This window comes from Corythoichthys intestinalis, chromosome 7 (genome assembly GCF_030265065.1).
Source record: "Corythoichthys intestinalis isolate RoL2023-P3 chromosome 7, ASM3026506v1, whole genome shotgun sequence".
Taxonomy (NCBI): Eukaryota; Metazoa; Chordata; class Actinopteri; order Syngnathiformes; family Syngnathidae; genus Corythoichthys; species Corythoichthys intestinalis.
The window spans coordinates 60046272-60118360 of NC_080401.1; the positions used below are offsets into that span (position 1 = coordinate 60046272).

A 72089-nucleotide genomic window follows, 5' to 3' on the forward strand; every position below is an offset into this window, starting at 1 on the left:
GAGCGTTGTGTAGGACGTTTCGCCGCGTAGTAAGGAATGGCCGAACACCTGTTAAGACAGTGGGTCGCTGCGTGAGTGAGTCCGGTCGGAAAACGGCTTTCGAAAACGGCGGTGGCACACTGCTCTTCATATCTGTTGTCTGTGTGTGCTGAGTGCTCTTCCTTAGTTCAAAAATACTGCGCGCACTCTGAAAATGAGAGCGCTACTGCCACCTACTGAGTGGATGTGCAAGTACACTTTATTCCAGTACGGCAAAAAACAAAACAAAAAAAAAAACATGTTCCCCGAGGTCACATGCGCCCCCCCTGGCATCGCTCTGCGCGGGGCGCGCCCCACTATTTGAGAAGTACTGCCTTAGGGGCTCCGTACGTTGGCGCCATCAGGAGGTGGTGAAAAAAAAAACCTCGGAGTCGGCGCTGGTCCCCGCCCATTAGTGCAAACGTCATTTGCCAGGACGTCATCACCGGCGAAAATGAAAGCAAAGTAAGTGCAAAAGTTGCGCAGGTGAGCCGACGCGGGAGGCGCTTGTCATCATTCCAAGATGGACTCAAAAGAGCACAAGATGGTGAAGATCATCGCGCTGACGGCCTTCCTGCTAACGCAAATGGACGGCGCTGCGCCTGGTAAGTGACCCGTCTTGACATGGGAAGACGCGTTTTGCCAGCAGCAAGTCATCAGGAAATGGTCGTCGCCATTGAAGTCCATTGTAATCCAAACAAGTCAAGTAAAAGTACAAAAGTATAAGAAAGTAGATGTTTTCGAAGGTTTTGCCTTCAAATTTGTGTAGTTGTCTCGAGTAGCTCAACTTGGACTCAAGTAAGAGTAGCTTGACTTCAAACTAAAATGACTCCATTAAAAGCATAGGCGGAGTTTGACTTTTGGAGCAAGGGGGCTGCACAACATCTTGATGACCCCGAAATGCAGTGTCAGCAATAAAATTAACTTACAAGACTATAATAATAAGTTGAAAATGAGCGTTTTTGTTTCCCATCATTCTTGAGGGGAATTCTAAATCACGCTGCTTAGGCAATACTTTTTGTTGAGAGAAATGGTGGAGGAAATGTTTTGTATTCATAAATGTGTCCTCAGTCCTATTGCTTGTTATTATTGACATATTATCTTTTCGCCACAAGATGGCAGGATGGGACTTAATTGGCTAAAGTGCTACATTTATTACTTCTTTGTGTTTGACTTTGATGACTTTGATTTGTGGGATTGACTGTGAAGACAGCAATGAGAGAGGATGTATCCGCATGTCAATGGAAATTGAATACGCCGACAACTTATTCTCCGTCAATTCTTCCTACGAATGCTACGTTGAGCTGCAACCACCTCAACACTTTTCACCAAGATTGTCAACCATTGAATATGGTACGCCCGCCGGTGTCGTGCCAATGTAGTTGCCCCAGTCAAAAATGGTATCCCTTGGGTGGATATGGAGGTAAGATTTGTGCCTTTATTATTTTGTATTTATTTATTTTCAAAAATGTGTTTGAATCGGGGCCGGATGTATGGGTGGGCCAGGGCCCACCCAGACGTGAGTCGTGCCCACCCAATAAAAATGTCGGGAATATCTATTGTAGCGTCCCATTGGATATAGAGAACGCACGGAGAGTTGGTCTCACCTACTTTTTTATTGCACAATTAACGGTTACTGTTGGCCGCAACCACGCTGTTGTGAATTCCCTGCTGTGAGGGCTGGACAGCGAACTGCCTCGCTTTGGGACAACTGCGTTGTTGCACATGCGCAGAGTATTCTAAAAAGACCGCGGTTGAGGAAAAAAAGTTCGTCCTCGGCCGATAAGTAAGTTATAATGTTCTCCATATATTCTGCAATCATATTTGTGCTTATATCAGTACTCTTTATTATTGTTTGTAGTTCGTAGCACGTTAGCTCCGCTCGTAGCATTCTATTGCTAAAGTAGCGCCTAGAGCGTGATAATATTAGAGCTGGGAATCTTTGGGCACCTAAAGATTCGATTACGATTACGATTCAGATGGTCCGATTCGATTCTAAAACGATTATTGATGCACCCCCCCCCCCCTTTTTTTTTTTTTTTTTTTTTTTTTTTTTTTTTAATGTTTTGTACATTAGTTCCAAAATTGTTCAAAAATACTCTCAGGCTAAACCAAACTACTATTTCAGTATCAAGTTAACATATAGCAGTAAACAAATATACAAAAATAACAGTAAATAAAAAACTCCAGTCCCCATTCTGTATCAGCAGCTTTAAACTACATTCAATTAATTTAATGTTGTGAATCAACCGTTAAAGTTGTTAAAATTGCTCCCGTTAATCCATAATTTCCCTTTTGTCAACTTTTGACATGTGAAAGTTTTAAAACTATTTTAAAGATAGATTCAAGTCAATATTTTACCGATTTAGGAGTATTTTAGATAAAAAGTTAATTAGGTTTGCTTGGAAGGTTCGCTACAACAGCGAACGCCAAACTTTCACCCGACATTAAATAGACTCTTGGCGGCACCCAGACGGACTTTCACCCGTTGTCCTCCCTTGTTCTCACGATTTCCAAAGAGGATGCTTTCTACTGGTAGCCAAGCCACAGGCTAACGCTAGTGGCTAACGCTAGCGGTTAACGCTACAAATGAAAGTGATGGAGTCGGATAGTGGCTCTAAACTAGTTGAAACAGCTGAACTTCATGAGTGGATTGGTCTCTGACTGCATCTAGCAATTATGCTGCGTTCCAGAAAAGTGGGATGTCGGACTTTTCCGACCTCCGAGCTGGAAAATATCATTGGAACGCCACTCGAACTGGTAGGTCCAAGTCGCGAAGTCGGAGAAAAAATAACTACCCCGACTTCCAAGTTGTTTCAATCTGACGGCACTGGACAAATTGGCGCTCATGAAAACGTATTGAATGATAACACAATAATGAAGTAAATCAAGTTTATTTGAGACGCCATGTATTTTTTTGTCATACAGTGAATTATCTTTGTTGTGCTATGTTTTTATATTGACGATCAGCAAAGGATGTAACTAAAAAAAAAGGCAGTTTACAGTGTGGGCTATAACGCAGCTGTCGTGTTTCCTCTACTATTTGATCGCTTATAGGAAGGCAGGTTCGCTGGAGGTCAAAATGTATTTGGATGGCCAAAATAAAAAACACCTCGTCGCGATCAGCTATCTTTGTTGTTTACATTTGCTTGGAACGCTTTGAGATTGGAACTGGTAGCATCCGAGTGGGATAAATCCGACTTCCCACTTCTCTGGAATGCAGCATTAGTTTATCACGTTATTGTGTATCTCTTGTCTGTGTGTGATTTCTCTGATAGCTTTTGTGATGCTAAAGCATTCAGCATAAAGTACAATCTAACAGTGAAAATTATAATATAACTGTTTAATTGCCCCAGCTATTTTTCTGTATGTGCTTAATTCTGTGTCATTAGATCAATGCAGCTTTAATGTGTGTGTGTGTGTGTGTGTGTGTGTGTATGTATTAAAAAATGCACTGGGGAAAAAAAACCTGAAACCTTGCAGTAAACACTTGTGTTGAGTAATTATGTCACAGCAGCCATTAACAGTAAGTTGTCTTTTTGAAGTGTACTGTTCAAGCTGTAAGTCATTTGTGTTACAATGACATGTTGGCACAGGCATATTGATTTTGACAATGTACATTGTTCAAGCCATACAAGCCGTTTTAAATGTTCAAACTTGAATTCTTATTGTTTACAATAAATTTTTGTATACTTAATGTTTAGAATGCATGTACAATTGTTAAATATATTAAATTGAAAGCTGGTAAATAAATAAACAAGAAACGGTTAATCTGTATTTCATGCATTGATTCAGATTTTCAAATTATATAACTGTCTGCTTGGGTGAATTTATCGTCATTTATCGTTATCGAGGTAAATCTGCTCAATTTATCGTGATACGTGCTTAACGCCATATCGCCCAAAACTTTGGGCCACATTTTGGTGAGGACGTTTTTGTCTTTATTATTCAATCAAAAAATAAGCTTCAAAAAACATATATTTTCAAAAAGAAAAATCACTTCAATGGCGTTATACTTATATAGCGCTTTTCCACCTTTCAAGGCGTTCAAAGCGCTTTACACTATCTCGCCATCCACCTACTGGTGACGCAGCACCAGGAGCAACGTGGGGTTCAGTATCTTGCTCAAGGACACTTAGGCGTGTTCATCAGGGCGGACAATTGAACCCACAACCTCTGGGTTGGGGGACAACTAATCTAACACTGAGCCACGCCACCCCCAATCAAAAAAAAATAATAAATTCAATCATAGAAAACGTTTTTGAATGTGAAAAAATGTTTGAGATTGAAAAATTTGCATTTGAACACTTAATTTTCATTGAAAAAGTTAAGCAATCCTTTTTGTGTTTCGGCCATATTATGGATAGGACATTTGTGTCTAAATTATTCAATCCCAAAAAAAGTTGCTTCAATCAAAAAAAAAATATTTCCAATCAAAGAAAAAAATCATTTGAAAGATAAAATTTCCCTCCCCTATTTTTATTTTTAATTATATGCAAAGCAAATGACTGTCTAAGGTGCTAGTCACATGATCTGTTCGAGGAATAATTTTGACCCATTATAATTTGTTTTTTTGTTCATTCCATTAATTTTGTTGCAGTTTTATTGCTTTACAACTTGATATATATAGGAAAGTCAATTTCATGCAATGACACTTCTCAGCCACCAGGGAGGGCCTGCCCCCCCCCCTTAAAATCAGCTTATGATTAAAAGTCGTCATCCAAAAAGCAAACATTCAAGTACAAGTAAAAAAAAGTCATCCTTGAAGAGAATGTTCATTAATAAAGTAACTGCTTATAATGTTGTTGTTTTTTTAAAACAAATGTTGTGGTGGCCCTTTGTTTTTTGTCATAATTCACCCACCGTGCTTGTGTGTCTGTTTGGCCGAGCGCGTGACCGGCTGCGTCGCAGTCACATGACATATAAGCCGTGCACGTTCCGGCTTGAGTTTAGAGAGTTGCAGAGTTCACAAGAGTGCAGCAGAGTTAAATAAAGGCTGGAAATAGCAATACGAGCTAACTTAGGCTACGTTCATACTACAGGTCTTAATGCACGAATCGGATTTTTTGTCATATCCGTTTTTTTGGCTTGCCCGTTCAGACTGCCTTTGTCCATTGAGACCGTTCAAGTATTACGCATGCGCAGTAATTCGCAGTCCGACACGCGTTGAGCAAGAAGACCCGCATGCGCAGAAGCATCAAAACAAATGACACACGTCATCCGTCATTCCAGGGATATCATATTTTGCTTTTCAAAAGGAGGACACAAATAACAGACATAAATAATCCCCGTTTAGGCTTATATTCAAAGTTTATATGGATCGATAGCATGCACGCACTGTCCGTGCATGTCACACACATACGGGCAGTTCGCCCCGACTCTCGGCCGTGTAAGCAATGTTGAAATATTGCTTATATGGAGCAGACAGAAAACCGATCATTCTCAGGCTTATCCTCAACCCATTTTTATTTTTTATGACTGTTGTCAAGCTCAAAATATGACAATGACAGCCAAAACATTGAATTCCGACTGGAAAAAATAGAAATGAAAGCGCATCTTTTGCTTCTCAAGAGCATGAGTGCCCTCTCGTGGTTAAAACATTTTCTACCATGAAATGAAAAGGATCAGCTAGTCAGCAAAAATTGTACTCAAGTAAGAGCAGGGCCATTTGGGGGCCCTAAGCAAAATCATGCAAAGGGGCCCATATTTTTGCCCCACCATTTCGTCACGGTGTACTGTGAAAGCCATACATGCAATCCAACCCATACGTCCATATTTTGTATATTAATCAGATTTTGTTGCACTTGCGTACTTCAAACTTCTCACCCCAAATAATTGTCAGTACTTACAGTAGATTGCATCAAACCTTTTTCTAAAAGAGGAAAGAAGTTAAGGAAGAACTTTTATTTTTTTAAGCTTGTAATCAAGTATCAAAACTCACAAAAGTCAAATAAAGCAAACTGTAGTGAACAAAATAGAATATAAATTAAACAATTGCCAGATTGGGGGCCCCCTAGTGGTCAGGGGCCCTAAGCAGCTGCATAGTCTGCGTATAGGCTAGGCCGGCCCTGGTAAGAGTATCGTTATTTCAAAATAATATGACTCAAGTAAAAGTAGTCCTAAAAAAAAGAAATCAACAGGAAGTGACCTAATAACAAGCACCTTTTTTTCCTTGTCATATTCATAAAATCACATTACATTCAAACTTTATTTTTAGTTATGTCATATCATGACTTGAAACTCATAATATTACAACTTGTCATGTAACATTCTTCAAATATGATGTGACTTGAAGTAGAATGATGACTTTGAGTCCTGACATGACTTTTTGCTGGTAATATGACGTAAATGTACGTGGTGTTATAATGCCACCATATTTCGAATTTCTTTCGCGTATTATCGCTTGCCTGGCTCTGCCAGACTATTCTCCCTGTATTTTTCAAACACTGAGAGAAATAGTCTGGGAACCATCCCATTAACGTCCTTTTCGAGCAGGTACAAAATCAATCGACAAATCAGATTCGTTTATTTGCGTGACGTGTTCGTCACGAGCAACGTCACTCTTGCGCGCCAAAAGTCGTCTCCACAACACAGATGGTCAACGGGATAACCGAGAACATGTTCCAATCCGCGGTAAATTCTGTTTTAAATTACCTAAAACACAGCGACACGAGTCATTGACAATAGTCTGTCTCGCGCTAGCCATGTTGAATAAACTCCGCTCTCTTCGTATGTTTACTTCTGCGCGCAAGTCCCTCGTCCTTCCGTCGTCAGTTCATAACGTCACGTCTGCCCGTCGCTGATTGGTCCACTCCGCTGTCTGTTTGCTGTGGCTTGCTCCGCCCTGGAAATTGTATCCGTGGGAATGGTGGCCAGACTCAATAGCTGGAACAGCGTTGAGTCTGGTGTACCAGGCAATATTATCGCAACTGTTCCTGATCATATTGCAACACATCACTTTAATGCAGTGCTTCTCCCTTATTTTCTGTTACACCCCTCCAAGGAAGATGTAAATGTTTCGCACCACCCAAACTCTGCCGCCACTGTAAATAGTATCATTTTTCTATAATATCACTATTATAAGTACGCCTCTGCCTCACATTATATCTTTTTTTTCTATTAGAGAAAATAACAGAGATGAACTTATAAAGTATAACTTTATTAACATTGTTTTGTTTGTAACAGAAAAGACTTAAGGCGCATCAATTTGCCTGAATGAAAAAAAAAAAAAAGTCACATCCAAACTGTAAAAATACACTCAAGGTACATTTTTGACCATTTGATACTGAAAAATAAAATCAGTAAATAATAACAAATTCAAATTGATCAGAAACATTAACTCATGAGGACAATATGCCAAAAAATTTGAGCAAAAAAACAAAACTGTATAGAAGAAGAAGAAGAAAAAATTGTCTTTGGACAGAAGGACAGTTTTTATTTTTGCTGCTCGCTGCTCCCAGTATCACCTCCAGTTTGCAATGATGTGGGGTTATTTTGCACTGAGCATGCTAACAGTGCTCACTGGTTTACTGATATAACACTGACAAAGCGGGACGATTGTTGGCAATATTCGGCACGTTTTCGCTGAAAAACAACCAAGCGGCTTACCAATGAGAATGGGGTCTAATGTCTTTAAGTGGCGTCTTAATTTATTTGGCTTCTGGCCGTCCGCTATAATCATTTTTAGACACAGTAAACAGTGGTCTTTCCTCATCTACCACTGTATTAAATGTCAAAGCCAAAAGGCAAACGGCCCGAAAAAAGCACATTCTCGCAGCCGAGGGAGAACCGTAGGTGAGGGCGGTCGTCGTGACGATCCCAAGCCGAAAATGGCACTTCTCAGGCGGACACGTGAGAACCGGAGAAGACAGTGGGTCGCTGCGTGAGTCCGGCCGGAAAACGGCTTTCGAAAACGGCGCACAGTTCTTCATATCTCTCTTCTGTGTGCTCTTGCTTACTTCAAAAATACTGCGCGCACTTTGAAAATGAGAGCGCCACTGCCACCCACTGAGTGGATGTGCAAGTACAATTTATTCTAGTATGGCAAAAAAAAAAAAACATGTTCCCCGAGGTCACACGCGCCACCCCTGGCATCACTCTGCACCCCCCCCCCCCCCCCAGGGGGCGCGCCCCACTATTTGAGAAGTACTGCTTTAATGCGACTTGTAATATGATGGCTTTTTTTTAGTCGTCCTTTTTATTTTTTTCTGTCTTTGCGTGGCCCTAATCGTCCGTCCGTTGTCACACTTGACAAATGCTTTTGTTTTTCCTTTCAGTGATCCACACTCTCAACTATATCCAGACTGTGTCATTTCACATTCCGAACTTGCCAGAGTACATGGCTGTGGGTTACGTTGACGGCCTTCCCATTTCACACTACGACAGCGAGAGCGGGAAAACAAAAGTCAAACAGGAGTGGATGAAGAACATCACAGCCGAGGAGCCTCGCTACTGGGAGGAAGTGACACAGATCAATATTGCTAATCAGCATAGCTCCAAAGTCCACATACATACTTTTCAAGAGCGCTTCAACCAGACGGGAGGTTTGTCACTGTTCCAATTTGGAGCATTTCATCCAGCCAGATGTTGACTTCTCACCTGGCGTGCCTTTCTCTCAGGTCTTCACATGATCCAGGAGACGGGTGGCTGTCAATGGGACGATGAGACCGACCAGGTGGATGGTTGGACTCACCACGCTTACAATGGAGAAGACTTCATATGGTTTGATTTGAAGGGACTGAGATGGATCGCCGTCCAGCCGCGAGCTGCCGTCACCAAACACGAGTGGGATCGATTGGGACGTGTAGAACACAGGAAGCATTACATTACCAAGATTTGTCCTTCATACTTGAAGAAGTACGTGAGCTTCGGGAGGGACGTCCTGATGAGAACAGGTAACGTACAGCCTGTCTCTCACACATTGTCCGTGAAATGTGTCCTCCATTTTGTCCCCCCCCCCATCAACGCTTTCTTTTCTCTCCTTCATTCTCCATTTTGAGCTGAACATCTCATCTTTAATGTTGTCTCCCTAATTTGTCTTCTCACACCTTCTGTCTTGCACGTTTCATATTCGGCACACATATTTTTTTTTTGTTTCTTCGCTCACCCATTTTTAGTGAGTTTTATTATTTTTAGAAAACAACCCAAAATCGACAGGAAGTGACCCAAAATCAACAGGAAGTAACCTGGATATGCTGGCCAGTCAACAGGAAGTGACCCAAAAATGTTTCAAAATCAACAAAAAGTGACTCGGAATACCTGAAAACATACAGGAAGTGACCCAAAATCAACAGGAAGTGGCCCAAAATGAATAGGAAGTAACCTGGAAATGCTGGCCAGTCAACAGGAAGTGACCCAAAAATGTTTCAAAATCAACAAAAAGTGACTCGGAATACCTGAAAACATACAGGAAGTGACCCAAAATCAACAGAGAGTGGCCCAAAATTAATAGGAAGTAACCTGGAAATGCTGGCCAGTCAACAGGAAGTGACCCAAAAATGTTTCAAAATCAACAAAAAGTGACTCGGAATACCTGAAAACATACAGGAAGTGACCCAAAATCAACAGGAAGTGGCCTAAAATGAATAGGAAGTAACCTGGAAATGCTGGCCAGTCAACAGGAAGTGACCCAAAAATGTTTCAAAATCAACAAAAAGTGACTCGGAATACCTGAAAACATACAGGAAGTGACCCAAAATCAACAGGAAGTGGCCCAAAATGAATAGGAAGTAACCTGGAAATGCTGGCCAGTCAACAGGAAGTGACCCAAAAATGTTTCAAAATCAACAAAAAGTGACTCGGAATATCTGAAAACATACAGGAAGTGACCCAAAATCAACAAGAAGAGACCCAGAACTGCCTCAAAATCAACAAGAAGTGACCAATAAACAGGAAATGACCAAGAAATGCGTCAAAATCAACAGGAAGTGGCCAATAAACAGGAAGAGACCCAGAAATGCACTAACACCAACAGTAAAGGACCTGAAATCAACAAAAAGTGACACCAAAATGCCTCAAAATCAACAGGAAGTGACTTGAAGTCAACAGGAAGTGACCGAAAAGTGCACTAATACCAAAAGAAATGGATCTGAAGTCAACAAGGAAGTGACCTGCAAATGCCCCAAAATCATCAGGAAGTGCCCTAAAACCATCAAAAAGAGTGACTTGAAATGCCTCAAAATCAACAGGAAGTGACCTAAAATCAACAGGAAGTGACCCAAAATGAACAGGAAGTAACCTGGAAATGCTGGCCAATCAACAGGAAGTGACCCAAAGGTGTTTCAAAATCAACAAAAAGTGACTCGGAATACCTGAAAACATACAGGAAGTGATCTAAAATAGACAGGAAGTGACTTGAAGTCAACAGGAAGTGACCGAAAAGTGCACTAATACCAAAAGAAATGGATCTGAAGTCAACAAGGAAGTGACCTGGAAATGCCCCAAAATCATCAGGAAGTGCCCTAAAACCATCAAAAAGAGTGACTTGGAATGCCTCAAAATGTACAGGAAGTGATCCAAAATCAACAGGAAGTGACCCAAAATCAACAGGAAGTAACCTGGAAATGCTGGCCAATCAACAGGAAGTGACCCAAAGGTGTTTCAAAATCAACAAAAAGTGACTCGGAATACCTGAAAACATACAGGAAGTGATCTAAAATAGACAGGAAGTGACTTGAAGTCAACAGGAAGTGACCGAAAAGTGCACTAATACCAAAAGAAATGGATCTGAAGTCAACAAGGAAGTGACCTGGAAATGCTCCAAAATCATCAGGAAGTGCCCTAAAACCATCAAAAAGAGTGACTTGGAATGCCTCAAAATCAATAGGAAGCGACCCAAAATCATCGGGAAGTGACCCAAAATCAACAGGAAGTAACCTGGATGTGCTGGCCAACAACAGGAAGAGACCCAAAAGTGTTTCAAAATCAACAAAAAGTGACTCGGAATACTTGAAAACATACAGGAAGTGACCCAAAGTCAACAGGAAGTGACTCAAAGTCAACAGGAAGTGACCGAAAAGTGCACAAATACCAAAAGAAATGGATCTAAAGTCAATAAGGAAGTGACCTGGAAATGCCCCAAAATCATCAGGAAGTGCTCTAAAACCATCAAAAAGAGTGACTTGGAATGCCTCAAAACTACAGGAAGTGACCCAAAATGAACAGGAAGTAACCTGGAAATGCTGGCCAATCAACAGGAAGTGACCCAAAAGTGTTTCAAAATCAACAAAAAGTGACTCGGAATACCTGAAAACATACAGGAAGTGACCCAAAAGTGTTTCAAAATCAACAAAAAGTGACTCGGAATACCTAAAACATACAGGAAGTGACCCAAAACAACAGGAAGTGACTTGAAGTCAACTGGAAGTGACCGAAAAGTGCACTAATACCAAAAGAAATGGATCTGAAGTCAACAAGGAAGCGACCTGGAAATGCCCCAATATCATCAGGAAGTGCCCTAAAACCATCAAAAAGAGTGACTTAGAATGCCTCAAAATGTACAGGAAGTGACCCAAAATCAAGAAGAAGAGACCCAGAACTGCCTCAAAATCAACAAGAAGTAGTGACCAATAAACAGGAAATGACCAAGAAATGCGTCAAAATCAACAGGAAGTGGCCAATAAATAGGAAGTGACCCAGAAATGCACTAACACCAACAGTAAATGACCTGAAATCAACAAAAAGTGACACCAAAATGCCTCAAAATCAACAGGAAGAGACCCAGAAAGGCATTAATACCAACAGAAACTGACCTGAAATCAACAGGAAGTGACCTAAAAACCAATAAACAGTGACTCCAAAACTAAAGGATGTCGTCGGGAAATGCCTCCAATTTAACAGGAAGTGACATCAGAATATCCCTAAATCTACAGAAAGTGACCTCCAAATGCCCAAACGAACAAAGTCATCCAAAAACAACAGGAAGTAACCTGGAAATGCCTCAACATCAATAGGAAGTGACCCGGAAAAGCCCTAAAACCAACAGGAAATAATCCAAAATATACAGGAGGTGATCCTGAAATGCCTCAAAATATACAGAAAGCGACTAAAAGTGACCCAAAAATGACTTGAAATCCACAGGAAGTGACCAGTGAACAGCAAGTAACAGGAAGTGACTCAAAATCAACAGGAAGTGGCTCAGAAATGCCCTGAAATCAACAGGGATTGATACAGATGAACGTCCAATTCACTTCAAGTGGGAGGACTTTGAAAGCTAACGTCTCCCAGGCGGGCAGGAAGTGACCCAGATTGTCCTTTTCAGAACTCCCGCGGGTGTCCCTGCTGCAGAAGACGGCGGGCTCGCCGGTCACCTGCCACGCCACCGGTTTCTACCCCAGGGCGGCCGTCCTCTTCTGGAGGAAAGACGGCAAGCATCTGGACGAGAACGTGGAGATGGACGAGATCCTCCCCAACCACGACGGGACCTTCCAGACCGGCGCTCGCCTCCTCGCGGTGGACGAAGGCGCTCGCTACGAGTGCGTCTTCCAGCTGGACGGCGTCCCGAAGGACGTGGTCACCCCGCTGGACCTCGCCGAGGTGTTGAGCAACGAGCGCATAGAAGGTGAGACGCGCGCTTCCGTCCTCGTCCGACGCGTACGTCCTTATGTTTCATTTTTTCTTGTGAAGCGCAAGCAAGGAGAAAGACGGCGCTGGCCGTCGCCATCCCATCGGTCCTCCTCTCTCTGGGTGTCGCCATCACGGTCTTTGTCGTCAAGCGTAAACAAGGTAAGGGACGTCGGCCAGTTTCACGTCGACCGTCACTGAGACGTTGTTTCTCTCTTTTCATTGCAGCCAAATACACGCCAGCTCGTAAGTAAAAGCGTTTCTGGGTCACTTCTTGTTCATTGTTTTTTTAGGTCACTTCCTATACATTTTGGGGTCACTTCCTGTACATTTTGTATCATTTCCTGTTGATTTTACGGCATTCCCCTGCCAATTCCTATTCACTGGTAGCTTCTGGTTGATTTTTGTGCTTTTCCAGGTCACTTCCTGTTGATTTGAAGTCACTTCATGTTGATTTTGGGTCACTTCCTGTACACGGGGCCGGCCCAGGCCATTTGGGGGCCCTGAGCAAAATAATGCAAAGGGGCCCATATTTTTGGCCCACCATTTCGTCACAGTGTACTGTGATCTTTTGTGGTGACGTCACATCCGGTGAGTGTATAGTTTGTTTGTTAGCACTGCTACTAGTCGCTAATCTCCTAGTGCTCCTCAATTTGTTTTATCCCACGGACACATCGGAGAATCGATCCTAGGCTGGTTCGGCTCTCCTAGTGCTCCTTAATTTGTTTTATCCCACGATTTAACAGGTCGTGGGTTAAAACTACTCTACTCTCCTCTTTAGCTCTATCTTCCTAGCCTAGCTTATCCGAGCTATGGCTAGCCCTCTGCCTTCTTCCTCCCGTCTTTTCTGCTCAGTGTGCCGTATGTATAGCGAGCACCCTGGCTCCTTCGTCGAGGACAGTAGTAGCTGTAGGAAGTGTAGCTTAGTCTCAGGGTTGGAGACCAGGGTTTCTGAGCTAGAAGCACGGCTCTGCACTCTAGAGACGAAAGCTAGTCCTAGCTATAGCCAGGTAGTGGCAGGGCCCGCAGGTCGTGCTTGCAGTAGTAGGATTGCTAGCGCAGTTAGCCCCCCAGCGAGCCCCGTGCAGCCGGGGGAAATTAAGGACGGATTTGTGACTGTACGGGGGAAGCGCAGTGGTAAACGCACAACCTTAGTGCACCAGCAGCTTCACGTCAGCAATAGGTTTGCCCCCCTCAGCGACACACCGGCTGAACCAGACACTCTCGTAATTGAAAGCTCCATAGTTAGAGACGTGAAGCACCCGGCGGTGTCTGTCAGGTGTTACCCAGGGGCCAGAGTCGGTGACATCGAAGGAAACCTCAGGCTCTTAAAGCAGAGTAGGAAGAGGTTCCGCCGTATCGTGATTCACGCAGGCGGTAACGACGCCCGGCGGAGACAGTCTGAGGTGCTTAAATTAAACGTAGCCTCGGTGTGTGAACTTGCTAAGTCGATGGCGGACACCGTAGTTTTCTCTGGTCCTCTGCCTAATTTGGGCAATGATGAGATGTACTCTAGATTCTCATCATTTAACCGCTGGTTGTCTAGATGGTGCCCAGAAAACGATATAGTCTTTGTTGATAACTGGCACGCGTTTTGGGGCAAGCCCGGGCTCATGCGCCGAGACGGCATTCATCCGGCTTGGGACGGTGCTGCTCTCTTAACTCGAAATTTGGCCGCCAAACTAAGTCTCCCAAAGTGACACTTCAGAGTGGGGGCCCGGGCGCAGTGTTGTAGTGTAAAACACAACTCTGTTAGTAGTGACCACTCGCCTCTTTCCGAGCTGTCACAAATCCAAAATTCAGGACAGAAGATAGAGACTGTGTCCGTGCCTCGTATAGTGAACAGGGGAAAACAGAGTACTATAGGAACGAGACCAAAGAACTTAATACATATAGCCCCTGATAGCAGTGAAAATAAAATAGCTCTTAATAAATATATAAAATGCGGATTATTAAACATCAGGTCAATCTCGCCCAAATCTCTGTTAGTTAATGACTTAATTGGGGATTATAATATTCATATTTTGGCCCTGACTGAAACTTGGCTTCAGCAGGATGACTTTGTTAGACTTAATGAATCCACACCCCCAAGTCACGTGAATTTTCACACAGCTAGAAGCACGGGCCGTGGAGGGAGGGTGGCAGTAATATCACACTCTTGTTTAGGTATGAGCCCAAAAAGTAAATCTAATTACATTTATAACTCCTTTGAAAGTCTAGCACTATCAATTATAGACGCTAACTGGAAGAACCAAAAACCAGTTCTTTTCATAGTGGTTTACCGTCCCCCTGGTCCCTACTCACAGTTTTTGTGAGATTTCTCTGACTTTTTATCTAGTATTTTGCTAAGCTGGGATAGAATTATAATTGTAGGGGATTTTAATATACATGTTGACAATGAAGGTGACTCCCTTGGTAAGGCCTTTAATGACCTACTAGATGGGACTGGCTTCATTCAAAATGTAAATAAACCAAATCATAGTCACAAGCACACCCTGGACTTGATTTTAACCTACGGTACGGAGATTAGTGATCTTAGTGTCCATCCCCACAACCCCGTACTGTCTGATCATTTTCTAATTACCTTTCAGTTTGTGCTTCAAGATAATCCGCCACTAGTGACTAGAACTCAGATGAAAAGGACATTAGGTGATCACTCTGTTTCAGAGTATAAACAGATAATTCAGCCTATATTTGCCTCCATGTCATCTAATTATGAAGGAATAATGTCCGGCCTTGCTGTTAATGACGAGTTTGTTGATCGTGTTATGTTTACGCTTCGTACTACCCTCGATGTCGTCGCTCCCTCCAAATTAAAGTTTGTCAAGCCGAGACGAGCCTCTCCCTGGTATAATGCTGAAACGCGCTCTCTTAAACAATCGACACGTAAATTAGAAAGACTTTGGCGCCGTTCAAACACAGAGCACACCCTCTCTGCCTGGAAACACAGCTTAGTGACATATAAGCAGGCCTTGCGTACGGCTAAAACCAGATATTACTCATCCTTAATAGAGGAAAACAAAAATAATCCTAGGTTTCTGTTCAGCACTGTAGCAAGGCTGACAAACAGTCACACCTCAATAGAACCTTATATCCCAACCACCCTTGGCTGTGATGACTTCCTAAAAGTTTTTAACAATAAAATCGCAACTATTAGAAATAAAATAAATGACTCACTTCCAGTTATTAGGTCTGATAAAGTGCAGACAAAGAATTCGGAATCTCCTATAAACCCCTCTAAAATATTAAATAACTTTACCACTGTAGACCAAATTGATGTAACTTCAATTATAATGTCCTCCAAACCATCAACGTGCCTCCTCGACCCAATCCCAACCAAACTTTTTAAAGAGACCCTGCCTCTAACTATTGACACTATCTTAAATATAATAAATACCTCATTAGTTACTGGCTACGTGCCGCAGTCCTTTAAATATGCAGTTATTAAACCGCTCTTGAAAAAACCTACTCTTGATCCTGAAATTTTGGCCAATTATAGACCTATTTCTAACTTACCATTTCTCTCCAAAGTCCTTGAAAGAGTGGTAATTAAACAGCTCTGTCAGCACCTACAGGACAATAGTTTATTTGAACAGTTCCAGTCTGGCTTTCGAGCTCATCATAGCACTGAAACCGCATTAGTTAAAGTAACTAATGACTTGTTACTTGGCGCTGACGTTGGATTAGTCTCGATCCTGGTTCTGTTGGACCCGAGCGCAGCCTTTGACACAATCGACCATAATATCTTATTGCAGAGATTAGAATGTGACATAGGCATTAGAGGAGCAGCCCTCTGCTGGTTTAAATCATATTTATCTAATAGGTACCAGTTTGTCAATGTAAACCAACAATCATCATCGTACTCTAGAGTTAGTTGTGGTGTGCCGCAAGGATCGGTCCTCGGGCCCATCTTGTTTACGCTGTATATGCTTCCTCTAGGTAATATCATCAGAAAACATAGCATTAACTTTCATTGTTACGCTGACGACACACAACTGTATTTATCAATTAAACCTGAGCAGGTCAGGCAAGTAGAAAAACTAAGCGCCTGCGTCCGAGATATAAATACCTGGATGAGCACTAACTATCTTCTACTTAACCCTGAAAAGACAGAAGTCCTTATAATAGGCCCGAAAAGTGTTAGAGACTCTTTATCTGCCCAGATAGTCACTCTGGACAATGTAAGTGTAGCCTCCAGCGCCACAGTTAAAAACCTAGGAGTTTTATTTGACCCTGACTTATCGTTTAAAGCACACATTAAACAAACCTGTAGAACGGCTTTCTTTCACCTGCGCAACATCGCCAAAATTAGAAATATTTTATCTAAAAGCGATGCAGAAAAATTAATTCACGCGTTCGTTACATTGAGATTGGATTACTGTAACTCCCTACTTGCAGCTTGTCCTAAAAGCTCTCTAAAAGGTCTTCAGCTAGTCCAAAACGCAGCAGCAAGACTTTTAACAGGAACTAATAGAAGAGAGCACATCACCCCTGTGCTCCAGGCACTTCACTGGCTTCCAGTCGAGTTTAGAATTAAATTTAAAATCCTCCTTCTTACATTTAAGACCATTAATGGGTTGGGGCCACCTTATCTCACCGATGCTCTGGTTCCATACCGCCCCAACAGAACACTCCGATCTCAGAATGCAGGTCTACTGGTAGCAGGCATGAAAATCTCTCACCTTTCGGCGAAATTCGCCGTTTTGAAGTCAAAAATGGCGACCTACGTGAATTGCGTAGATCCGAGGAGAAATTCTTTTTGGGAGGGGGGGGGGGGTCGGGAGGTTTTATTTAATTATTATTATTGTAACGAATCGAGTTATAATGTGGTGAGGGTGTTAGCATGTGTTCCTGAATGCACCGCATGACGTAGAGGGGTGAGGGAGGTGCGGGAGAGCGAGGGACTTGCCTTCCGTGTTTACGTTTGTTCTGGCGGGGGAGATATGTGCGTTGGCTGCGGCAGATAGCAGTCGTGTTGTTCAATAAGTTTCCACAAATAAAGAATTTCGATCTGATTAAACGGTTGACTATTATCAACGTTACATTATTATTATCATCATGTGATTAACTTAGTACGTAAACTGAGCACTTAAGAAATCGGTTCTTTAAAAAATGTCACACTTGGACAGTCAGCAAATCCTTCTAGATGCTTCGCTGACGAGAACCAATCATCGGCCCAAGGTGCGTTCCATTATTCCAAACGCGCGCACTCCTTACTGTACATGGAGTGCTCGGAGAGCCTTTGGGTGGCATTGCATAGCTGCGAAAACAAAAACCAGGCCTTATCCACACCGGGGCAGACCAGAGCGCAGCATACACACTTGCCTGTATTTGCCAGCAGATTGAATTTGGTGAGTAATGGTTTCAATCGTTTTCACATTTTGCGATATAAAAAAGTTACTGCCATTCGTTGCAGCTTGCGTTGAACACTACCAAAGCTAGCCAAATCTCCCATGAAAAAAATAGCTCCCGTTAAATTGGCGTCAAGCTTGTGTATTTAGCGGTAATATAAACGAAGAAACACACTGTTGAGTCAAATTAAGCGGCATGCTCTCGGGTGGGAGTGGCGCCTCACATCGCTCCCGTCGTCCGCCGGAGACGCGTTATTTTCGGCTTGGATTTGAGCTGACGGCCGGTGTCGGCACAACACCGGCCCGACGAGTGGTGGGAATGAGTCCTGCTTCTTAAAGCTTTTCAGAAATACAGGGATCCCTCGTTTTTCGCTGTTAATGGGGACCAGAACCCGCCGCAATAAGTGAAAACCGCGAAGTAGTCCCCCCCGCCCCCCCATTTTTTTGTGCGTGTTCAATGCATTTATTCAGATTTTACATTGGAAAAAAGATAAATATATGACATGTTTTTTCACTTTTTTCACCAAAGTATCATTTATAAATGGTTTTCAAGCACTTCAAAATGTAAGAATTATGATAAGTTTTAAACATGTTACTGCCCCACCGAATTATTTTTAAACAAGAATAAAGTAGTAAGAAAATGCTTGGCTTTAGTAAATGCTTCATAGTGAGTCTACTCAAACCCTCTCAGGCTTTGGTAAACGGTGATTGACACGTGTGCAAAGTTTTTCTTTTTATATATATTTCTTTGTTTGAAGCAACTTATTTGATTGAATAATGAAGACACAAATGTCCTAGCCAAAATGTGGCCCAAACGCAAAACAACATTACTTCAATGGAAAAATTTGTTTCAATCAAGTAAAATAGTTTTCAAATGCTTTTTTTGTCTCAAATTTATTTTTGCAATCAAAAACAATTTTTTTTAATTGAAGTGACTTTTTGGGGATTAAAAGTATATACTGTATTTTGATTGAAGCAACTTTGTTTTTGATAGAAGTAACTTTGTTTTTTGATTGAATAATAAAAACACGATTGAATAATAAAAACACAAATCTACCTCCATCGTTATTGAGAGAGAAATAAATTAAGAAAGCTTTAAAACGAAAAGCCACCGGGGAGTCTGTTTTTGTGTTTTTTTTAATATTTATATTTCATTACATAGACATGCCTCGTAGGGAAGGGAGATTGAGGGATAAAAAAAGGAGTTAGATGAGGCTGCTAAAGGCAGTGGATACCTCATCAGCTGGGTGAATAGCAGACCTGGTAAGAACAAGTTTGCAAGCATAGTCGGGTATTAAATACACTTATAAACACAATTACAATGTTATGTTTCTAAGATTTTATGTCATTGCTTTATTAATCATTAGGTGCTAGAGTTGTTAAGTATGGATAATAATGAAATAATAGTTTTAAGAAAACTGTGCTGTTGGTGGCTCAGTGACCGTCTAATGTGGTTTGTTCTCAGATGAACAAGTTGAGGAAGGAAGTTTTGATGCAGAGGTTGAGGGAAGAAAATAGGCAGACTGACTGAGTCAAAGCCAGAAAGTGTTAATGACAGTTTTGATTTCTATTCACTGTTGCCCCCTCCCAATTAAAGTATGTCACAGTCGCAGCCAATAATTATCTAAAGCTGGTTAAAATTGAAGTTATGTTGTTTTAAGGTGTATTAAATACTTGTTCATGTGCTCCTTTTGATCTACGAGCACCCGCCCCTCCACCGGTCTCTGCACGGCCCTGCTGAAACACAGTGTGGGTCGACAGAGCTCAATATTTTATTGGGGTGTACAGTGTACTGGAACATATTTCCTCCACACCCTTCTCACCTTTTTGACCCCTGACCCATTTTCATGCCTGTGGTAGTTCCCAGGGTTTCTAAAAGTACTGTCGGAGCTAGAGCCTTTAGCCACCAAGCCCCTGTTTTATGGAATCAGCTTCCAGCTAGTATTAAAGAAGCCGAGACAGTCTGCACATTTAAGATTAGATTAAAAACGTTCCTATTCGACAAAGCTTATGGTTAGGCTAGTTGAAGTCGGAGTAGACTCACAGTTTAGTCTAAGCTGCACTAGAAGCTATAATGCTGGGGGCAGTACAGCCGCTGAGTTCTATCTCCTTTTCTTACTCTACCTACCACTTGTCTTACTTTATTTCTATTTTCCAATGTTAATATCTAGTTGTCTAGTCTCTTCATCACTAGTCACCCGGTGTCCCCTTTCCCCCCTCCCCTCTGGGGAGGGGCTATTTTCCAGCTGCAGCCTCCTGACTGTCCGGACCCCTGGCTGGATAGACGTCCTCGCTGCTACCCCCGTCTCATCTGACTAGAGGGACTTCTTCTTGCTCCTTTACTCCACTGTATTTTTACGGACTATAATTTCGCTTGCTAATTCCCATTAGCCGTTTTGGGGGTTCCTGTCTATCCGTCCTGGGAGTGGATCTCTCCTGACTGTGGTACTCCCCAAGGTTTCTCATTTTTCTCCCAATTGACTCTGGAGTTTTTGGAGTTTTTCCTTGCCGGCATGGAGGGTCTTAAGGATAGGGGATACCCAGGACTTAAATTGCATCTATTCATCTTTGTTGCTTCATTTCTAATTGTGTATCTTATTGCCTCTGTTAAGCCCTTTGAGACTTCTGTTGTGATTGAGGGCTATACAAATAAAATTGAATTGAATTGAAATTGAATTGAAACCCGTACATGCAATCCAAGCCATACGTCCATATTTTGTATATTAATCAGATTTTGTTGCACTGCATACTTCAAACTTGTCACCCCAAATGATTGTCAGTACTTACAGTAGATAGCGCCAAACCTTTTTCTGAAAGAGGAAAGAAAGAAGTTAAGGAAGAACTTTTCTTTTTTTTAAGCTTGTAATCAAGTATCAAAACTCACAAAAGTCAAATAAAGCAAACTGTAGTAAACTAAATAGAATATAAATTAAACAATTGGGGGGGGGCCCTAGTGGTCAGGGGCCCTAAGCAGCTGCATAGTCTGCGTATAGGCTGGGCTTGCCCTGCCTGTACATTTTGGATTGTTTCCTGTTGATTCTACCACATTTTTTCCGTCACCTCCTGTTCACTGTTGACTTCCTTGTTGATTTGAGGTGTCACTTCCTGTACATTTTTGATCCTTTCCTTTTGCTTTTAGGGCATTTCCCTGTCACCTCCTCTTGATTTTGGTGCTTTTCTGGGTCACTTCTTATTGATTTTAGGCCACTTTCTGTACATTTTGGATCCTCTCCTCTTGCTTTTAAAGTGCATGTGACACAAAAAAGCATGTTTATTTCATAATACACGCGGTATTTTATGCTCCTGAATGATATGGACTGCTTGGATGTGTGTGGAAGCCATCGCTATATTTATTCAGTTTTTTGAATCCCGCGCCAGGAAAATGAGTGACTTCCGGCAACAGTCTCGAGTTGAGAAAGAGGGCGCTGTGACGTGTACAGTAGAAGACGTCCTCTTCACGCTACAGCCGTACGGTTGTATGAGAAGAACAAAGGATTCAGCCGATTTTGCGGATTAATACGTTTATTTTTCGCATTACGCCAGCCAAACGGCTGCAGAAAAATCATTCTGTATGAGGGAGAGGCGTATGCGGCTTTTTGGAGTTTCAAAAGGTTCCCATTCACCGTGGATATTTACTGTGGGACCGTTGGACTTACGAGGAAGTGAGTAAACATCTTGTTTTGTATTATGTCAAATACGAATACAGCGATTACAAAGTAAACACTACAAACTTTCTTTAAATAAAGGACTACTTACGTTTGATCATTGATAGGCATGTAAAAAGCTCTCCTAATGCATTAGCAGCAGCACGTTAGCTGCGTTAGCTCCAGCCACCCTCCTCCGGGGAACGAACTGTAAATTGCTCTCCGCCGGGCAGTTTGCCGATCCACAAAGACGATCGACAACCCAGTTGTCATGTCAAATAATCCGGTCTAGTTATGTGTGATTTTCTGCTTCGAAGACTTTGAAACATCACTCGGTTCGGGTTAGCATCTCGGCTACCTTTCACGGCTCTTGCTTTGTTTACATTCTCCGAAGCCGGGGAAGGGAAATGACATATGTCCGATTTAGGTGTCATAAAATATCGTTCGGGAGGTGCGACAGTAAAGGTGAAGTCGACAGTTTTTACCATTAATTTTGCCATGTCGTCCTGAATAAATGCATTTTTATGATTTCATATTCCATTTAGCACAAGACTTATTTGTCATGACCATGCCATTTATTTAGCAATTGGGGAAAATATTTGGATAAAAAGAATATCCTGTAAAAATATTGGAGTAGAGAGACTGAAACAATGACATTTTGCGGCTCTCTTTGTCGCGTTTTCCTCGTTCTGAATAATTCCCCCTCAATGGGCTTAATAGTAAAACCGATGAGCCCAGTCTACCGCTGACGTCATCCACCTGTTGGGGACGCTAAAGCCCTATAATGGTAGGCGTGGCTAACCGGCAGATTAAAAGACTAATTTCTCGTCATCTGTGCTTTGCTAAATTGTTGTATATAGTCGAATCGTCTCAAAATATGATTCTAATTCACATAATAATGCCATTTAAGACTTTTTTTCTCGTGTCATATGCTCTTTAAGGGCATTTCTCATTTCCTTTACATTCGTTAGTTTCTGTTGATTTAAAGGCATTACCCAGGTCACTTTTTTTGTTTTTGTTTGGGTCACTTCCTGTACATTTTAAGGCATTCCGACTCTATTCCTGTACTTCCTGTGTTTTGGAACATTTACTGTTAATTTTAGGACATTTCCCTGTCACTTCCTGTTGATTTGGGGGTCACTTCCTGTACATCTCTGATCATTTCCTCTTAATTTTAGGGGATTTCTGTGTCATTTCCTGTTGATTTTGGAGCAATTCAGCATCACTTCCAGTACTTTTCTGGTCATTTTTATCTTTTTTTTTTCCAATTCACGGCAAAAGCCAATTTTTTTATGGGTGCTGGGGTGAGGGGGGGTGTCACTCAACATACTGTTTTGTCAAACTTTGATATAATTATTTTAGAATTCAATTGGAAATAAATGGTATTGACAGGCTACATCTTTTTCCCGGTCCTCCCATTTGACAACCCTGAGCTAAAAACTCCACCCCCACATTTCCCCTAACACAGCTACCCGCACCGATACAGAGACCGCTTCCTCTCGGACCGATTCTCCCAAGGCGGCTTCTTCCGAGACCGATTCCCCCGGAGTCGCTTTGTTTGAGGCCGCTTCTCCCGAGACTGCTTTTACCCAAAGCGCTTCTTCCGAGTGAGATGCCCACACGCGGTGAGGTAAACCCCGAGTCATTTCCCTCTTCTTTGCCAGCCGATTTCATATTTTGTGTGCTCTTCTTTCCACAGGTATCGGATGACAAGCGCGAGCGCTTTCTCCTCACGCTTGGGTTGGAAAAGAGGGATAGATTTCCTTATTTTATTGTGCCTCGAGGATGTTTTTGCTAGCTTTCGCAAATCGTAGGAAGGACATTTCTGGCTTTCTTAATGACAATGTTTTTCTTTGTTTTTACAATCTGAGTAACCTAGCACACCAGATTGATTGTTCCATATATACATGCATTCAACATATGGTTGCCACCTTTCAGAAATAGAAATAAGGGACGCGCCCAAAGCCTTACGGGCAAAAAAAGGGGCATCCCAAAACTCCCAAAATGCATAGAAATGTATCTATTTTTAGATGAGAAAACTGTATTGTGCACCATGTGGGCATGGCAGTTTCCTTGCAGCAGATTGTTTTGTTTTTTTCTGCAGGTTAGTGAAAACGAAGTTGTGAATATCGTAATTAACATTTGTGTTTTCGGTAAAGATGTCCCGATCGATCGGGTCCGATCACATCAGAGTCAGATGCTGTAATGTGTGTGCTTCATTCATTAAAACTTGTGTTTGTTGTTTGACTGCACCCTGAGACTCTCAGCCTTTTTGTGTGGACTCCGTTTGTAGTAAAGCCTCCAGAACAGAAAACGAATGCGCGGCGTTGTAAGTACAAGGTCGAGATCCAACGCCAACAGAAACTTCATTCTCAAGAGGTGGAAGATGACGTTAGACCACAGGATAGTGTGTCTTGGCCAACTCAGTTAAAAGTCATGCATCTCAGCGATCTAGCACCAGCTCAGTGCGTTTGAGACTCAAAGCTGAACGTGAAGCACTGCTAGCAAAAGCAGCCGCTATAGGGAATGGGACGTACTACGTCACTGTTTGGCTAGGCCGCCATGCTGGCAATATCCTTCCGGCAGACTCAACGGGGATTGAGAGTGGTCGGCGAGTGGCCCGACACTAGCCTGCCCAGTAAGAGAGTGGACTACCGGCGAGTCACCGGCGTCCACGCCTGGAGCCCCATCACTTCAACTTTGAATGAGTGTCGTGTTATTCGCGGACCGTCCACTCGACAGCCAGCCTCCGCGCCTGGGGGGTGATATCGGGGTCCGACCAGTGTGCCGCGACAGGGCAACGTGCCGTTGCGGGTACTCCGGTGAAATGCCGATGTTCTACCCCCGTACCAGTGCCCTATATTCGGCTTGGACTCCAGGAGACTCCGATGGCTGGAGGGAGACCTGGTGGCCAATGGCCATTATTCTTGCTTCATACTTTTATGTCATTGGCGCAATCAGCTGCCACTCAAACACACCGGAACTAGCGTTGAAGTTGAATCTTTGTGTCAAAATGATTCAATCGAAAAAAAGTGCCTTCAAAACTTTTCCCACTTCAAAAAAAAAGTGTGTTCAAAACTTTTTCCACTTTGAAAAAAAAAAAAGTTTAAAACTTCTTGCTTTTCAAAAAAAGTGATACTTCAATAAAAAATATATATATTTCAAATGAAAAAATATATTTTCAAAAAATATATATTTTTGCAAATGATTTTTTTCTTTGATTAAAAATAGTTTTTTGATTAAAGCAACTTTTATTGCGATTGAATGATTTTGACACAAATGTCCTACCCCTAATATGGCTTGAACACAAAAAGGATTGCTTCAATCAAAGAAAACGGTTTGAATGAAAAATAAAGTGTTCAAATGCGAATTTCTGAGTCTCAAATATTTTTTCGCATTCAAACCTTTTTTTCTACGATTGAATTTTTAAAAATTTTGGATTGAAGTGATTTTTCTTTTGAAAATATTTTTTATTTGTTTGAAGCGACTTAATTTTTGATTGAATAATAAAGACACAAATGTCCTAGCCAAAATGTGGTCCAAACGCAAAATGACATGACTTCAATCAAAAATGGTGTTTCAATTAAAAAAAACTTGACTTCAATCAAAAAAAAAAAAATTTCAATCAAAGAAAAATAGTTTTCAAATATATTTTTTTGAGTTTCAAATTTATTTTTGCATTCAAACACATTTTTTTTTTTGGATTGAAGAGACGTTTTCTTCGATTGAAAATATATATTTTGATTGAAGCAACTTTTTATTTGATTGAAGCAACATTTTTTTTGATTGAATAATAAAGACACAAATCCACCTCCATAACATATTATCTTTTCGCCACAAGATGGCAGAATGGGACTTAATTGTCTAAAGTGCTACATTTATTACTTCTTGTTTGCCTTTGATGACTTTGATTTGTGGGATTGCCTGTGAAGACAGCAATGAGAGAGGATGTGACCGCATGTCGATGGAAATCAAACACGCCAAGTTTTGGCTAAAAGACAACTTATTCTCCATCAATTCTTCCTACGAATGCAACGTTGAGCTGCAACCACCTCAACAAGACCACTATGTGGGATAGTTTTTGATTTTGTCTAGATCATTGTTTACTAAACATAACATATGCACTGAAACATGAGCACCCCATGGCCTGCGACTCGGCCCGCCCCCCTTATCTGTGATTGGCTAGAAATTGCCTTCGTTCGCTGCTCAGATTGGTTGGAATGAATGACATCAAGATAGGATGAATAAAGGCGTCGGCATTTGACACGAAACAACCGGCAGATATAAAAGCAAATTGAAGTGCAAAGGTATCTCAGATGGGAAGACGCGGAGGCTTGGCGTCATTCCAAGATCGACTGAAAACCGCAAAAGATGGTGAAAATATTCGCGCTGACAGCCTTCTTGCTGGCGCAAATTGACGGCGCCGCGCCGGGTAAGTGCACTTTATTTCTGCGCAAATTCACATCAGAAGACGCGCTTCGCCAGCAACAAAAGTGAACTTCGGCACCTTGCAAGTCATAAGGAAATGGTCTTCGCCGAGGAAAAAATGAACCTCTGTCAGTCCGTTAAATTTAGTCCATGATCATCGGAACAAATGCCGTCGAAAACTCGAGTTATGAGTAACTGCTTACAACGTGTGTGTAGTGCCAGGAAGGAGTCTGAGGCGGACTGTCGTGGTCAAAACTTGAAAACATTTATTTCTTAACAGAGCAGGACTTGCACACCAAAGCACGAGGTACCAGGGGAACAGAGCTGAGTGTAACAAGTTACTTAAAACGTTCCTCCGAGTGAATTATGTAAATAGTAACGCCCCCCAGGATTAACTCATACACAAAATCCTTAAACTTGGGGGGCACGATTGCCCGTCCCCGACGTGTACGCCGGAGAGGAGCGGCAGGGCCAGAAACGGAGGGGGAAGGGGTGCCCCGAGCGTCCGGGAAAGAGAACTTAGGGCCCAAGTACACCAGATGCATGATCGTTGCGGTTCCGATCCGGTTCAGTGTTGACTGCGTGCCACGCAGTACGTCAAAAGCAGGCAAATCATACCGGCTGCGCACAGCTGCGGTCCGCCAACTCCGTTCCCTCTTGAGCGCTCGCGCGCTATAATGTGCCATTTAAAACCACGAAAAACACACGGAGTCTATACTCGGCAGAGAAGCAGAGAGAGAGAGTCAATATGAGAGTCAATATGCAAAGAAAATATGTGCTCTCTCTGAGAGAGAGCACATATTTTCTTTGCATATTGATATTTTAGTTATGTCTGTCTCTTAATTCCAGATTGACTGCATCATGAGATCAGGGCTCCGTGTGTGTGTGTGTGGGGGGGGGGGGGGGGGGGGGCTATTATGCTGCCCTACAGCACATCTTTTATTTTTACTGTGATGGATTCAGCAGTGCCAGAGGGAATTGCGTAATTGCCGATAAACGCAGTTTCAGGCTCCCCTTTCTGTTGAATTGTCAGGTATGTGATTAGCATTTTCTCCACAGTGATATTAGTGGTTTCATCTATTATTCCAACATATCTGCTGTTGGCAGGGCCGGCCCAGGCCATTTTAGGGCCCTAAGCAAAATAAAGCGTGCAGAGTGCAGCAGAGTTAAAGGCTGGAAATAGCAATACGAGCTAACTAAGACTCTCGACATTTTTGTACCGCCACAATGTCTGTTTTTTTTTCTCTCAGCACAACGTCCGTTTATAAGAACCTTTATGTTTCTAATAGTATCACTGGTTTTATATTATTGTTATTGAATGAGGCCAAAGATGACAATGACAGCCAAAACATTGAATTCCGACTGGAAAAAATAGAAATGAAAGCGCATCCTTGGTTTCTCAAGAGCATGAGTGCCCTCTCGTGGTTAAAACATTTTCTGCCATGAAATGAAAAGGATCGGCTAGTCAGCAAAAATTGTACTCAAGTGAGAGCAGGGCCAGCCCAGGCCATTTGGGGGCCCTAAGCAAAATCATGCAAAGGGGCCCATATTTTTGGCCCACCATTTCGTCAGAGTGTACTGTGAAACCCATACATGCAATCCAACCCATACATCCATATTTTGTATATTAATCAGATTTTGTTGCACTGCGTACTTCAAACTTCTCACCCCAAATGATTGGCAGTACTTACAGTAGATAGCGCCAAACCTTTTTCTAAAAGAAGAAAGAAAGAAGTTAAGGAAGAACTGAGCTTGTAATCAAGTATCAAAAGTCAAATAAAGCATACTGTAGTAAACAAAATAGAATATAAATTAAACAATTGCCAGATTGGGGGCCCCCTAGCGGTCAGGGGCCCTAAGCAGCTGCATAATCTGCGTATAGGCTGGGCCGGCCCTGGCTGTTGGCGATGCGGTCATCAATATCGCTGGTTATGGTCTTTGCTAAGGCCTCCTCCATCTGACTGACTGTCTCATGGTGGGCGTATGTGTGTGCACTGTTAAGGTTTGGACAGCCGGCAGACTGCAAGAGTTTAATCAGGTCAGGATACAGGTGGCTCGGGGCGTTTGTTTGAGCCATATGCAGCACAACCTTAAGTTGCGTTTTTAATGCCTCGTTGCAGGCATCCTGTGATTGCTCCACATGCTCCATCATAGCCACACTCTTGAGCATCCTTGAATCCTCGATGTGGCTGTGGCTATTTTGGTGGTCAGTTAATGCTGATTTCTGCATGTTCGTGCATCCTCGGACAAATCCATTACTCATATTGGCTTTTTTAAATATGTCACAAAACATTTTTCCATCCTCCCTCCTCAGCCCGGAGAACTCCTGCTCCCACTGAACTCTGTACTCCCTCCTGACCTCTTTGCTGCCACTTACTCGCTCAGTAGTTGCCGAGGGCTTATTGCTTGTTTGTCCTTCACCCTCCACTGCATCAGTCCCTCTTTTATCAACACCATCGTCGTTTTGGGGCTTTTTGAAGAAACTTCGGACACTCAGTTCAGTTGCCTTGACATTTTTCCGAGTAAGGCCAACGACGTCATGCATCAAGAGAGACGATAGCTAATTAATATGCATGCTCACTCGCCACCCTGTGGTCTGGGGTGTGAATTGCAACCTGTCAAAATGACAGACGGACTTGTTTTTTCCGTCACCGTTTTAAAAAAACGGTCAACGACGGAAAATATTCCGTTAACGCGACCCCTGGTTTTGAGGCCACTTCCTATTATCAGGTTACTTCCTGTTGATGTGGGGTCACTTGCTGTTTATATCGGGTTACTTGCTGTTTGATTTGAGGCATTTCAGGGTCACTCCCTGTTGATGTGGGGTCACTTCCTGTTGATTTGGGGGCATTTTGGGGCCCCTTCCTGTTGATATCAGGTTACTTCCTGTTGATGTGGGGTCACTTCCTGCTGATTTGGGGGCCACTTCCTGTTGATATCAGGTTACTTCCTGTTGATATCAGGTTACTTCCTGTTGATTCGAGGCAATTCAGGGTCACTTCCTGTTGATTTGGGGGCATTTTGGGGCTCTTCCCTGTTTATATCAGGTTACTTGCTGTTGATTTGAGGCATTTCAGGTTCACTTCCTGCTGATATTGGGTCACTTCCTGTTGATTTCGGGGAATTTTGGGTTCACTTGTTGATTTGGGGTCATTTTGGGGCCACTTCCTGTTGATATCGGGTTACCTCCTGCTGATGTGGGGTCACTTCCTGTTGATGTGGGGAAATTAGAGAAACACTCCCTTTTTACATTGGGTTACTTGCTATTGATTTAAGGCCACTTTCTGTTGATTGGGTCATTTCAGGGTCACCTCCTGTTGATTTGAGGGCATTTTGGAGCCACTTCCTATTATCAGGTTACTTCCTGTTGATGTGGGGTCACTACCTGTATATTGGGTCCTTGCTGTTGATTTGAGGCAATTCAGGTTCACTTCCTGCTGATTTTAGGTCACTTCACCTGTTAATTTAAGGGAATTTGTGTCAATTCCTGTTTAGTTGGGGGCATTTTGAGGCCATTTCCAGTTATTGTTTTACTTCCTCTGGATGTGGGATCACTTCCTGTTTATATCAGGTTACTTGCTGTTGATTTGAGGCATTTCAGGGTCACTTCCATTTGATTTGGGGCCACTACCTATTAGCGGGATACCTCCTGTTGATGTGAGATCACTTCCTGTTCATATTGGGTTACTTGCTTTTCATTTCAGGGTCACTTTCTGTTAATTTAGGGTAATTTTGAGGCCACTCCCTGTTGATATTGGGTTACTTACTGTTGATGTGGGGATATTTTGGAGCCACTCTCAAAATATACTGACTACATTTTTTTGGTGCCTCTACCCATCTGTGATACGAATGGACCAGCCTCTTTTTCAGTTCATGGTACATTTTAACCACTAGAGGGCACTTGTACAATATGGAAGCAAAGGCTGAGATTTCATTTCTACTTTTCCAGTCAGAATTCAATGATTGTAGCTAGCGTACAATATGAAACAAAAATAAAGCTCAATTTTTAAAATTATATGAATTTATTGGTGATATAGTAACATAACCTGCTACAATGAAAGAACAATATCTTCAGCTACATCATGATTACTAAAATTTAAGTGACTTTTGTTATAATTGTATGTCGTACTTTTGGCAATTTCAAGTCTTGATGGCTGCACTTCAGCTCGTAATTCTGTTTGACTTGAAGGTCGTTCGTTAGTGTGTCCAATTATAAGTTGAAAAGGTCAATTGATAAAATTAACTCACCGATGCAATCGTTGGGTCAGGGAACATTTATTTTGCCAATTCTGAGAAGCGATCAGCAATAGTTGCGGGCAAATTGTGTTCGGCAACAAATTGGCAGAATAAAATCTGCGCTTTTGTCACTTTTCATTCTGCAGACTTCATCTTTATGACCAGTGTTAATCTTACTTTTAAAAAGTAATTAGTTAAAAATTACTTCCCTAAAAGTAATTGCGTTAGTAACTCAGTTACCTGAATGAAAAGTAACTGGTTATCTTTGTTTTTTTTTTTTTCCCCATTTAAAAAAAAAAAAAAAAAAAAAAAATTCCTTTTTTGAAGTTACTTATTATTTCATTTCGACGTAAAATGTTTTAAAACTTTCATCATTTAAAGGTAGATTCAAGGTCAAAATTTTGCCAATTTAGGAGTATTTTGGATAAAAAGTTTCTTAGGTTCGCTAGGAAGGTTCACCACAACAGAGCATTTCTGAGAAGTCTACAGCTTTAAAATGGCGAGCGTTTGTTAACGCCGCGGAGTCTGTCATTTCGCATGTAGTTCTATATGCGTGTGATATCTAGGCGTCAATTGTAGCCTGTCAGCTACAGTCAGGAAGTATTAGAGCCACCTAGCCTGGCATTGGTTTGCTACAGCGTCACAACACTCTTCTCGCGTCATTCAACCAACGTAGTAACGCACAGTCTCGTTGCCGAAATGGCGACAAAATCCAAACGGAGAAAAAAAACGGAATGCACGAAAAACGTACAGATTTTGAACGTACGGCGTACACAATTAAAAATCAGTGCTCTAAGGGTGCAACGGTTCAGTTACCCCACGGTTCGGTTTGAACCTCGGTTTTGGGATCACGGTTTCGGTTTCTGTCAAGTTATAAATTTTTTGGGAACCTCAACTCTTGCCCGAACTTGAAAAAGGCTCTATTCAAGGGGAAGGACGTGGACAACTCAAAAGCCTTTTTTTTTTTTTTTTTCCCTCCTTTTATTTTTCTTTTGTTTGGAGAACTTCTTTCCTTTAACTTCTTTTTAGCTTATAAACCTAGGCACAGAAAATATGGTGTTAAGTCAATTAACAATACAATATAATATAAACATGCTCTCAGTAAAACACAATTTAAGTTTAAAACATCCCAGGTTAATATTATTTAACAATCACCATTAGCCACCAACCAAACTCAATACAAACCAAATAAACATAATAGCAAGGAATGGTCTTACCAGCAGTCGTTCCATTGAATTATAAGAGTTGAGTGTTTGTTCTGACTGCACTGGTGCCCAGGTGCTTTAAATGAGAGTGGTTGGTGAATTGTGAGTGGCTACCCTAATGCACCCAGGTGTTTTCAATAGGAGAGATGCAGTGAAGTACAGTAACTAGTGTTTGTGTTGATGTGGTGAATCTCCCTCTTGACAGTTTTGGTTTGTGTTTTTATTTATTTATTTATTTTTAAAAGTGCCTTTATTTTGCTTTTAAGAAAGTGAAATAAACACTTAAAATGTAAACATTTTCGACTGTTAAAATGCCTCTTAGCTCTTTGGCTAGTGTAGTGACTAACTACTGAAATACACACGCAGTAGTAAAAAAGTTACTTGGCAAAGTAACTGGTGTTACCTTACATGTTTTTTCCCCATTTTTTAAAACAAAAAAAACAAAAACATAGTAACCTTTTATATGTTTGGAGGTCATTTAATGTTGTGAATCAACCGTTAAAGTTGATAAAATTGCTCCCGTTTTTGCATGAGTTCCCTTCTGTCTACTTCTGACATGTGAACATTTTAAAACTGTTTCATCATTTAAAGATAGACTCAAGTCAAGATTTTGCCAATTTAGGAGTATTTTAGATAAAAAGTTTCTTAGGTTCGCTAGGAAGGTTCACTACAACAGAGCCTCTCTGCAAAGTTTACTGCTTTAAAATGGCGGCTGTTTACTAGCACCGCCAAGTCTGTCTTTTCGCATGTAGTTCTATATGCGTGTGATATCTAGGCGTCGATTATAGCCTGTCGGCTACAGTCAGGAAGTATTGGAGCCACCTAGCCTAGCATCGCGTTTGCTACAGCGTCACAACACTCTTCCCTTTCAGTGTCTGATTTTCTCACGTCATTCAACCAACGTAGTAACGCACATTGTCTCGTTGCCGAAAAGGGTGACAAAACCCAAAAGGAGGGGAAAAAAAACGTAATGCACGAAAAACGTACACATTTAAAAATCAGTGCTCACTTGTACAAATTACGCCAAGACCATACAACTTCACAGGTATGAGTACTGCAACATATCACTTGAATTTGACTTTAATCTCAAAATATTATGGCTTGAATCTGGTCTTAAAAGAAAAAAAAAATCTTTCCTTGCGTGGCCCTAATCGTCTGTCCGTCCTTTGGAGTACAAGAAACAAATGTTTTTGTTTTTTCTTTCAGTGATCCACTCGCTCAAGTATATCGCAACGGCGTCGTTTCAAATTCCAAACTTCCCAGAGTACATGGAGGTGGGTTATGTTGACGGCATTCAGATTTTACACTACGACAGCGAGACCAGGACATCAAAAGCCAAACAGGATTGGATGAACAACATGACAATCCAGGAGCCATACTTCTGGGAGAGACAGACAATAATCAATACTGATAATCAGCAGGATGCCAAAGTCGGCATTCGTCATCTTCAGGAGCACTTCAACCAAACGGGAGGTTAGTGGTCGTTTCAATTTGGAGCATTTCATCCCCATGGCTGCGGTTTGAGTCACCCTTGCTAACTTGCCTTAGGCCAGGGGTATCCAAACTTTTTGCAAAGGGGGCCAGATTTGGTGTGGTAAAAATGTGGGGGGCCGACCTTGGTTGAGGTCCTCTACGTAGAACAATATATTTAAGCAAATTTCAGCAAGCCGTTCTGTGTGTCACCTTTGCTTTTTTATTTTTTTAAATGAATAATATCAACAATCTCGCAACTAGCCTTTGTGGCGTTCTCTTTCGATTCTGGGATTCTTGCAAAATACTGCTGCTGTGAAATTAAACTAGCTTCATGTTGCTTTAATTTCTCGCTACGTATCTTCCCTGTAATCTTGTCGGACATGTCAGCGTCTCTTGTTTGGTAATATCGGCTCAAATTGAACTCTTTAAAAACAGCGACTGTCTCTTTGCAAATGAGGCAGACACAGTTGTTGCGTATTTTAGTGAAGAAATGGTCCAATTTCCACCAATCCCTGAAGCGTCGGCCGTCGCAGTGAACTTTCTTTTTTGTGTTGATTGTCACCATTTTAGAAAATTGGGAGTTAAGGGTCACATGGGGTAATGTTGCTTGGAGTGCTGCTGCCTTTTAGTGGGTAAATGAGGAGCAGCATTTAGTGTGTAAGCTACTTCATATGCTGGTTGCAATACCGCTGACCAATTAAAAAGTCTGTGTGCGGGACAGACGTTATTGATTTTATGACAGAGGCTGGGGGCCGGATGAAATTTGACCAGGGGCCGCATTTGGCCCCCGGGCCGGACTTTGGACATGTCTGCCTTAGGCACTTGCTATGATGTCACATGGCGGGCGGAGGGAAAGTGGGCGGCGGGGTAGTGAAAGACCTACATGGAACCACGGCTGCATCTATCGAATACTTTAATAATCAAGTATTCTACTGCTGTTAGGTTTTGTGTTGGGTTTTTCCTAGTGTGACTTGTCTCTGTGATTACCCATTGATTTCACCTGTGTGTGTTCTCCCAGCGTATCCTGCAATTTGCATCCACCTGTGTTACCCAGCTGTTCCTCGTCTCGTTACCCCTTGTCTGCGTGTGTATATAATGACCCAGTTCCTTGTCACCCCTTGTTGCGTCATTGTCTATGTCTATGTCCGTCTTTGCAAACTTCAAGTCCGTTCCAAGCCCTCGTGTACCAGTCCCTCTGATTTAAGTAAGTTTTGTTTGAATCTTGCCCTTTGATCCCCAGTGGTTTTGTTTGTACTTTGTGCTTTTGTTAGATATCATTAAAACGTTTTTTGAGTTCATCGCCATCTGCCTCCTGCCTTGCATTTTTGTTTCCTGCGTTTGGGTCCACACAAACCTGCCTGTCTGCCCGCGTACCTGACAACTGCAAATTTCATTGATTAATCAAGTAATCGGATGAAACATTTTCTTTTTATGTTTCCTGTAGATATCAAAGAACATTGTTCACAATGGCTTGGTTGGGTCCTTTTTTTCAGGACACCATAACCTTCATGTCCAAACTGTTGTTTTCTTCACTGACCAATTATAATCCACATTTTGGACCCCAAAAATACAACAAAAAAAACCCCAAATTCTTTGGTCAAAATTTGTAATATTTATGTCCCATTGACAACCAAACATGCTCGACCAAACATTTTTAAGTGTGATAGTATTTATTCAACTTGGTATGATAAACTTTCAACAGAAAAAAATGAGATCAACAGAAACAGCAGGTATATGGTCATCGGTGTTTTTTGTTCTTTCTACATACGATGGTCAAAATAGGTTATATACGGTAGACAAACAGTGTAAAATACTGAATATATGAAGTTCCTGGCCCTGGCCAAAAGTATTGGCACCCCTGCAATTCTGTCATATAATGCTCAATTTCTCCCAGAAAATGATTGCAATTACAATGATATCATTTATTTTGCTTGCAATGAAAAAACACAAAAGAGAATGAAAATTTATTTTAAATCATTGAAAGAGAGGGCTAATTTGAATGGTGATCCCTCCGTGGTTGTGTGGTATAAAGCCGGCGAGGCTATGGAGTTGTGACTATGTTAGAGAATCAACAGAGGGTTTCCAGGATTTATTTGTTTCCTTTAATGATGGTGAATAGGAGAATGTGATTTATTTTGTTGTGGTTGTCTGCAAATACAGGATAACCATATAACATGTCAGTAATGTAATATATATATATGGCGGAAAACACAGACAAGACTGAAAAAGCAGTTTCTGCTCTTGCACTCCTCTTTAAAAGAAACTGCTAGATTTTAAGCCAAAACTGTTGTGTTTGATAGAACAATATGTCTATAGGCTGCCATAGCAGATTCGTGGCGCATTTAGCCCCAAACTATTTTTAATTTGTCCGTTTTACCCTGAAAACCCCCGTTTACAGACGTCGCGCAACCGCTTTTGTTTCAACCCAGCCATAAAACAAAGGTAATTATATATTTATTATTCAAAATGTCTGTCCTTTTTAGCTTAGAATCATTAATTGAGGTCTCATATTTCGTTTAAAAAAAAAAAAAAAAAAAACGACTTAAAAAAATTATTCACTCGCATATTTTAAACTTTTAAACAAATTACGTCATAATGAAAACAATGGTGTCTGTAAAAAAGTCACGGATATCTACCTCCTATCGCTAAAATGAATTTTTTTGTTACTACTGTTGCATTTTCCTCGATATGTTAGATGATTAATAACAAAGAAAAATTGGAAAAAAACTTTTAAAACGGTAATATATGAAAATAAAAGATCTCGACCACTCCTTGATGTCTGTGATTTCTGCATCGCGACCCTTGTTATATGACCATGTTTCACCCATAAAATACCCCAAAATATACAGCTGTGGCCATTCACAGCTGTGTCTTGACACTCAGTGATACATGCTACATGGAGTTTTTGGATCAAAACAAGGTAAGTACGTGATAATACCTTGTTAAAATCACGGCATCTGTAATTCTGCTCTCGCGTGCTCTCGCCTCCAGATAGGGTTTTGCTGTTTAATTTAATTTTTTTTCTCAAAAATGCCCTCCTGTTCAAAAATTTTCTTCCCGCAGAAAATTGAGATTTTAAATTTTCCAATGATGTATGACAAATGCATATCGGACAATTTTGAAATTTGGCCATATTGTGAGTCTCCGAGCGGAACTTCCAAGTCCCCTGAGTGTTTTCCGCCATATATAAACATATATCTAAATTAACAGGAACAACATTGAATATAATGAATGAAATCTGACTAGGCCGGGACGCGAGCCCGCGCGCCACGACGCTTCCACGCGGAAGTTAGGGACACTAACCACTGCGCCATACAGCCGCCGGCGCCCCCAGATGAAGGAATCAGCAGGGAGGTTTCCACACTCCACGACGGACCTGCGTGTACCCGTTACACATAATGCATACAATGCTAATCATTGACAATAATAAGCATACACATTAAGCAGGAAAGTAAACAATACTGATAAGCGAATTGGCAACAAACAAAACTCATAGCCTCAACAAAGTAGCCAACGATTAGCACTAAGGATTAGCGCTTGGCGGCTAACAGTTAGCACCCGGCGGTTAGCACCCAGCGGCTAGCGGTTAGCTCGTGGCGGCTAACAAATGCAACGGCCCAGCTCCTTTAGTAATAGGCTTTTACACCCTCGCTGTGCAAAGGAGAGATTCCGCCGCTCCTTCCTGCCTGCCGCTATCAGGCTGTATAATAACAACACTAGGTAGTCTCTACAAATTGCCGCTCATTAGTGCAATTGTGCAGTTCTGCACTTGTGATTATATTATGCAATATCCAACATTCTACACAACTGTATTTTTTTTAATTGCTTCCAACTCTTTACTTTATATTTGCACTGCTGCACTGCCACTTATTTTTGTCCCTCTGTACTATGTACGGACTATTAGTGTGTTTTTGAGTGTTTGCTGCTAAATTTCATACATTAACGGCTACATCACTTCGTCCTCTCCGTTACCTATATCTTTGCTGCTGTAACACCAAGAATTTCCCCCTGGTGGGATCAATAAAGGTCTTCTTATCTTATAAGCAGGTAACTCATCTGCCAAACGTGTTGATACAATGCCAAAGTACAGTTCTACACTATACCCACCTCTCTCATTCACACACAACATTCGGATTGCAATTAACCAAGACGGCAACTTTAGGAACGAACTGCACACAGTGAAAGAAGGAGAGAAGCGACTCATATACGCGTCAGTGAAGGGAGGAGAGAGAGTGACTCGTGCACGCTTCGCTTTTCTTAAAGGGCCAGCGTAGCAACAATTAAATTGTAGCACACACACTCACGATGGGGCTTTCCTACAATCATGATCATTTTACAAAAAACTCCAAAAATGAGCCCGACAAACGTATTGGCATCCTTTGAAAAGTCATGTGATTCTTGTTTAATTTGTGTAATGAACAGCACCTCTTAGTGACCTGTGGCCAGAGGCGTAGCGTCCCATTAGGCATATGCAGATAATTGCCTAGGGCCCCCAGCTAGCAGGGCCCCCCAGAGAGCCAACAGATTTGGCACACAAAGATTTAGCACACTCAGCTTCACCGCACTGTCGTAGCTACAAGTATTGGGAGTGATTCAATACCATTGAATTATTTGGCAGATTATCTAACAATTCTGTTATCAGTCCCAATTAGCATACATGTATAAGCAAGTCCAATCAGTTTTAACACTGTATGTATGTGCAAAGAGTGATTCTCCAAGAACTTTATGAAAAGTCCTTGCTAAAATATTTTATGTTGGTTTTCACAGGCCACCTCATTCTTCATGTGACTACTTAAAGAAGTGGTGATTTTTCCAAGAAAGTCTATTAATGGGTCTATTGTATTCCTCGTTGAACACTCTATAAGAAAAATATAACATATATTCATCTAAAATAATCCTAAACGATTTTATTAGCAATTTTAATACTCCGTTTAGCAAGGTTCCTTGGGTATCCGGTATGCCGCTGCGTACGTTCCCATAGCAACCAGTCCTATTATTGTCCTACGTCACAAGCGAACGAGAATAGGCGTAAACGTAAGGTGCGCATTTCGAGCAGAGGACGGCCACCCCACCTGTTAGAGGATTCATCTGTGCGTCCATGAACGAATGTAAGTATTTCCTCTTCATGCCATAAAGTTCTTATAATAAGTTAGAGCTGTTATCAGCGCGACCATTTCGTGTTTTCCCTGTTATGTCGGCTGGTTGATCCCACTCGTTCTCTCTGCGTCGAGGAGAGCGTTCATTACATTATATTCGCATTGCCCATTTGCTTTAAGAGGGAAGGTGTTAGTTTAGCATCTTAAAATGATGTTGTACATCCATATGAGTGTAAAGTGCTTAGTTTTCGCCACTCTTATGGCCAAGATGACCGCACACAGCCTGCACTCGACCCCCCCCCCACCCTTCGTGTTCATTTTACTGCGCAAATGTGTATGTATTAATGCAATTGGGGGGGGGGGGGGGCACATTGAGTGTCCTAAAAAGCGTTCTATGAGAGCGAGGCGTTATTAGACTTTTATCAATTATGCTATTGCTCCAAGTCCAACTGTCCCCCTTACTTGCACATGCTCAAAGGGCCCCATGTTGCCTGGGGCTCCCCGGGACCCTTGCTACGCCTCTGCCTGTGGCAGATAACAGGTGGTGTCAATAACTAAATCACACTCGCAGCTAGTTAAAATGGATTAAAGTGGACTCAACCTCTGTCCTGTGTCCTTATGTGTAGGCAAGGCAAGGCAAATTTATTTATACAGCACAATTCAACACAAGGCAATTCAAAGTGCTTTACATCACATGAAGACCATAAAAATCACATTTCAATCAACACAATGTAAAAACCAAGACAAAAGATCGCATTTAATCACAGAATAAAAATAAATAAATAAATAAAAATAAAACAAAAATAAAAATAAAGCAAAAACTACTACTAATAATAATCATTGAAATCAGCAATGGAAATAAGCACAAGAGGAATAGAAGGCAGGTAGATTGAAATATATAGCACTGCATATCCATAACTGTCTAAACAAAAGCGTTTTTAGCCCTGATTTAAAGGAGCTAACAGTTTGAGCTAGAGCAGGGCGGTAAACCGAAAATTTACCGTCACCGAAATTCTTAACGATGACCTACGTAATTTTGACCATGTCGGTAAATTCGGTAAATTAATAAAACAAGAAAATATAGTCTTTTCATCCCGCTTTGATTCTGTGTTGTTCGTCTATGTTCATTCCCCTTTAAGAAAGCAGTGAATGTGCTTACGTAGGGAGTCACGTGATCATCAGGAAGCCAATCAAACAAAAGCCCGGTAAGCTAACGCTAGCAGCTAACGCTACAAGCAAAACGTGATGGATTGTGGCTTAAGGGAGGTTCACCAAACTTTCAACCGACATTTAGTAGACTCTTGGTGGCATCCAGACGGGCTTTCACCCGCTGTCCTCCTTTGTTCTCACGATTTCCGGAGATGGTGCTTTCAGTGCTTTCTACTGGTAGCCAGGCTAACGCTAGCTAGCGGCTAACGCTACAAATGAACGTTATGGAGTCGGATAACGGCTCTAACCTTGTCGAAACGGCTGAACTTAATGAGTGGATTGGGCATGGACTGCATCTAGCAATTACTATGTGGCGTTATTTTGTATCTGTCTGTGTGTGATTCCTCTGATAGCTTTTGTGATGGTAAAGCATTCAGCATAAAGTACAATCCAACGGCAAAACTTACAATGACCGAGAAATGGCCCCAGCTATTTTTATTGTGCGTGCATTTATTAAAAAATGCACTGGGGGGAAAAAAACCCTTAAACCATAAAGTAAACACTTGTATTTGATAATTATGTCACAGCAGCCATTAACAATAAGTTGTCTTTTTGAAGTGTACTGTTCAAGCTGCAAGTCATTTGTGTTACGATTACATGTTTGCACAGGCATATTGATTTTGACAATGTACATTGTTCAAGTCATACACGCTGTTATAAATGTTCATACTTGAATTCTTATTGCTTACAATACATTTTTATAAACTTAATGTTTAGACTGCATGTACAATTGTTAATTGTTGATACAGTATATCAAATTGAATGCTGGTAAATAAATCAACAAGAAATAGTTAATCTGTATTTCATGCATTGATTCAGATTTTCAAATTATATAACAGTCCGCTTGGGCGAATTTATCGTCATTTATCGTTATCGAGATAAATCTGCTCAATTTATCGTGATACATGTTTAAGGCCATATCGCCCAGCCCTAGTTTGAGCATACTTCAGACGTTCGGGTATCTTGTTCCAGAGGTGAGGAGCATAATAACTAAATGCTCCCTCACCCTGCTTAGTTCTTGTTCTTGGAACATGCAGAAGACCCTTTCCAGACGACCTTAGGGGTCTAGATGTCTCATAGGAATCTAACAAGTCAAGCATGTATTTTGGTCCAAGGCCATTGAGTGTTTTGTAGACGAGCAGTAGTATTTTATAGTCAATCCTTTGACTCAGTGGAAGCCAGTGTAGCGATTTCAAAACCGGTGTAATGTGGTCCAGCTTCCTTGTATTTGTGAGGACTCTGGCTGCAGCATTCTGTACTAGCTGCAGCTTCCTGACTGATTTTTTATCAAGACCTGTAAATATACTGTTGCAGTAGTCCAATCTGCTGAAAATGAATGCATGCATAAGTTTTTCCATGTCTTGTTGAGTCAGAAGCCCCTTAATTCTGGTTATATTTTTTAGGTGGTAATAAGCGGATTTAGTGACGGACTTTAGATGGCTGTCAAATTTTAGGTCTGAGTCAATAATTACGCCACAGTGTACCACATTGAGCATGGAGAAAAGAAAGAAGACCAAAGAACTCTCTGAGGGCTTTAGAAGCAAAATTTTGAGGAAGCGTGGGCAGTCTCAAGGCCACAAGTCCATCTCCAAAGACATGAATGTTCGTGTGTCTACCGTGCGCAGTGTCATCCATAAGTGTGAAGCCCACGGCACTGTGGCTAACCTCCCTCGATGTGGACGGAAAAGAAAAATGGACGAGAGACTTCAATGAAAGATTGTGCGGATGGTGGATAAAGAACCTTGACTAACATTCGAACAAGTTCAAGCTGTCCTGCAGTCAGAGGGTACAACAGTGCCTACCCGTACTATACGTCGGCGTTTGAATGAAAAGGCACTCTATGGTAGGATACCCAGGAAGACCCCACTTCTGGGGTTTGCTAAAACATACCTGAGAAAGCCAAAAACATTTTGGAAGCATGTTCTCTGGTCAGATGAGACAAAAGTGACAAAAGTAGAGCTTTTTTGGGAAAAGGCATAACATAGAGTTTATAAGGGGAAAAAACGAGGCCTTCAAAGAAAAGAACACGGTTCCGAGGTTTTCAAGGTTCTCTGATGTTTTGGGGTTGCTTTGCTGTCTGTGGCATTGGACTGCTCGACCGTGTGCATGGCATGACAAAGTCTGAAGATTACCAGCAAATTTTGCGTTTCCGGGTGCGCATTGAGTCAGTAACACACACACTTTTGTGAAATATACAATGTTTAATGTAGAACAAGGAAGAAAGCAAGAACAACAATAACGCTAGATATACGTAGATTGTCACTTCTAAGATTCCCACGCTACTGTTAAAGCACACAAGATATTCCTTTAAGCAATCATATTTCTCCCATCAGCTGGGTCTCCCTCAGAGGTCACGGATCTTCCAGCAGGACAATGACCCAAAACACACTTCAAAAATGGTTTGAGAGAAAGCACCGGACACTTCTAAAGTGGCCAGACCTGAATCCCATAGAACACCTGTGGAGAGATCTGAAAATGGCAGTCTGGAGAAATCTGAGAACTGGAGCAGTTGGCCAAAGAAGAATGGTCTAAAATTCCCGCAGAACATTGTAAGAATCTCATTGATGGATACCAGAAGCGATTGTTATTTTGTTGTGCTATTAGGCTGAGGGTGCCAATACGTTTGTCAGGCCCATTTTTTGGAGTTTATTGTAAAATGATCATGATTTAAAAAAAAAATTCCCAATCTCTTTTTGTGTTTTTTCATTGCAAGCAAAATAAAGGAAGATATTACTACCAAAACATTTGTAATTGCAATCATTGTCTGGGAGAAATTGAGCAATATCTGACAGAATTGCAGGGGTGCCAATACTTTTGGCCAGCAGTGTATGTTAGTGGTGGTCCCTTTATTGTTTTTTTTAGGGCTGTCAAACGATTAAAAATTTTAATCGAGTTAATCACAGCTTAAAGATGAATTATTCATATTTAATCGCAATTCAAACCATCTCTAAAATATGCCATATTTTTCTGTAAATTACTGTTGGAATGGAAAGATAAGACACAAAACGGACATAAACATTCAACATACTGTACATAAGTACTGTATTTGTTTATTCTAACAATAAATCATAAAAAGATGGCATTAACATTATTAACATTCTCTTAAAGCGATCCATCGATAGAAAAACTTGTAGTTCTTAAAAGATAATGTTAGTACAACTTATAGAACTTTTATATTAAGAAAAAGATGAGAATGATGAGAAGTTGGGTAACCATGACTGTCAATAGCGGCTGCAAAAGGTAAACAAGGTGTTCTGCGTTGTGTTCAATTAAGCATGGTAAGAAAAAGATCGTCGCCTGCTCCGCCCAAATGCATGAAGGGAAGTTGGGCAACCATGATTGTTAGCAGTGGCTGCTAAGCTAAAGCTTAAGCCAATAAAAGGCGCGGTCCAATGAACGCCTGTGTCCACTCGCATTTCTCCGCCTTTTTGCTCTCAATGTGCTAAAACGGTGTCATTGTAAACTGTTTAAGGCAACGCATGAACGGGTCATTCCGTGCATGCGTTAATTCCGTCAAATATTTTAACGCGATTGATTTAAAAAATGAATTACCGCCTGTTAACGCGATAAATTTGACAGCCCTAATTTTTTTGTGTATATAGTCCCTACTCTGTACCAGTGTTGACGCCAAACCTCTGCCCTTGCCCTCACCTGACGTGCCTTTCTCTCAGGCCGTCACTTGATCCAGCGGGTGTCTGGCTGCCAATGGGACAATGAGACTGGCCAGATTGAAGGTTGGCTTCACGATGCTTACAATGGAGAAGACTTTCTATGGTTTGATTTGAAGGAACTGAGATGGATCGCCGTCCAGCCGCGAGCAGTTATCAGCAAACACGAGTTGGACACATTGAATAACTATAATGAATACTTAAAGGAGTCCGTGACGAAGGAATGCCCTTTTTACTTGAAGAAGTACGTGAGCTTAGGGAGGGACGTCCTGATGAGAACAGGTAAGGTACAGCCTTCTCTCACACATTGTCCATGAAATGTTCCCTCCATTTAGTTTTTTTCCCCATCAATGCTTTCTTTTCTCTCATTCATACTCCATTTTTACCTGAACATCTCTTCTTCAATGTTCTCACCCTCATTTGTCGTCTCACACCTTCTGTCTTGCACAGCTCACATTTGACACACTCATATATTTTTTTTCTTTTTCTTTGTTCATCCATTTTTCCTGAATTTTATAGACAAGTTTCTGAGGTTCTTTTGCTTTATTTCCGCATTTCTGCTCGCCACTTCAATTTTCCACGTTCTCTAACCAACACAACAATGGAGCTGGAGTGGCATCACTCATCAAAACTAACGACCTTTTTAAAAAACAACAGGAAGTAATCTGGGAATGCCTCATCATCAACAGGGGTGAACCAGTGAACAGAAAGTGGGTAATCCCCTAAAAGCATCAGGAAATGATGCAAAATGTACAGAAAGTGACCCAAAAAGCCCCCAAATTAACAGGAAGTGACCCCAAAATGCACCCAAACAAACAGGAAGTGACCTGATATCAACAGAAAGTGAGCTCAAAATCAAAAGAAAGTGACCAAAATTAAAAGGAGGTAACCCCAAAATGCCCCAAACCAACGACATGATCCAAAAACAACAGGAGGTAACCCTGAAATGCGTCAACATCAACAGGAAGTGACCAATGAACAGAAAGTGACTGGGTAGCACCCTAAACCAACAGGAAATGATCCAAAGTGCCCCCAAACAAACATATTGACCCAAAATCAACAGGGAGTGAGCCAAATTGTACACGAAGTGACCCCAGAAGGCCGCAAAATATGCAGGAAGCGATCCAAAATCAGTGACTCAAAATCAACAGAAAGTGGCCAATGAACAGTAAGTGACTGCCCACTGTGAAATGCCCTAAAAATAAATAGGAAATGAGACGAAGAGAGAGACAGCGAGAATCAAAAGTGGTATTTGCCATGTGGCTTTTTTTTTTTTTTTTTGCCATGTGGTATTTTTTGCCATTTGGCATTTGTTTGCCATGTGGCAAAATTGATTTTTACCATGTGGCATTTTTTTGCCATGTGGGAAACATGGATTTTTGCCATGTGGCATTTTTTTTGCCATGTGGTAAAATGGATTTTGCCATGTGATATTTTTTTTGCCATGTGGCATTTTTTTTGCCATGGGAAAAAATGGATTTTGTCATGTGGCATTTTTTTGCGATGTGGCAAAATGTAATTTGACCATGTGACATTTTTTTGCCATGTGGCAAAACTGATTTTGCCATGTGGCATTTTTTTGCCATGTGGTAAAATGGATTTTGCCATGTGATATTTTTTTTTGCCATGTGGCATTTTTTTTGCCATGGGACAAAATGGATTTTGTGATGTGGCTTTTTTTCTTGCCAAGTGGCATTTTTTGCCATGGGACAAAATGGATTTTGCCATGTGGCATTTTTTTTTTTGCCATGTGGCATTTTTTGCCATGGGACAAAATGGATTTTGCCATGTGGCATTTTTTTTTGCCACGTGGCATTTTTTGCCATGGGACAAAATGGATTTTGCCATGTGGCATTTTTTTTGCCATGTGGCAAAATTGATTTTTCCATGAGGCATTTTACATTGGTATGTGGCAACATGGATTTTGGTTTGTGGCAAACAAATTTGGGTATGTGGCATTTTTTTTTGGGTATATCCTGTAGCATTTTTGCAGGCTATTCACTCCCATGCCATTGATGCCTATGCACGTCCAAATTTTCCATTCATTTTAAATGGCAGAAAAACATGCGTGGCTGTGATTTTAGACTATACACTTACCATTACAGCGCATTGACATTCAACTGGCACCAAAGGCAGGCTATGCCACTGACGGCTGTGCACGTCCAAATTTTCCATTCATTTTGAACGACAGAAAAATGTGTGGTTGTGATTTCTGACCATACACTTTACATTACAGCGCATCCATTTTGCCACATACTTAAAAAAAGCCACATGTCAAAATACATTTTGCCACATGGCAAACAAATGCTACATGGCAAAATCATTTTTTTTTTCACTTGGCAAAAAAATGCCACATGTCAAAATCCATTTTGCCACATGGCAAAAAAAGCCCCGTATCAAAATCATTTTTTTTCACATCGCAAAAAAAAACCCAATGTCAAAATCATTTTGCCACATGGCAAAAAGAATGCAACATGGCAAAATCCATTTTGCCACATGGCAAAAAAAATGCCAAATACCACTTTTTGTTCCAGCCCTGCTGCAAAAAGTGCAAAATAAAAGGGAAGTCATCTCTGATTGCCCAAAAATGTGCAAGAAGTGACTCAAAATCAACAGGAAGTGACCCGAAATGAGCAGAAAGTGAGCTGAAATTGACAGGAAGTGCTCTATAAATGCCTCAAAATCAAGAAGAAGTGACCAGTGAACAGAGATGTCCGGGAAGTGCCCTAAAATCAACCGGAAATGATCCAAAACATACAGGAAGTGGTCTATGGACCCCCCCAAAAAATGCAGGAAGTGACCCAGAAATGCCCTGAAATCAACAGGAAGTGGTGGATCAACATCCAGCTCACTTCAACCGGGGAGGACTTTGAAAGTTGAACCTCCACCTCACCACAGGAAGTGACCCAGAAATGTCCTTTTCAGAGGTCCCGCGGGTCTCCCTGCTGCAGAAGACGGCGGGCTCGCTGGTCACCTGCCACGCCACCGGTTTCTACCCCAGGGCGGCCGTCCTCTTCTGGAGGAAGGATGGCGAGCGGCTCTACAGGGACGCTGAGATGGACGAGATCCTCCCCAACCACGACGGGACCTTCCAGACCAGCGCTAGCCTCCACATGTCGGACAAGCGCGCTAATTACGAGTGCGTCTTTCATATGGAAGGCGTCCCGGAGGATGTCGTCACCCCGCTGGACCTCGCCGAAGTTTTGAGCAACGAGCGCATCCAAGGTGAGACGCGCGCTTCACGTCCTTGTCCAACGCGTACGTTTTCACGTTTGCTTTAATCTGTCAAGAGAAAGAATGGCGGAGGAAGATGGTGTTCAGCATCACCCTGTTGATCCCCATCGTTCTGGCTGTCGCTGTCGCTGTCGGCGTCGGCGTCATTCTCTTCAAGCACAAACGAGGTAAGGGACGTCTGCTCCGTCGGCCATTTTCACATCGACCGTCACTGAGACTTTGCTTCTCTCTTTTCATTGCAGTCCAATACACTCCAGCTCGTAAGTAAAAGCGGTCCTAGGTCACTTCCTGTTCATTTTGGGGCATTTTAAGATCAATTCCTGTCAAGCTTGGATCACTTCCTGTTGGTTTTAGGGCATTTCCCTGTTACTTCCTGTTGAGTTTGGATCACTTCCTTTACATTTTGGATCATTTCCTCTTGATTTTAGGCCACTTTCAGGTCACTTATTGACCACTAGTCATTTTCTTTTGGTTTGGTGCTTTTCTGGGTCACTTCCTGTTGATTTCGAGTCACCCCCTGTTGATTTTGGGCCACTTCCTACACATTTTGCATCCTTTCCTCTTGCTTTTGGGCATTTACGGGTCACATCCTGTTGATGTATGGTCACTTCATTTTGCTGTTCATTTCCTCTTGCTTTTAGGGCATTTCTGAGTCGCTTCCTGTTGATTTTGATGCTTTGCAGGTCACTTCCTGTTGATTTTGGGGTCACTTCCTGTTGATTTTGAATAATTTCCTTGTGATTTTAGGCTATTTGCAGGTCACTTCCTGTTCACTGGTCACTTCCAGTTGGTTTGGCTGCTTTTTAGGTCACTTCCTGTTGATTTCGAGTCACTTCCTGTTGCTTTTGGGTCACTTCCTGTCCATTTTGGAGCTATTCCTCTTGATTTCAGGGTATTTCCAGGTGACTTCCTGTTCACTGGTCACTTCCTGTTGATTTTGTTGCTTCTTTGGGTCACTTCCTGTATAAATTGGAGCATTTCTTCTTGATTTTAGGGTATATCCAGATCACTTCTTGTTGATTTTGGTCACTTCCTGTGCATTTTGTGGTCCATTTTCTCATGCTTTTAGGGCATTTCTGAGTCACTTCCTGTTGATTTTAATGCTTTGCCAGGTCACTTCCTGTTGATTTTAATGCTTTGCCAGGTCACTTCCTGTTGATTTTAGGTCACTTCCTGTTACTTTTGAATAATTTCCTTGTGATTTTAGGGTATTTGCAGGTCACTTGCAGGTCACTTCCAGTTGGTTTGGCTGCTTTTTAGGTCACTTCCTGTTGATTTAGTTGCTTTTTTTGGGTCACTTCCTATTGATTTCAAGTCACTTCCTGTTGATTTTGGGTCACTTCCTGTACAAATTGGAGCATTTCCTCTTGATTTAAGGGATTTTTCCGTGTTGGCCGATCCAATACCGATGCGCTTTTTTTTGCCAATATCGGCATCCGATCCAAATATCGGATCGGGACATCTCTAATTTTGGGTCACTTCCTGTACATTTAGGATCCTTTCCTCTGGTTTTTAGGGTATTTCTGAGTCACTTCTTGTTACTTTTGGCTCATGTCTCATGGTTTTACGGCAAATTTCAAGTCACTTCCTATTTATTTTGCTGCTTTTTTGGGTCACTTCCTCTTGATTTTGGGTCACTTCCTGTGCATTTTGCAGTCCATTTTCTCTTGCTTTTAGGGCATTTCTGAGTCACTTCCTGTTGATTTTGATGCTTTGTCAGGTCATTTCCTGGTTATTTTGGGTCACTTCCTGTTACTTTTGAATAATTTCCTTGTGATTATAGGGTATTTTCAGGTCACTTCCTGGTCACTTCCAGTTGGTTTGGCTGCTTTTTAGGTCACTTCCTGTTGATTTTGAGTCACTTCCTGTTGCTTTTGGGTCATTTCCTGTCCATTTTGGAGCTATTCCTCTTGATTTCAGGGTATTTCCAGGTGACTTCCTGTTCACTGGTCACTTCCTATTGATTTTGTTGCTTTTTTTGGGTCACTTCCTATTGATTTTGTTGCTTTTTTTGGGTCACTTCCTATTGATTTCAATTCACTTCCTATTTATTTTGCTGCTTTTTTGGGTCACTTCCTTTTGATTTCCAGTCACTTCCTCTTGCTTTTAGGGCATTTCTGAGTCACTTCCTATTCACTGGTCACTTCCTGTTGATTTTGGGTCACTTCCTGTTACTTTTGGATCATTTCATCTTGATTTTAGGTCATTTGCAGGTCACTTCCTATTGGTTTGGCTGTCTTATAGGTCACTTCCTGTTGATTTTGAGTCACTCCCTATTGATTTCAAGTCACTTCCTATTTATTTTGCTGCTTTTTTGGGTCACTTCCTTTTGATTTTGGGTCACTTCCTTTAAATTTAGGATAATTTCCTCTTGCTTTTAGGGCATTTCTGAGTCACTTCCTATTCACCGGTCACTTCCTGTTGATGCTTTTCCGGGTCACTTCCTGTTGATTTTGGGTCACTTCCTGTTACTTTTGGATCATTTCATCTTGATTTTAGGTCATTTGCAGGTCACTTCCTGTTGGTTTGGCTGTCTTTTAGGTCACTTCCTGTTGATTTTGAGTCACTCCCTGTTGATTTTGGGTCACTTCCTGTCCATTGTTGAGCAATTCATCTTGATTTCAGGGTATTTCCAGCTCACTTCTTGTTCACTGGTCACTTGTTTTTTTGTAGTGCTTTTCTGTGTCCCTTCCTGTTGATTTTTAGTCGGGGGTAGACAGGTTAGGGTTAAATACAATCATTCAACTGTTTATGTCCGGCAACCCTTATAATTTCAATTCCTCATGCACCCACGAGCGAGTGAGCACACTCACTTCAAATCCTACGGGTAGAAGATAGCACATACACAGGCACGAAAAGAAAATGGGGCAATTTTAGGATCGTTCTTTTTTTCATTTCTTCTTCTTTTAAGCCTGTGTTCATAAAGTCGATGGCCGAGAATAACTTTGATGAGCTAGATCGGGCCTACAGGCTGCCTGGTTGACACCGCTGAGCTAAAGACTCCACCTCCTTCTTTGTGCATTCTGCAGTCTCCCACACCGATTCCATGAACGCTTCCATGGTGACAGACGTCCCCGAGGATGATTTTCCCAAGATAGCTATTCCCCAAGCCACTTCTTCTGAAACCACTTCCTTCAGGGTCTATTCTCCTGAGGCGGCGGCTTCTGTGACCAAGACGACTTTTGGCCAAGCCACCTCTCCCGATTAAGACGCCAATACGCGGTGAGGTCAACCTCAGCTCATTCACTTCTTTTTCGTCAGCCGATTCCACATTTTGTGTGCTCTTCTTCCCGCAGGTGTCGGATGACAAGCCCGAGCACGTTCTCATCATGTTTTAGTTCGAAAAGATGGATTTATTAATGTTTTTTTATGTTTTTTTTAGACTCCTCCCGTAGACTTCATAACCTATTGACATGACACGGGAAATGGGGCCGATCCGTAGGGGGCCTGTTTTCAAAAACTTCAAATATTTTCAAAAGCAAAGCTTCTACAGACCCAAGACCAAAACAGGCACCTACCTTAGCCATATACGAGTCTCCATGAGCAGCAAAAAAGTCGTTCCTCTATAAAATCCTGATTTTATATAAGTATAACACGATTTCAAATGGCTATAAAAGCCTCAAATTTTACACTAGATGCACACAAATCACCAAATGGAGAGATAATCACATGTATTTTCAGGATCAATAGTAATATTTAACATATCATATATATTTTTGACCAAAACAGCAACTCAAATATTTTTATTATTAAGTTTTCAACAGCTAATAAATCACTCAATTTAACATCAGAAACAATACTTGAGGAAAACATGCAGAATCAATTATAAATAATAGATTATTAATAAATCCTATATACAATCACAACTTATTAGAGAATAGAATAGCCGTTTATTATCATTATACACTATACTCTGTTAGCAAATGAGGCTAGCGGCCATCTGACGTAAACAGAGCTTTTCTGACGAAAATTCTTGCGAATAAACGCTTGAATCCCCGAATTCTTCAAAGATATGGAGGCATAACAGTCTCGATTCTTGGTTAGAAGCAAAAGAAGTAGCATTTTTTTAATGTAGATAAAAATTTCACATTCGATCCAAAATACCCTGTACTGACTGATCCCTGTTTCCAGTCTAGTACTGGATGATAGTTAGGGGATTGTAGTGATGACGTGCGCTCAGTGCCGTTGGAGACGCGAAGCAAACACCAGCGAGTCCATTTCTCAGTTCCAATAAGTTTATTCTGGTGGCGTTTAATAAGTTAACTCAAAAACACTTTCTCCAAATAAAAGTAACAAACCAAAAGACTCAAAACGTATTCACAAAAGAACAAACTAAATGAGTAATTTCCATTCCTGCACGCTGCACTAAGACACAGTCAAAAACTGTTTGCCCTCCTAACTACCAACACCTGTGACATGATTAGCTGTCATTTTAAGCATACCTGGGCTGATTCGAGGTCAGTGGAAAGACGCGATTGACAGCCTCTAGTGGCGAGGAGTAAAATTACATATAATAAGACAAATCAGGAATATGGCTCTTACACACCGGCCCCTAATTGCGCCTTTTGAGCAATTACATCAAAATGTACATCAAAAGAGCCATAGATATACACAAAAAAAAATGATTGATTGAGCTTTTGCTCCCAAACCCAGTATGTGTCATACCCTGTCATAGACAGATCGTAGACCACCCAACCATATTCGTTTTGGACTTATTTTTTACGCTTGGGGAACACTAAGAGCAGACAGCGACATCATGCAGGGGGGCCAGAGCCAGTGCTGTTGGTCCATTCAGCTCTGATTGCAGACTCCACATCCACATGGACCCCCTCTTCTTCCGGGTGCTCTTGCTTTTTCCTTTTCCGCCAACTTTTGGAAGACTTGAATTTTCTTTTCGCTGAAGGGTATATGCCATGATGTGGGATATACCACAATTTCCGTGCTGGTGTGATCATGTGATGCTGAGTCACTTCAACCTTGTTACAGGTGATTCTGTTGGCGATAATTGAGTGATGTTCCTGATTGCAGTCACCCCTTAATGAACCATTTATCACCCACCCCAATAGGGTTCTAATTGCGTAGGGTCCATCTCCATGACTGTTGATCACATTCAATGGCTCCAACAACTTTGATGCATTTGTGCCAATCAACAGTTCAACAGTGGCGTTTATGTAGGGAATCTTTATGTTGTTTAAATAGGGCCATTTCCTCAGCTCCCTTTCACTGATTAAGTTAGTGGGTGAGGCAGGCATCTGTTCGTGAGTGCACACTGTGGGAAGTGGATAGAAATGCTCCGGAGAAATTCCCGAAATCTCTAGCCCAGGGGTGTCCAAACTTTTTGCAAAGGGGGCCAGATTTGGTGTGGCAAAAATGTGGGGGGCCGACCTTGGCTGACATCCTTTACGTAGAACAATATATTTAAGCAAATTTTAGCTAGCCGTTCTGTATGTCACATTTGCTTTATTATAGGGCTGCAGCTATCGAATATTTTAGTAGTCGATTAATCGATGGACTAGTTAGTTCGAATAATTGAGTAATCGGATAAGGAACATGAAAAATTAAAACGCCTGAGCTGAGCCTCAAACGATATAATTTTTTTTTAAAAATGAGGATCCGTGTACAACAAAAGAACAATTGGCTAACTTGGATAGAGGGTTAGTCTGCTAGCTTAAATGCTATAAAATGCTAAAGTTTTTTTTTTTTTTTTTTACAATGCTCTTAACAAGTGGTTCAGACACATATTCCCACAAAAAAACGGCTAAATATACCTACAAACTAAATTAAGAATGCATTAAAAAAACATTCGCTCAAACAAAAACTTAGCTTATGTTGGTGAAAAGACCAGAGGGCATTGTATCCACCCTCATCAGTGAAATTAAATGCAAACACTTTTAAAATGAACCATTACAATGCCACTTTAATTAAACGAATACTCGAAGCAACAAAATTTAGTTCGAATATTTTTTTCTAATTGAATACTCGAGTTGATCGATTAATCGTTGCAGCACTACTTTTTTTTTTTTTTTTTTAATCAATAATTTCAACAATTTTGCAACTAGCCTTTGTGGCGTTCTCTTTCGACTCTCGGGCTCTTGCGAAATACTGCTGCTGTGAAATTAAACTAGCTTCAAGTTGCTTCAATTTCTCGCTACGTATCTACCCTGTAATCTTGTCATACATGTCAGCGTGTCTTGTTTGGTAATATCGCCTCATATTGAACTCTTTAAAAACAGCGACTGTCTCTTTGCAAATGAGGCAGACACAGTCGTTGCGTATTTTAGTGACGAAATAGTCCAGTTTCCACCTATCCTTGAAGTGCCAGCTGTTGCAGTCAACTTTTTTTTTTTTTTTTTGGTTGATTGTCGCCATTTTAGAAAATTGGGAGTAAAAGGTCACGTGTTAATGTTGCTTAGAGTGCTGCTCCCTTTTAGTGGGTTAATGAGGGGCAGCATTTAGTGTGTAAGCTACTTCATATGCTTGTAGCGGTACTGCTGACCAATTTATTAAGTCTGTGTGCGGGCCAGACGTTATTGATTTTATGACAGAGGCTGGGGGCCGGATGAAATCTGACCACGGGCCACATTTGGCCCCCGGGCCGGACTTTGGACATGTCTGCTCTAGCCCATCAACTACAGAGCCGTCCACTATGTCGCTATGCCCCAAGGTGCGGATCCTGATTTTAGCTTTCCGTCCTTTGATCTGCAGCCTTTCTACAAGGTTTCTGGTGCAGAAAGTTCCTGTACTCCCTGTGTCCAGAAAGGCATAGGTTTCAACAACCTGATTTCCTTTTGAGCTCTTTACCTTAACAGGAAGAATTGGAAGAATTTTATTGCAGTCACCGGCCCCTGTGAGACCACAAGTGGAGGATGTTGTACAGCTGTCAGAAATATTTGGTTGCTCATTTATGATTTGTTGACCCTCATTGTGCTTTACAGTTTCCTTTTGCCCTATATGCAATATGCTGGGATGCATTTGGTTACACATGTTGCAAGTGATGCGCCTGTCACAGCTCTTGCTCAAGTGTCCTGTGGTTAAGCAGTGGAAACACAAACCTTTCTCCTTTAGAAAGTTCAGTTTCTCCCTATGTGCCTTTTTTCCCAACTTAAAACATTGTGCCAACACATGACCACCAGTGTTACAATACAAACAGGACATGGAATTTGTTTCGTTAGAGGTCACTTTGTTGTGTGCCTTTTCTTTTTGGTCATCACCCGGTTTGTTTTGTTCTTCATCCTTTATGACCACCTGTGTTGAAAAACTGCTTCTCAATTGTGGTTTGACTGGTAACTTAATTGCTTTAGGAGCCCCTTTGATGGCAGGTGATGTGTCTTGTATGTTGCCGAAGACTGGATCCGAAATGATTCTGACGTGTTGCTCGATGAACTTGACCAAATCTATAAATTGTGCTCTCCTGTTTGTTTTCTCCAATATTTCACATGCCTTTGTTCTCCATTTGTCTCTCAGTTTGTAAGGAAGTTTTTGGACCAGAAGTTTTATATTTGTCGGCATGTTAAGTTCTTCCAAGTACTGAAGATCAGCCATAGCGTTGGAACATTCACGTAGAAAAAGTCCATATGCTTGGAGTGCTTTGGGGTCTTCAGGCTTGATACTTGGTCATACTGTGACCTTCTCCATGTAGGCTGCGGTTATCCTGTATTCATTTCCAAAATGTTCTTTGAGTAATGTTTTGGCCAGAGCGAATCCTCTATCTGCAGTCATGTGCAGGCAACTGCGAACAATATCCCTTGGCTGCCCTTTGGTGAATTGTTCGAGGTAGTATAAACAGTCTCCTTTGCAGGTGGTCTTTGCTTCAACACAGTGCTCGAATGCCCTGATGAATGAGTTGTATTGTAGAGGATCACCATCGTAAGTTGGAATTTCTCTTCGTGGGAGCAGTTGTGCTGTTTGCATTTGCACAAGGTGAGCCGTTATGTCATTTTGTTGCTGCAGCAGACTGTAGAGGCCTATTGTTGGATTTTGTTCTTGTAGGGCTTGAAACAAGTGTTGGCCTTGCTGTGATGGAATTCCTTGAGTGAAGGTTGCGTTTGGGTTTAATTGAAGTGTTTGAGAGGCTTGACTGACAATTGGCTTTGCCTGTGATTGAGAATAGGTGGGATACAATGTTGACGGATCAACTTGTGGTTTCCTTGAGTTGGATATGGTTGTGGGCATGACCAATGATGACGCATCGCTTTGCAAAGGTAGAAACGCTTGCTGCTGTGGTGTTGGAGGCACGTATGTCGCAGCCTCTGGATTGAGGGAGGCGAGGTCGATCTTAGGTCTAGCCCCCTTTTTAATGTAGGAAGCCATTCCATCAGATCGCCTTCAATGGATGCTGCTCCCGTCCTGAAGCACCGCTAGCTTAGCAGAGGTTGCAGCGATTTCAGCCTCCAGCTGGAGCTGCTCCCTTTTTCTCCTCAATGCAAGCTCCTGCTCCTCTAATGCTCTCTTCACTGCAAGCTCCTGCTCCTCCAATGCCTGCTGGTCCCTTAAAACAGAAGCTCGAGCCAAGAGAGCAGCTCGTTCTGCCTCTGCCCTGAGCCTAGCTGAAGAAGTGGAGGATCTGCTGCTCGATGATCTGCTACTTGACGATCGACGGCATGAGCCATGGTGCTGTGACTGCACATTTGAAATGCTGTCTTGTGGTTTTATTTGATTTTCCTCCTCTTCATCCTTGACATCCACAACTTTATTTCCATTGTCCACAGTACTTTGTGTTTCTGTTGGTCCCATTTCATTTCCAATTTGTACCATTTGTGTTTGCCCACATTGTGTTCCCATTTCATAACCAACACCATGGTAATCCTGCACTGAACCAGTCCTATTGTCAGCTAAACATTGATTTGTATACTCAATAAAATCATTAACATTCAACATTTTGGCTTGGTACCATATATCATGTTTGCCTGCCTCGTCAGCAGGTAGCAACCCTAATATAGAAGTATGAACCGTTTGTATATTGTCACACAACTCATTAAACGTGTTTAATTCATTTTCAACCTCATTTATGTGCCTTTTATCGCACATCAATTTAGCAATATTCTCCTTTACTTTTGACAGTTTAACAAACCCAGATTTCCTTTGTTTTTCTAAGCTACTTATTTTTTCCATTAAAACCTTCGGTGTAATTTTAATCACACGCTTTTCCCGTACACCCGCACCTTCAGTAAGTTCGGTCTCATGACGAAGCTTTCCTTTTTCCTCTTCGGCCATTATGACCACGAATGTTTAGATGGCTTTTAATTAGCCCGCAAAGAAGTGTTGCGCAACTCGTCTCGACGCAAAGTTTTTAGACGATCGCGAGTTCGTGACGTCACCAATGCATTGGATTTATGCGAATGTGTGTACACAAATTAAAATGGCCATTCAAATAAGCGCTGGTCTCCACATACCCCAATCGAGCGTTGGCCGGCTTGATGAATGGTGCTCCTTCGCGATGATGATCCGCCGCTGGTCTCGTAGGAAGCTCCCGTACGGCTCCAGTCAGCAATCGGCGATGTCAAACGCTGCCCAGCTGACATCCGCTGCTCCCAAACGAGCTGGTAAAAATCTACACGCTGCGTGCAGCTCCGCGTCCTCTTGATGATCGTTGTCCCAATTAACGATCGGTGTCCACATCAAAAAGCAAGTTTTTGACCTTACGTGTACTGACTGATCCCTGTTTCCAGTCTAGTACTGGATGATAGTTAGGGGATTGTAGTGATGACGTGCGCTCAGTGCAGTTGGAGACGCGAAGCAAACACCAGCGAGTCCATTTCTCAGTTCCAATAAGTTTATTCTGGTGGCGTTTAATAAGTTAACTCAAAAACACTTTCTCCAAATAAAAGTAACAAACCAAAAGACTAAAAACGTATTCACAAAAGAACAAACTAAATGAGTAATTTCCATTCCTGCACGCTGCACTAAGACACAGTCAAAAACTGTTTGCCCTCCTAACTACCAACACCTGTGACATGATTAGCTGTCATTTTAAGCGTACCTGGGCTGATTCGAGGTCAGTGGAAAGACGCGATTGACAGCCTCTAGTGGCGAGGAGTAAAATTACATATAATAAGATAAATCAGGAATATGGCTCTTACATACCCGATTTCTTGTTGGATTTGGAATATGGATGCAAGAGGCTTTTTGGAGCAGTTAGGCATAAGGTATCTACTCCCCAAATTTCATTGCTCTACGTTGAAAAAACCCAATAGGAGAGGCCTTTTTTAAAACTTCTTTCTGTCGCCACTAGTTGGCACTGTAGAGTTGATGCAAATGACCCCTGCAAGACCCTTCAGGGTATGACTCTCAACAAACAAGGAAGTTTGGCGCAGATATTTTGTACATCTGCCGAGTTATAACTGTTCAAAGTTTTTGGCGAGACAATTTGTTGACGGTCATTTTCACTTCCAGTTTGGACCTCTCCGCTTCAACGAAACCTCAATATTTTTCAACAGGCACCTGAACACATGTCTTGAGGCTCCCCTGAAACAGGTTTGAGGTCAATAGATTTTTTTTCCCTTGGAGGAGGAGCCTGTCTTGTAAAGAAGACCATTTCCTGTTCCCACTAGGGGGTGCCAGGCCTAATGGGTAATATTTCAATGCAGTCGTGTTCAGGCTGGGATATCTCATATACATACTAGAAATGAAAAAGATTGAACGTTGTATCACAGAGTTTTTAATCATTTTCTGAATTTGTTTTTTTGCCCAAAAAACGCCCAGGTCAGACCCTTGAATGAAAACTCACCATTTTGAAAACTTAAGATCTCATATGTCTCCTAAATAGTCTGACCAATTTTGAAGACGATCCAACTATTTCCTTCAGCGACAAGGTCTCAAATGTAAATCGATAAAATTTTACATTTGATCCAAAATTTCCGGCTTCCTGTTGGGTTTGGAATATGGGTGCAATAGACTTTTTGGAGCAGTTTTGCACAATGTATCGACTCGCCAAATTTCATTGTTCTACGTTGAAAAAACCTAATAGGAGAGGCCTTTTTGAAGATTTCAAGGGGGCGCCACTGAGCCATTTTGTTAAATTGTTTCATAGATTATCAAAATTTACGCAAAGTTGCGTGAACGTGCAAATTTTGGTGAGTTTTAGTGCGTGTTCAGGCCTCCAAATGTAAACTCCAACTGGGAACCGATAAAAATTTCACATTTGATCCAAAATACCCGATTTCCTGTTGGGTTTGGAATATGGGTGCAGGAGGCTTTTTTGAGCAGTTAGGCATAAGGTATCTACTCCCCAAATTTCATCGCTCTACGTTGAAAACCTGAGAGGAGAGGTCTTTTTGAAAGTTTTAAGGGTCAAGGGGGCGCCACTGAGCCATTTTTTGACATTTTTTCGTAACGACGCAAGATTATCGAAATTTACGCGTAGCCGCACGTATGTGCAAATTTTGTTGACTTTTCGTGAATGTTCAGGCCTCCAAATTGGCCTGAAAAAAAAAAAAAATTAAAATTAAAAAAAAATTAAATCCTTTGCAAAACAATAGGGCCTTCGCACGCTTAATGCTCGGGCCCGAATTACTTTTTGGGGGAAGTAATTTGTAACTGTAATTATTTTTTTAAAGTAAAATTAACAACACAGTAAACCAGTAAGCTTTTTTCCTATAGCCTCAATGTAGCAATGTTTTAAAATGTTTGATATGGATGTTGTAGCTGTTGCAATACAAGAAGTTGAAATTTATTGAGTATTTTACATCCATCTTGTTTTTGTTTTCTACCTGTGTGGCAATACTGACATATTGTGGTGAAAAATGTTATCGTGAATACGTAGGGTGACCAAACGTCCTCTTTTCCCCGGACATGTCCTACTTTCATGTAGTATCCTCGTCGTCCGGGCGGGTTTTATAAATTCATAAAAATGTCCGGTTTTTATGATTTTTCACGGGACCAATTTGAAGAGAATACCTCCAGCTGCTGGGTGGCAGCAGTTGACATGGCTCCTACTAGAAGAGAGGGAAGGAGTAATTAGGGCCCGAGCACTAAGCGTGCGAAGGCCCTATTGTTTTGCAAAGGATTTTTTTTTTTTTTTTTTTTTTTTTTTTTTCAGGGCAAATGAAAACGGCCAATTTGGAGGCCTGAACATGCACGAAAAGTCACCAAAATTTGCACATACGTCCGGAAAATTGTAAATTTCGATAATTTTGCAACGTTGCAAAAAAATATAACAAAATGGCTCAGTGGCGCCCTCTTGAAATTTTAAAATTGGCCTATAACATTAGGGTCTGTCAGCGTAGAGCAATGAAATTTGGGGGGTCTATACCTTGTCCAAAACCGCTCCAAAAAAGTATTTACACGCATATTCCAAACCCAACAGGAAATCGGTTATTTTGGATCAAATATGAAATTTTTATCGATTTACAGGGTGCACATTTGAGACCTTTTCGCCGAGGGAGTTAGTTGGATCATCTTCAAAATTGGTGAGACTGTTCAGGAGACATATGAAATCTTAAGTTTTGAAAATGGTGCGTTTTCATTCACGGGTCTGACCTGGGCGTGGTGCCAAAGTCGACCATTTTTTCGGCAAAATGACATTCAGTAAATGACTTATAGTTCCTTGACACAACGTTCAATCTTTTTCATATTTGGCATGTATGTGTGGTATCCCACCCTTAACACGAGTGCATTGAAATATTACCCATTAGGTCTAGCGCCCCCTAGTGAGAACAGGAAATGCCTTTTTTTACGAGACAGGTTCCTCCTCCAAGGGAAAAAAATCTGTTGACCTCAAACCTGCATCAGGGGAGCCTTAAGACCTGTGTTCAGGTGCCTGATGAAAAATATTGATGTTTCGTTGAGGCGGAGGGGTCCAAACAGGAAAGTGAAAATGAACGTCAACAATTTGTCACGCAAAAAACTTTGAACAGTCATAACTCGGCAGATATACAACATATCTGCGCCAAACTTCCCGTGTTTGTTGAGAGTCATACCCTGAAGGTTCTTGTAGGGGTCATTTGCATCAACTCTACAGTGCCAACTAGTGGCGACCAGTGTTGTTAATAACGGCGTTACAATATAACGGCGTTATTTTTCTCAGTAGTGGGTAATCTAATTAATTACTTTTCTCATCTTGGCAACGCCGTTACCATTACTGAGGACGGAAAGGCATGCGTTACTATGCGTTACTATATTGGTCGAAAAGTCTGAGGGAGACGGACTCACCAAGATGACAGAGCAGAGCAGGAGTGGGGAGGAGTATGAGGAGGCAATAAAGTTGTGACGCCGAGCAAACGCGATGCTAGGTAGCTCCAATAATACATGTTGTAGCCGATAGCCTCCAAACTACGCCCGCATGTTATGGTAGATATGGTAGACATGGTAGATGTCCCGTATACTGTATATAGATATAACTAGATGCAAAATGACAGCCGCCATCTTAAAGCAGTAGGCTTTTTAGGACAGCTCTGTTGTAGAGAACCTTCCTCGCAAACCTAAGTAACTTTTTATCTAAAATACTTCTAAATCAGCAAAATCTTGACTTGAATCTATCTTTAAATGATGAAACAGTTTTAAAACTTTCATATGTCGAAAGTAGAGAGAAGGGAAGTAATGCAAAAATGGGAGCAATTTTAACAACTTTTAACAGTTGATTCAGGGTAAAGGGTAAATTAGGCTAAAAAATTGGGCTCGGGCCAATTGTACCAAAAACCTCCACAAAAAACTTCACATAGTGTGGCCAATGTTTTTTTTTTTTTGTTTTTTTTTTGAGGGAAAAAAAAAATAAGTAATTATCACCAATTACTTTGCCAAGTAACTGATTACTCTTACATTCAGGTAATTCAGTTAGTAACGCAATTACTTTTTGGGAGAAGTAATTTGTAACTATAATTAATTACTTTTTTTCAGTAAGATTAACAACACTGGTGGCGACAGAAAGAAGTTTTAAAAAAGGCCTTTCCTATTGGGTTTTTTCAACATAGAGCAAGGAAATTTGGGGAGTAGATACCTTATGCAAAACTGCTCCAAAAAGTCTCTTGCACCCATATTCCAAATCCAACAGGAAATCGGGTATTTTGGATCGAATGTGAAATTTTTATGGGTTCACAGTAGGAGTTTACATTTGGAGGCTTGAATATGCACAAAAACTCGTAAAAATTTGCACATACATGCGGCTTTAGATAACGTTCGATAATCTTGCAATGTTACGAAAAAATGTAACAAAATGCCTCAGTGGCGCCCCCTTGAATTTTTCAAAAAGGCGTTTCCTATTAGGTTTTTTTAACAGAGAGTGATGAAATTTGGGGAGTCGATACCTTGTGCAAAACTGCTCCAAAAAGTCTCTTGCACCCGTATCCCAAATCCAACAGGAAATCGGGTATTTTGGATCGAATGTGAAATTTTTATCGGTTCACAGTAGGAGTTTACATTTGGAGGCTTGAACATGCACGAAAACTCACAAAAATTTGGAGATACATGTGGCTTTGCATAACGTTCAATAATCTTGCAACGTTACGAAAACATGTAACAAAATGGCTCAGTGGCGCCCCCTTGAAATTTTCAAAAAGGCCTCTCCATTTAGGTTTTTTCAACGTAGAGGGATGAAATTCGGAGAGTCGATACCTTGTACAAAACTGCTCCAAAAAGTCTCTTGCATGCATATTCCAAACCCAACAGGAAATCAGGTATTTTGGATTGAATGTGAAATTTTTATCGATTTACAGTGTGCACATTTTACACCTTGGCACCTAGGGAATTAGTTTGATCATTCTCAAAATTGGCGAGACTGTTCATGAGGCATATGAAATCTTAAGTTATCAAAATGGTGTGTTTTCATTCACGGGCCTGACCTGGGCGGGGTGCCAAAGTCGGCCATTTTTTCGCCAAAACACCGAATTCGGAAAATGACTGATAACTCCCTCATACAACGTTCAATCTATTTTAAATCTGGCATGTGTGTGAGGTATACCAGCCTGAGCAGGACTGGATTGAAAATTTACCATTTGTGCTTGGCGCCTCCTAGTGGGAACAGGAAATGCCCTTTTTTTACGGGACACACTCCTCCTCTAAAGGGAAAAAATCAATCTACCTCAAAGCTGCATAAGGGAAGCCTTAAGACCTGTCTTCAGGTGCCTGATGAAAAATATTGAAGTTTCGTTGAAGCGGAGGGGTCCAAACAGGAAAGTGAAAATGACTGTCAACAATTTTTCTCTCCAAAAACTTTGAACAGTCATAACTCGGCAGATATGCAACATATCTGCGCCAAACTTCCCGTGCTTGTTGAGAGTCATACCCTGAAGGGCCTTGTAGGGGTCATTTGCATCAACCCTACAGCGCCAACTAGTGGCAATAGAAAGTCACTCGTTTTTCCAATACATGTCCAGTTCTTTTCAGGTTGGTCATTGTAGTTTCAAGACCTATTAAAATACTTATTTACGGCCCATGTCCACGTGTCTCTGTCTGTTGCCGTGACGACCCTTTATTCGCCATTTAAAGGAAATACTTTTTTTCAGAGACTCAGGCAGCTTATAGAGCCACAATATTTGGCACACTTGGTCGAATTGGCCCAGTTAGAATATTAATTTTGGTTTTGAATAAGGGCTTGGCTGCACAGCTCAGTAGTACCTCCTTTTTTGTAGTACTCTCTCCAATAGGTTTTTTTTAATCTGTTAGGTGTGTGAATGTAAAGAGGCGACTTTCGAGCTTGTTAGGTTCTAATGAGATGATTAGAGAGGAGGATCTGCCACCACCCTGACCTGCACACAGTCCGAGTTGCGCTAGATTGCGAGGGCCCGTTCAGTCCTGCTTGCAGGCCTAGTTCTTCTTGTTTTTGTTGGCAGTTTACCCCTATCATGAGGCATTACCGCCATCTACTGGGTTGACGATTTGGCCACAACGCCTGCCCAATTGTTAAGTTTTTTACGATAAATACGTATATAATGGCAACTGTTGACTCCTGTCAGAGCTTTGACTGTAAAATCCCGTTTGGTGTCGCATTGGCACGCTGCCGATGATTGTAAACCTTTATAGCAAAGTTTGATTTTTGCCTCAGCTAGCTAAACCGCGCTAGGCATTATGGGAAACGTAGTTTTGAACTGCTATGTTTGGAAACATGCTGGTTGAATAGTTTGTCAGTTTATTTCGGTTTTTGTTTGTGTGCAATCTAGAACTTTGAGAATATCAATTAAATGGGAATACAATTTGTCAAGGACAATTGTCGGTAATTTCTAAAAATGTTTAGCTGGCACATGGCCTACTGTGTGTATGTGTATTGACTGGACTACACTTCTATGGGTCTGCATTATATATATATTAGGGCTATCAAACGATTAAAATTTTTAACCGAGTTAATTACAGCTTAAAAAATAATTCAAACCATCTATAAAATATGCCATATTTTTCTGTAAATTATTTTTGGAATGGAAAGATAAGGCACAAGATGGATATATACATTCAACATACGGTACATAAGGACTGTATTTGTTTATTATAACAATAAATCAACAAGATGGCATTAACATTATTAACATTCTGTTAAAGCGATCCATGGATAGAAAGACTCGTAGTTCTTAAAAAAAAAAAAAAAAATGTTAGTACAGGTTATAGAAATTTATATTAAAAACCCTCTTAATGTTTTCGTTTTGATAAAATTTGTAAAATTTTCAAACAAAAAATAAACTAGTAGCCCGCCATTGATGTCAATAATTACACAATGCTGATGGGAGCTGAAGCCTATAAAATCAGTTGCACCCAAGCGTCAGCAGAGGGCGGCAAAACTCGTTAGACACAACAAGTGAGCGTTTCACTGCACTGTCATTTAAATCTGTCTGAGCGGGCCATCTGCGTTAATTGCGTCAAATATTTTAACGTGATTAATTAAAAAAAATAATTAACGCCCGTTAACGCGATAATTTTGACAGCCCTAATATATATAATATATGTCTTTTTTTTTTTTTCAAACTGCATTTTTCCATCCAGAGTGAGGGGCACACTATACATATATTAAAGGGATATAGGCATCTTTGAGTGAACTTGGAGTAAAATTCAAGTATCTTGAGGCCGGGCTGAGTGTCCTCTTTTTTGGAAATCAAAATATGGTCACCCTATGAATACGTAAAGTTCACGTGCTGTTTTGCGTGTACCGCGAGAAGAGAGAAAGAGCGCCAACTCACGGACAGAAAAGAAAAGATGGAGGACGCTAACGAAAGAATACGGACTCACGAAAAAAAATGAACAGCTCTCTTATGTTTGGATATAAGGCGCATACTGTATGATTGTATTTTACTTTAATGGATGTTGTATTTAATTTTATGGATGTTTATTGATATTGTTTGTATGCTCTTTTAGTTTTTCACGGTGTTGCTCGCACAGCAAAGAAGGAAATAAAGTGGCGAAATACATCAGTCGATTCGTGGCCATTTTCTCTTCCACTCAAATAGTTTGAGAGCCGTTACAGATGTGTTTCCTTATTTTGTATGTCTGAACTTTATTTCTATGGTGTGTGGATGAACAATAAACGTCTGTTATAGGAACTGGACTCGCATATGCAATCGACACGCACATGCAAACACACACGGCGATATATCGCAGCTGGGAAGATTACCGACCTCATTTTTATGTACCGCGCAATTGATTGACTTATTGCATATTGCGACAGGCTTATTATTAAGTATTACGGTTTACTTTTTATGTGTATACACACGTTGAAGGAATCTGACCTTTCTGCCAGATTGCCGGAATAACCCAATTCAATTCAATTTTATTTGTATAGCCCTGGATTGCAACAAAATTGTCTCAAAGGGCTTTGCAGGGGCAATATGATACACAATCAGAAACAGCAAATGAAGCAACAAAGATGAATAAATAAATTCAAGTCCTGGGTATCCCCCATCCTTAGACCCTCCATGTCGGCCAGGAAAAACTCCCAAAAACTCCAGTCTTCGGGAGAAAAATGAGAAACCTTGGGAGTACCACAGTCAGGAGAGATCCACTCCCAGGACGGACAGACAGGAACCCCAGGACCGCTAATGGGAATTAGCAGGCGAAGTTACAGTCCGTAAAGATGCAGTGGAGTAAAGGAACAAGAAGCGGTCCATCTAGCCAGATGAGACTAGGGATGGGAATTGATAGGATTTTTACGATTCCGATTCCATTATCGATATTGCTTAACGATTCGATTCTTTATCGATTCTCTTATCGATTCTAATTTGGGGGGGGGGGGGGGACAAACATTTAGATTGGCATTGAGTTTGTTTAATCAGAAGTCACAACCTTAAAAACTCACAACAAGGTCAAAAGAGGCCCAAAGCCTCAATATTAACTGTGGCAAAAAGTGGCAAATGCACAAGAATGTTTAACATTTTACTGAAACATTTTCCTAATAGAAATAAAAAATATTGGTATATATTAGCATATAGGTAGTTGGTCTGCCGTTAGCAATATGTGTTAAACTTGCAGGGGTCCCCAAACTTTTTCCAGTGAGGGCTGCATAACTTTTCCCTTCTCTGAGGAGCCGGGGTCAGTTTGTAACAGAAAAAGTGTGACGATTGCAGGAGTGCCTGAATGTAAAAAAAAAAAAAAATTGTTTTTCAGAAAACCACAATCAAATAACCCTTTCTGGATATTTCACGGAACAAAAGTAAATAAAATAAAAATAATAATATAATATAATAATAATTAATAATAATAGCACTATTAATCAAATAGATAATAACCATATAACCCTCTCTGAGTTCTTCACAGAAAAAGGCCAGAAAATAAATAACACTATTGAGAAAAAAAAAAAAATAAACAAAATCAAAATGCTCTCTGGTATTGTTCAGGGGGCCGGACTGAATGTTGGGGCGGGCCGTATTCGGCCCGCGGGCCGTAGTTTGGGGACCCCTGTTAAAGTATTATTTACCAGTATATTGAAGTGCATGCCTTTTAGTTTTTATGGTGCTTTCACGCTCAAGTGGGGGCGCCCTTGCGCTTCCTCACGTGAAGAAGAAAGCGTGAGAGAGTTAGTGAGAGAGGGAAGCACTGCTACGACCCTATGTTCTTTGTTAATGCTTGTAAAATATCTACAGAGGCAACGCCTGTATGTATCATCTTTTGTGTTGTTGTTGTTGTGTTTCCACTCGCGATCGGACACTTAAATCCAGTTGTGTAGTGGTTTGAACGATGTGCTAATGCTAGCGAACGCATGCTAACTGTTTTGTTATTACAGCTAATCATCACTCATTTACGCTCATTGTTAGGTTTACGGCTGCAATGCTCGTGCTAAACCATCGTAACATTTCATTTTCACCCTCTTTCCTGGTGAAGTGTAGCCAAACTTTGGAGCAGGTGGTTCTTGGTGCCATGCTAGTTTGATGTGTTTGGACAACAAGACAGTCACGACGCAATATGCGTCTTCAGGACTCGTTAAGGGGATCGTTAAGGCTATTTCATTATGATGTCGAGGCCTCGAAACACTCGGAACCGGTTCCGAATTGGAATCGGATTTCGATTCCCATCCCTAGATGAGACGGGGGTAGCAACGAGGACGTCCATCCAGCTTGGGGTCCTGACAGTCAGGAGACTGCAGCTGAAAAATAGCTCCTCCCCAGAGGGGAAAGGGGACACCGGGTGACTAGTGATGAAGAGACTAAACAACTAGATATTAACATTGGAAAATAGAAATAGAGTAAGATAAATGGTCGGTAGAGTGAGAAAAAGGAGATAGAACTCAGTGGCTGTACTTCCCCCAGCTTTATAGCTTCTAGTGCAGCTTAGACTAAACTGTGAGTCTACTCCGACTTCAACTAGCCTGACCATAAGCTTTGTGGAATAGGAACGTTTTTAATCTAATCTTATATGTGCAGACTGTCTTGGCTTCTTTAATACGAGCTGGAAGCTGATTCCATAAAACAGGCTCTAGCTCCGACAGTACTTTTAGAAACCCTGGGAACTACCAGTAGACCTGCATTCTGAGAGCGGAGTGTTCTATTGGGGCGGTATGGAACCAGAGCATCGGTGAGGTAAGATGGCCCTAACCCATTAACAGTCTTTAATGTAAGAAGGAGGATTTTAAATTGAATTCTAAACTCGACTGGAAGCCAGTGAAGGGCCTGGAGCACAGGGGTGATGTGCTCTCTTCTATTGGTTCCTGTTAAAAGTCTTGCTGCTGCGTTTTGGACAAGCTGAAGACCTTTTAGAGAACTTTTAGGACAAGCAGCAAGTAGGGAGTTACAGTAATCCAATCTCGATAACTCAGTCGAACCTCCGGAACCGTGCTAGCGCAATTCAAACGGCCCGGGCCGGTGTTACCCTAACGGCCTGGGCCGGTGTTATCCTAACAACCCAGCCAAAAGGCCAAACCCTGCACGTTCACCTTTGTCTTAAACCCTTGTACTGGCACAGTTTGAAAGCTGGAAAAAGGCTTCGAAACACAAGTTGACAATTTATTCCAAGTCCGCAGCAATCATAACGCACAGAGAGACCTAGCCTGGAACTCCAGACTCAATGCTGTTCCAGCTATAGAGTCTGGCGACTGTTCGGCGGATCCGGAGCAAGCCACAGTAAACAGACAGCGGAGTGGACCAATCAGCGACGGGCGGATGTGACGTTGGTAAAGCGACAAGAAACTCTACTCTAGGGCGAGGACGTAAACATATGAGGAGAGCGGAGAAGTTTATTCAACATGGGTAGTGCGAGATAGACTCATGGTTTTAGAGACTCAATGTGTTTTTGGTCATTTGAAACTGAATTTAACGCGGATAGGAACATATTCTCGGCTCTCCCGTTCGCCATCTGTCTTGTTATGGAGACAACTTCTAATGCTGAAGGAATCGGCCCCTCTAGCCAGATTGCCGGAATTGCGACAGCTAAAACGCCGGACCTGCGCTGGCGCAGATCCAACGAGCCGGGCCGGCAGGACCTCGGCAAATCAGCCAGAAGGGCAAACCCCGCACGTTCACCTTAGAGTCAGTACAAAGGGTTAAGACTATCTTGAAATGTTTAATGAAAGCTCAGTGAAAACAAGTTGACAATTTATTCAGGTCGACAGACATCAAAACGGCAAGGCGAAACAGAAACACTCAGTCGAGGGGGCAAACTCGTTCCGAGGTCATCATATAAGAAGTCAACAAAAGTTCCCGAGAAAAATGACGACGCTTAGTTAAACATTTAGTCTTTTGAAGGCTTTCGCAGGGTAGGCCGTGGGCAGGAAGAAGGGTGTGTTTGGGATTATTGTCTATTTGTGGATTGGACAGGAGGATTCGGGAGTTACCGTTGTCCGGGCAACGAGGATGACAATTTTGCCACCTCAGCGTCAAAGTGGCTCTTGGAGTCTGGTCAGTCGTGTTATCAGTTGGATATTGGGCTTTCTCCGGTATTCCTTGTGTTGGGACAGGGCGTCCCGCCATTTGTTCTGGACTGTTCTGGAGAACTGATCGTGAGAGTTGGTGGTGCAGATGTGGGCTTGTCAGAGTCAATCTTGCTCAGTCAGTTACATGACGCACACATTGGGCTTCCGTGATAAGTAGGCGTCATGTATCTCTTATGCCCCATGTCAAATATAGTCTGCTTGTTATCCTTAAACTATGACATACAGTGGGGCAAATAAGTATTTAGTCAACCACTAATTGTGCAAGTTCTCCCACTTGAAAATATTAGAGAGGCCTGTAATTGTCAACATGGTTAAACCTCAACCATGAAAGACAGAATGTGGGGGAAAAAAACAAACAAACAGAAAATCACATTGTTTGATTTTTAAACATTTATTTGCAAATCATGGTGGAAAACAAGTCTTTGGTCCGAATACCAAAAGTTCATCTCAATACTTTGTTATGTACCCTTTGTTGGCAATACCGGAGGCCAAACATTTTCTGTAACTCTTCACAAGCTTTTCACACACTGTTGCTGGTATTTTGGCCCATTCCTCCATGCAGATCTCCTCTAGAGCAGTGAGGTTTTGGGTCTGTCGTTGGGCAACACGGACTTATAACTCCCTCCGCAGATTTTCTTTCTTTCTCTCTTTCAAATTTCTTTTTATTGGTTTTACAAAAATACAGAACACCCCCCCACCCCAAACTAAAATAAATAAATAAATGTTTCACTCTGAGTTATCAAACACAGCCAACCATGAAGTCTAAGTCTAATCGTAAATGTCCAGAGAGCCATAGAAAGTTCTTCCGTGCCATCACTCTCAATACATAATGGTTACAGAATCAAAATACAGTACAATACGTTCACATGTCCCACCAAATAGGAGCAGCATGGAAAGTGACCGTACCATTGCCCATCCCCCATAGCTAAATTAACAATAGACAGTAACAGTGCATATGTCATTCCTGCACTTGTGTAGTAGTGTTGTCAAAGAATGAAAGAAAAGGTCCCCATGTACTATAAAATTTCTTTTCAGAACCGCGAAGAATGTATCTGATTTTCTCGAGCCTAAGGTTCATCAGCACATCCCTTATCCAATGCGACGTTGTGGGTGGGGCAGCCTCCTTCCACCTCAAACGAACCAAACGTCGTGCCAAAAGGGTGGTAAATGCAATAACCCTACACCCCCAAGTAGGCAGCCACAGACCCTCCGGTAAAACACCAAATATTGATATTAAAGGATCAGGAGTGATTCCGACCCCTAACACTAGGGAGAGGGCTTCAAAAATACCCTTCCAAAATATTTCTATTCTCGGACATAACCAAAACATATGGATCAGTGTTGCATCTGCCAGCTTACACCTATCACACAAAGGGCTGATTTCTGGAAAGATTCTGGACAATCTTACCTTAGAATAGTGTACCCGATGTACTATACCTTCAATTGAATCAGAGCATGACGAGCGCACATACAGTGGGTTTTCCCACTGACTGTGTATCAAATATTTGTTCTCCCCCACTGTAGATGAATTATGTACCTTACCCAAAACCTTAGACCACAGTCCCTCTCCGATTGGTGTTTGAAGATCCCGTGCCCACAGGTCTTTGATTCTAGATAAGGACGGAGCTACCATATGAGAAATTAGATTAAAAATGTGCTTAATTCCCCCTTTCTCTGTCGGATCTAAAGACATAACATCATCTAAAACTGTTGTAGGAGGTTTATTTGGGAAAAGCGGTATGATACTCTTAACAAAGCTTCTAAGTTGCAGATATCTAAAATGATGAGAGTTAGGAATATTAAATCTTTGGACTAGCTGTGTGAAAGAGGCAAAAATATCATCCACAAAAAGGTCATTTAAATGTGTAAGACCCAGACTGGACCACAAATGAAAGGCTTTATCACCTGTTGAGGGGACAAAAAAATGATTCGACGCCACTGGGCTAAAAACGCAAGTAGCAACTACACCATTTTTTTTCCTAAATTGAGAAAGTATCCGAAAGGGAGTGAGATAATACTGGGTTATTTCCCGATATCCCAACTGTCAAGGGCAGTGGCGCACCACACAAGGCGGCTGAAGAATTTGGGAGACATGCACATGCTTCCATCTGCACTCAAGTGGAACCATTCTCCTAAAGATGGTAATATAACCAATATGCCATACAATTTAGATTTGCGGCCCAGTAATACAACTGAAAATTAGGAAGCGCCAAACCGCCCTCGCTTTTAGAAATAATTGAATCCATTTTTTAAAAAATATGAAATAATTGAATCCATTTTTTTTTAATATGAAGCAGGCATGAAAATAGGCAAACAATGAAACAGGTATAAATATCTGGGCAGTACCGTCATCTTGACAGCATTAACGCGTGCTGCTAGTGAGGTATGCAGTAGTGACCAATTAGCCAGGTCAGTCTTAGTCCCAACCAAAAGCCTGTCAAAATTATGCTCACGAAGTCCCATATATTGCTTGGTTACCGATATTCCCAAGTAATTAAAGCTACTAATATTCACTTTAAAAGGCAAGCTGACATCACCAATTTCAAATTTGTTAACATCTAAAGCAGTGCTTCTCAATTATTTTCTGTTACGCCCCCCCAAGGAAGACGGAAATGTTTCACGCCCCACCCCCCCAAACTCTACTGCCACTGTAAATAGTATCATTTGTCTATAATATTACTATTAAAAGTACGCCTCTGCCTCACATTGTATCCTTTTTTTCTATTAGAGAAAATAACAGAGATCAACTTATAAAGTCTAACTTTATTAACATTATTATTAACATGTCTTTGTAACTGAAAATACTTAACACGCATCAATTTGCCTCAGTTGAACCAAAAAAAAAAAAAAGTCACATCCAAACTGTAAAAATAAACTCAAGGTACATTTTTGACCATTTGACACTGAAAAATAAAATCAGTAAATAATAACAAATTCAAATTGATTAGAAACATTAACTCATGAGGGCAATATGCCCCAAAAATTTGACCGAAAAAACAAAACTGAATAGAAGAAAAAAAAAGACTGTCTTTGGACAGAAGGACAGTATTTATTTTCGCTTCTCCCAGTATCACCTCCAGTTTGCAATGATGTGGGGTTATATTGCACTGAGCATGCTAACAGTGCTCACTGGTCTACTGATATAACACTGACAAAGCGGGACGATTGTTGGCAATATTCGGCACGTGCGCTGAAAAACAACCAAGCGGCTTATCAATGAGATTGGGGTCTAATGTCTTTAAGTGGCGTTTTAATTGACTTGGCTTTCGGCTGTCCGCTATAATCATTTTTAGAGACAGTAAACCGTGGTCATTCCTCGTCTACCACTGTATTAAATGTCAAAGCGGCAAACGGCCCGAAAAAAGCGCATTCTCGGCGGCCAAGGGAGAACCGTAGGTGAGAGCGGTCGTCGTGACGATCCCAAGACGAAAATGGCACTTCTCGGGCGGACACGTGAGAACCGGAGAAGACAGTGGGTCGCTGCGTGAGTCCGGCCGGCAAATGGCTTTCGAAAACTGCGCACAGCTCTCCAGCTCTTCATGAGTCTCTTCCGTGTGCTCTTGCTTACTTCAAAAATACTGCGGGCACTTTGAAAATGAGAGCGTCACTGCCACCCACTGAGTGGATGTGCAAGTACACTTTATTGTAGTACGGCAAAAAAAAAAAAAAAAAAAATGTTCCCCGAGGTCACACGCGCCACCCCTGGCATCGCTCTGCGCCCCCCTGGGGGCGCGCCCCACTATTTGAGAAGTACTGATCTAAAGGCATCAATTCACTCATATGGAGATTGAGCTTGTAACCTGAGAATCTGCCAAATCGTTGTAGCAGGTCAAGAGCAGGTGGAATCAAAGTTTGAGCGTTAGATATGTAAAGGAGTAAGTTGTCAGCGTACAATGAAACTTTATGTTCTATGCCTCCTCTATTTATTCCTGTTATATATCGGTTGGATCTAATAGCAACTGCAAGAGGTTCAATGGCCAAAACAAAAAGCAGAGGGCTTAAAAGGCAACCTTGACGTGTCCCACGATATAAATTAAATGGCTCTGAAAGCTCATTATTAGTTAAAACCTTAGTCACAGGTCTAGAATATAATAATCTAATCCAAGATATACATGTAGCCCCAAATCCAAACTGTTTTAGCGTCTCGAACATATAGTTCAATTCCACCCTGTCAAAAGCCTTTTCTGCATCCATAGTTATAACACATTTAGAGGCAGACTGGCTAGGAGTGTAAATTATGTTAAATAACCGACGGATATGTTGAACAAAGCCTGTCTGATCATGGGTTATAATATTTGGTAAAACAGACTCCAAGCGATGCGCAAGTACTTTAACTAGTATTTTGTAATCCGTATTTAAAAGAGAAATAGGCCTGTAAGATCCAAGTTTCAATGGATCTTTATCTTTTTTCACTAACAATGTAATGCAAGCTTGATTTAAAGTAGGTGGAAGGTAACCTAAGGACAGGGACTCGCCATACAAAGCCATCAGAATGGGAGTCAACTGCCGAGCAAATTTTAAATAAAACGCACTGGGGAAACCATCTAAACCAGGCGCTTTCCCAGTTTGGAGCCCGGCTATGGCATTCCCAACTTCATGTTGAGTCACCGGTTTATCCAATTTTGGGACAATTTCGGGAGATATCTGTCGAGATTCCAAATCCTTAAAAAAACTTAGCATGGCTTCTGTGTC

The 72089-nt window shown here is 41.5% G+C and overlaps 2 protein-coding genes across 6 annotated transcripts; both read left to right on the forward strand.

The window, feature by feature from the left end:
* The first annotated feature begins 462 nt into the window (after positions 1–462).
* Positions 463–23813, forward strand: LOC130919043 (class I histocompatibility antigen, F10 alpha chain-like). Of its 5 annotated transcripts, none has more exons than XM_057841436.1 (8): positions 463–623; positions 8295–8561; positions 8637–8912; positions 12278–12577; positions 12643–12741; positions 12808–12825; positions 23043–23204; positions 23274–23813. In XM_057841436.1, exons 1-7 carry the CDS (start codon positions 542–544, stop codon positions 23183–23185), a joined length of 1185 nt encoding a protein of 394 aa, XP_057697419.1. In that variant the 5' UTR covers positions 463–541; the 3' UTR covers positions 23186–23204; positions 23274–23813. The 5 variants fall into 5 exon arrangements, with proteins under 5 accessions (XP_057697419.1, XP_057697415.1, XP_057697416.1 ...); XM_057841432.1 differs by lacking the exon at positions 463–623 and adding an exon at positions 1220–1441; XM_057841433.1 differs by lacking the exon at positions 463–623 and adding an exon at positions 1220–1441 and having other exon boundaries at positions 23043–23199.
* A 2049-nt stretch (positions 23814–25862) lies between these two features.
* On the forward strand, positions 25863–46425 carry LOC130919048 (major histocompatibility complex class I-related gene protein-like). The gene is made up of 6 exons (XM_057841441.1): positions 25863–26006; positions 32650–32916; positions 42893–43171; positions 45815–46114; positions 46180–46290; positions 46366–46425. The coding sequence occupies exons 1-6, from the start codon at positions 25946–25948 to the stop codon at positions 46389–46391; spliced, it is 1044 nt and encodes a 347-aa protein (XP_057697424.1). The 5' UTR covers positions 25863–25945; the 3' UTR covers positions 46392–46425.
* Positions 46426–72089: the final 25664 nt, after the last annotated feature.

What these genes read in the sequence shown, in the direction of transcription:
- LOC130919043 (XM_057841432.1), top strand. Translation starts at nt 1,234, where the DNA reads ATGAGAGAGGATGTATCCGCATGTCAATGGAAATTGAATACGCCGACA. An exon ending in GCGCTTCAACCAGACGGGAG is followed by an intron (nt 8,562 to 8,636) that starts GTTTGTCACTGT and finishes CCTTTCTCTCAG; the next exon opens with GTCTTCACATGATCCAGGAG. An exon ending in GAGCAACGAGCGCATAGAAG is followed by an intron (nt 12,578 to 12,642) that starts GTGAGACGCGCG and finishes TTTCTTGTGAAG; the next exon opens with CGCAAGCAAGGAGAAAGACG.
- LOC130919048 (XM_057841441.1), top strand. Translation starts at nt 25,946, where the DNA reads ATGGTGAAAATATTCGCGCTGACAGCCTTCTTGCTGGCGCAAATTGAC. An exon ending in GAGCAACGAGCGCATCCAAG is followed by an intron (nt 46,115 to 46,179) that starts GTGAGACGCGCG and finishes TAATCTGTCAAG; the next exon opens with AGAAAGAATGGCGGAGGAAG. An exon ending in TCTCTTCAAGCACAAACGAG is followed by an intron (nt 46,291 to 46,365) that starts GTAAGGGACGTC and finishes TTTTCATTGCAG; the next exon opens with TCCAATACACTCCAGCTCGT.